The sequence below is a fragment of the Amblyomma mixtum genome, chromosome 9 (genome assembly GCF_055824585.1).
Source record: "Amblyomma mixtum isolate Tamu chromosome 9, ASM5582458v1, whole genome shotgun sequence".
Taxonomy (NCBI): domain Eukaryota; kingdom Metazoa; phylum Arthropoda; class Arachnida; order Ixodida; family Ixodidae; genus Amblyomma; species Amblyomma mixtum.
In genome coordinates, this window is record NC_143020.1 from 13,393,989 (window position 1) to 13,465,437 (window position 71,449).

At 50.4% G+C, this 71,449-nt stretch overlaps 2 protein-coding genes across 2 annotated transcripts; one reads left to right on the plus strand and one right to left on the minus strand.

The window, feature by feature from the left end:
* Positions 1-3,920: 3,920 nt before the first annotated feature.
* On the plus strand, positions 3,921-5,012 carry LOC149328357 (uncharacterized). Its single transcript, XM_089558967.1, has 2 exons — positions 3,921-4,429; positions 4,772-5,012. Exons 1-2 carry the CDS (start codon positions 4,215-4,217, stop codon positions 5,010-5,012), a joined length of 456 nt encoding a protein of 151 aa, XP_089415093.1. The 5' UTR covers positions 3,921-4,214.
* A 7,387-nt stretch (positions 5,013-12,399) lies between these two features.
* Positions 12,400-37,599, minus strand: LOC149328358 (uncharacterized). Its single transcript, XM_089558968.1, has 7 exons — positions 37,216-37,599; positions 33,801-33,974; positions 33,393-33,576; positions 13,348-13,563; positions 13,039-13,210; positions 12,766-12,914; positions 12,400-12,578 (listed from the first exon to the last, which is right to left on the minus strand). Exons 1-7 carry the CDS (start codon positions 37,597-37,599, stop codon positions 12,400-12,402), a joined length of 1,458 nt encoding a protein of 485 aa, XP_089415094.1.
* Between the last annotated feature and the right edge of the window lie 33,850 nt (positions 37,600-71,449).

Genomic DNA, 71,449 nt, shown 5'->3' on the forward strand with positions numbered 1-71,449 from the left:
ATATTGGTGGGGACAGGCCGCACGTAGAGGGTGCGTCTCCAGTGTACAGTGTACGGGAAGGCGGTATCTCTCCTCTGTGAATTGAGTGTGCTGGATGTGTAGTCGGGCTAAAAGGCGGCGACCCGACCCTGTCTTTGTGAGACGAGTGTATTGGTTGTTGAGGTGGACCTCCCGAAGCTCCCTAAAAGTGTTCACCATCCCCAGTGCCATAAGGCGGCTGGTAGAGGTAGAAACTGGGAGGTCCAGCGCTCGTTTCAGATTTTGCGGAGGATGACCTCGAGGGAATCCTCCTCCTGTTTCCGCAGGTGGAGGTAGGGAGTCGAATGCAAGATTCGACTGGTCACGAATGCGTTCGCCGGCCGCAAGGCGTCTTTGCATCGTAACCCACCGCGCTTGTTGGAAACCCGGCGGACCATGCGGCCCCCCTGGTCCCCCACCTGCCGGAGTTTGGCGAGTGTTGTGTCGCAGTGTCGCTGGTTGTGTATGAAGAGTCCAAGGACTCTGATTTCCTTGGATTCGCAAATGGGACCGCTTTGCAACGAGAGATTGATTTGGGTCGAGCATGTGCGCGAGGGACGTAAATGCACGAATTCCGATTTCTGCGGGGAGCATTGCAGACCACAGTCTCGAGCATAGCGGTCCACTATGCTGGCGGCCGTTTGCAGGCTGGTCTCCGTATCCCCCAGGCATCCTTGTGTAGCCCAGATGGTGATGTCGTCGGCGTACAGCGCGTGCTGGACCCCTTCGACCACACCAAGCAGGGCGGGTAGGCGCATCATGGCAATGTTGAATAGCGGAGGGGACAGCACCGCGCCTTGTGGAGTCCCCCTCGTGCCGAGCAGGAAAGGTCCGTGCTCTTCGTCCTGTATTCGGATGTAGGACAGTCTGTCCGTGAGAAATTGTTTAACGTAATTGAAGGTATTGGTGCCGCAGTGAGTTTGACTCAAATGTGTGAGTATGACCTCGTGAGTTACGTTATCGAATGCTCCTTTCAGGTCGAGCGCAAGGACAATTTTATCGTTTTGAGGGTGTGTAATGGGGTTCAAGATTTCGCGGTCGAGTTGAAGCAGAACATCCTGTGCGGATCAATGTGGGCGAAATCCGAACATGGTGTCCGCGAAGGTGTTGTTTGTTCGAGGTACTCGGACAGCCGATCCCCAACCATCGCCTCCATCAATTTTCCCACACACGAAGTGAGAGAGATGGGGCGGAGGTTGTCTGTGTCGATCGGTTTCCCGGCCTTCGGGATGAAGGTGACAAGAGCCGTCTTCCAGTCACTGGGAAGCGGGGTTTCCCCCGTCCAGATCGCATTGATGTATTCTAGAAGACACTGGTACGCTGAATCAGGAAGGTTCGCCAAAAGTTTGACGGTGACCTTGTCCCGGCCCGGCGTGGTGCCCCTCTTCACTTTGACCAGACCCGCCCGCAGATCGTGAAGCTGGAAAGGCTTGTCCAACTTCGAGTTTTCTCTGGCTGCGTAGGAGTAGGCCAATCTGCGGGCGTCCTGCATTGTGCACAGGTAGCGATCCCGGAGCGCCTGTGCCAACTGCGTTGTATTTCCTTGGAATGCGTGCATGGCTTTGTGTAGTTGCTTCTGCGTTTCTGTGCGGGTATGTATTGGGTTGATGAGGGCTCGGAAGAGCCGCCACGTGTTGCGGCTCGACATCTGCCTCGCCGCCGTGTTGCAGCGATCTACCCAGTTGGAGTCAGCGAGTTGGGCCGCGTACTCTGCTGCCTGCCGGGTGAGGTCCGCAATGCACGCTTTGAGCTTCTTGTTGTGTTTCTGGCGCTTCCGGCGGCGCGTGAGGCCGCGGCGCGCTTCCCAGAGGTGGAGGAGGTGGTTGTCCGCGTCCGTGACCACCTCTGTAAGCTGTATCTGCTTCTCGTGGGAGCGAAGGTGCGATATGACTGACCGGGACCAGTTTGCGTATCCTTGCTCTGTGATATTCGTGTTGGTGTCGATGGGAAATTTTTGCGAAAGGTGGTCTAATTGGGGATGCGTGCTAGTGTGGTAGGGCGCTTTAGGGGGCGTGTATAAACAGTAGTGTTGATGATGCAGTGGTCGCTGCCGAGGGTATCCTCGGTGTTGATCCAGTCTGCGTGTCTTATGTTACGAGTGAAGGTGAGGTCCGGGCATGTGTCTCGGGTCACCGAGTTGCCTACGCGGGTAGGAAATGCCTGGTCGGTGTGGAGGGTGAGGCCCAGTGTGGACGCCAGCTCCGCCAGCATGCGTCCGCGCACTTCCTCCTTACGATAGCCCCATAGCTGACTAGGGGCGTTGAAGTCGCCCACAATCAGTAGGGGGTTGCGACCAGCCTCTTTAAGTGCACGGCTAAAGAGGTCCGCGAAGGTCACTCGCTTCAGTTTCGGGGAGCAGTATACATTAAGCACGTGGAGGGGAGGATCCGATCGGCGAAGGGGAAGGATCCTTACCATAGCGTACGAGTACGGTATGTTGAGATCGAGGTCGATCTCGGTGGCTGTGTACGACTTGTGTACGAGGAGACACGACGAGGGGTCTCGCTGGAACGTCACGTAGTTAGTCAATTTTGCCGCCGCTCCTGGCTCCTGGAGGGCGACCACGGCGGGTAAAGCCTCGAAAGTTTCTAGGTAGAGGCGCAGGTTCGCGCGTTTCTGCCGAGCCTTGAAGCCTCTACAATTCCACTGCGTTACGGTTACCAATGTTTGTGTTTTCGGAGGAGGGGAACGCTTGTTAGGCCGTGCCGCCATCATTAGGATTAGAGGTGAGAGACAGGGGCTGATTGGACTCTGGCCTAAAGCTGACCATTAGCAGGAAAGAAGTTGCGGCGGACGTGACTGCCTTTTTGGTTGTGTTTTACTTTTTTGCGGCTCCAAGGTCACCGAATCGAGAGTCGAAGCCTAGGGTTTCTTTTTAGTTGTGCGTTAATTTTTTCCTCCTCCAAGATGGCGGCCATGCAGAGTCAAAGCGTAGGTGCCTACGTGCTCTCGTTGCGCTTTTTGGTGTTTTGTTTTTTCGACGCCGACGCTGTGGCGCCGCGAGCGCTCGCCCGCTAGCGCCCGAGGACTTTAAAAGGGGGCCGTATGGAAACGAACTTCAGTCCGCTCGTCGGTGGAAACGCTGCCGCCGCGAACTCCCGGGTCTCCGAGCCGCCGCACCGCATCCTCGAAACCGCAAGCTGCCCTCGACGGACGTCGCCTTCGGGGGCCGCACTGACTGCGTGTTTGTGGTTGGACTGCAGCCGCGCTTCCCGGTTGTCTGTATGTTTGTTCACCTTCTGACTTTTGATCGACTGTATCTAATTGGCCTCTCACTTGTATTCTGACCTGTGTAGAAATATTCAATGTATAACTTAATTCAGTGTGTTTACTGCTACATGCTTTCCGCAATTGTTTTGTAGAATGAAAATTACGTGTCTGTGAAAGCAGCCGCATTGTTCAATCGAAGCTATAGACGTTGTTTTGTTGTTGTTACCTCTTAACACGCCTCGGTCTCAGTCACTACGTTTGCTTACCGGCTACGCCGGGCATCAAACGGCCACCCCCTCATTGTACAGACTCGGTGATGATTTCGCCTAGTCACCGAACCCGTGACAGGGGCGTTCCATGGACTCCCTAGCAGCGCTACAACTCGCTGTCGCGTTCCACTCCTAAAAGCGAAGCTTAAGCGTAATTAATTAGCAGTTAATTAGTATTCAGGCATTAATCAATAATTAACCATTACTTAGTGATTTGTCATCACTTAGTAATTAGTACTCAATTATATGTGACGCCACCAGTGCCACAGAGGCAGTCAAAGTGGTGCGGAAAACGCTTTCCCCTATACGCACTTTAGAGAGTCAAAGTGCCCCTGAATGTTTATGGTCTTTTGTGAGCTTAAAGGGACACTGAGGAGAGCTCTATGAATATTTTTTTTATAGGAATATCCGATAGTACGGCATCTGGTGGCTTTGTTGCCGCTCGGCCGGCAGCGAAAGATGCATTTATTTGGAAGAGATTTGGATTCGAAGTTGAAAAAGTTTTTCCCGCTGCTCTGATTCAAACTCGGGATTCTGCTATGACGACAGAGTCTAAAGTGACGCGAACATGACGTAGCGCTGACTCCGTGATTGCTGGCGGCTTGCGGTGTGGTCTAGCAGCAGCCGAAATGAAAGCTACCGCCGGCCGCATTGAACGCATCTATCGGCCGTCGCTACCGTCGCTTTGTTTACATACGGCGTTTTACCAGTGTTGCGATGGACCCCGTTCCCGACGTTCCCGAACCCGACAACGAAGTTCTCGCTAAGAACTCCGGCCTGCACTTCAGCGACCTCAGCCCAACAGAGCGTGCTATGCTTTTGAGGGCTGAAGCGGCTGGTGTGGCCAGATATCAAGAATGTCCAAGCGCCGAGGTAGCCGAGGAGCCGGCATTGTCGACAGCAAGCGCGGGAGCAGTCATCGCCGAGCCATCGTCAGGACTGACGAGTCGAGACTGGTACGTGCTGACATATGGGAATTCTATAATAGTCCTCGTAGATCGTAGTGCTGCCCAGCGTCTTCGTACGTTCACTAAGCGAACACGCCGAGCGGTGCGTTTGCTAATATCGAGGCTCGTGCAACATTAGCTAGCCATAGGCGTTTTCCTCTTCCTTCACCAAAGCATGTAACTGCGATGTGCACGAAAGCGTTTAAAAGCCGGCAGCTGCTATACCGCCTACCGTCCCGAGAAATTGTGATAAATCCTCTTATTCATTTACTGGATGAACGCTATGTAAAATTTGCATTATTACTGCAGATAAGCGTACACAGTCAGATTTTTTTTTTGCGGTTGTTTCAGGTACAGCTGTGGACACTGCCAAGTTCTCTGTAACTTTGAGGAGCTGGAGTGTGTATGCTGCCGCGAAATGGACCGCGCCGTCGCTGCTCAGCCGGAGGGCTGCATCACGGAGCACCCAGAATTCAGCCTGCTGTGCCTGAACATCGCCGTGCTCCGCGTTGCTTACTTCGAGCTACGCGCACAGCGGGAAGCTATGAGCGACGATATACACAAGTGAGGTTCTGTTCCCGTTTGATGCTGCGTTAGGCTGCGCATACCGTACAACTTAGCATTCCAGGGCATTCATTCCTGAATGTTCATATTTTACACTAAATCATAGTGTAGTTATATTTTTACGTCTAAGCGTTTCATGCTACATGAACTGCAAAGAAGTTAATTTCCAGTGCACTCAATTGCATATGAATAAGTCTTGCAGCATATTGAGTTTTACAACTATGGGACTTTATTCATCCTTGGGTGTTATCTATCATGCATACATGTATGTATTTTCATCACAGTGTATGATTCACTCAGTGCTTTTGTTATGTATTCCCAGAAGGTACCGGTACACAGCGTACCGGCAGTTTGTTCGGTGGCTCTGGCATCGCCTGGGTAAAAAACATCGCCTCGTCTTGCCAGCCTGCATTGTGGCGAAGATAAGGGCATCATTCCCGACAGACACACGAACAGGGTTTCGATACCCTGAATATTAGGAGGCAAGTACAGACAATTTTTCAGGTTCTTGTTGTGTGGGCTATATTCTGTGCTCCTAAAGGTAAGAACAGAGAAACGTGGGTTTCCTTACATCTCAAGAGGGCTTCTTATTGGGTGGCTTGGTAGCTGTTCATTATTACAATTTAAAGGCACCAAAGCAACTACACATCCAACAATGGAAGACAACGGGACAGAGCACGACTCACAGCTACTTTATTTCACGGTAAACACATGCAGTTGTATCATCAGCCATCAATTGCTCAAAGAACATATTCATGCATCAATCATCATCAGCCGGCCAGGGCCATGTTACCACCGGCCGACCTCTCCACCTCTCCCTCATTAAAATTCCTTTCTCTCTCTCTGGACAAAGGCCTCAGCCATAATTCTTCCATTAACCCTGGCTTGTGCCAATTGTGGCCACCCTATCCCTGCAAGCCTCTTAAACTCATCCACCCACCTAACTCTGTGCCGCCCCCTGCTGCACTTGCCTTCTCTTGAAATCCAGTTCAGTACTCTTTGGGAACAGCGATTACCTTCTCTTCGCATTACGTGCCATGCTCTATCCTATTTCTTCTTGATTTTGACTAGAATGTCATTAACCCACGTTTCTTCTCTGACCTACTCTGCCCTCTTCCTGTCCCCTTACGTTACACTTGTCATTTTCCTTCCCGAAGCTTGCTGTGTTATCCTCATTTTAAGTTGAACCCTCTTCGTTAGCCTCCACATTTCTGCCCCATAGGTGAGTACCAGTAAGATACAGCTGTTGTATACTTTTCTCATGAGGGATATCGGTAAATTGCCATTCGTGATGCGAGACAGCCAAATGCGCTCCATTATTATATTATTATTATTATAATTTCTCTTATTATTATACTTATTTCAGTCTTGTGATGCGGATCAGTGGTCACTTGATGCCCTAAGCAGACGAATTCCCTTACCACTTCCAGCACCTCACTACCAATTGTAAACTGCTGCTCCCTTGCAAGACTGTTGAACATTACTTTGGTTTTGTGCATGTTAATTTTTAGGTCCACCATTCTTTTCTGCCTGTCTAGCTCGTCAACCATGCTTTGCAGTTCATCTGCTGAGTGACTTAGCAAGGCAATGACATCAGCGAATCGCAGATTACTAACATATAAATACTAGCGCAAACCAGCAGGGCACACGACGAAGAACAAGGACACACAAGTGCAGACTTCCAACTGACGTTTAATGGGTGAAAAATGGGCTTAAATACTGATTACAAACAACAAAAAGAAAGAGAATATCTTTGCTTGTCACTTCTTCAAGAAGCGCAACTATGCATCTGACAAGGCGACTGAAGGCGTGCTGACACAATTATCTTGCAGCCCGGCTATCTCAGCAGCCTATTTGATATTTGGGATCTGGGTACCCTCCGGGCATTGTGACTTCCGTGAGTCAACGCCTTCTGAAGGAAGTAAAACAAGAAGCACGAGCCAGCAAAGGGATCGAAGAACCGCCGTGGAAACGATGGTTGGTTTGGTTTATGGTGTTTAACGTCCCAAAGCGACTGAGGCTATGAGAGACGCCGTAGTGGAGGGCTCCGGAAATTTCGACCACCTGGGGTTCTTTAACGTGCACTGACATCGCACAGTACACGGGCCTCTAGAATTTCTCCTCCAAAGAAATTCCAGCCGCCGCGGCCGGGAGCCGTGGAAACGAAGAGTGGTCGTTGTGCCGTATATACACAATGTGTCACATCGCCTCACGCCTCAAGAAGATTGGTCAGCATAGTGAAGTTAACGTCGTCTTTTCGGCCCCTATGAAATTAGGCCCTCTATGCACACATGTCAACAAGGGAGATGGCGAGCGTCGGTGGTGTAACACGGCACATCAGAACCCCTTCGTCGAATGTGTGGAAGGTGTGATGTACTCCATTTCCCTTTCATGCGGCAAGGTTTACGTCGGCCAGACAGGTTGTTGCCTGAATGAGCGGCTGAAAGAACATCGGTACAGGACCTTCGAGACAGGTACAGGCAATCTGGCGCTGCACCGCCGGAAATGCATCATCAAAGACCGAACTACAGGGAAAGAAGAGCAGTGCACTCTGGACTTGACCAGCTGTTCGGTAATCAGTAGCCACTCGGACCAGATAGTGCGGGAGATCAAGGAGGCGGCTGAGATAGCCGGGCTGCAAGATAATTGTGTCAGTGCGCCTTCAATCGCCTTGTCAGATGCGGAGTTGCTCTTCTTGAAGAAGTGACAAGCAAAGATATTCTCTTTCTTTTTGTTGTTTGTAATCAGTATTTAAGCCCATTTTTCACCCATTAAACGTCAGTTGGAAGTCAGTGTTTGTGTGTCCTCGTTCTTCGTTGTGTGTCCTGCTGGTCTGCACTGGTATTTATATGTTATGCATCCCCAACTAGCCCGCACCCTTACCCTACTGAGATTACTAACGTATTCTTCAATAACTCTTATTGCCAACTGTTTCCAATCCAGGCCTCTGAATGGCTCCTGTAAAGAGGTGGTGAATAGCATTGGCGAGACCGTGTCTTCCTGCCTGACACTCTTCCTTAATGGAATTTTATTGCTGATTATATGTATGACTATGGTGCTATTGTATTCTTACATCTGGCAAGAAATCGCATGACAGCAAAGCATGGCTCAGAACAGCATGAAGGGAAAGGTCTGGTGTGCTTTGTTAAATTTCGGCCCTCTTTATTTTATTCATGCTCCCTGAGGTTTGCTCATTCACACAGTGCCCGGTTTATCCTATATAGCAAAAACCGTTCGTGCGGGCGATTTCATATGATACCGCTATGGTGCACCTTATAAAAGGTCACCCGCGCTTGGTTCCGCAGCCCCTTTTTCTTTTTTCCTTCTTTTTCAAACCAAGAGCAAAGGCCTTTGAGCTCCCTACAGGCTGAAAAGACAAGCGTACCCCATGCTTGCTAGCAAAGTTCTTCAAATTGTGGGCCAAATTGTGCACATACAGCGCCACTGCCGGTCTAACTCCTTCTTGGGGGACACCTGCCCCAACTCACTACTTTCATTTTCTGCATGAGGCTTTTGGTAACCTCTTTCACAAGTGAATGAGGGAACCCAGCTAAAGCGAGCCTGTCGAATCGGTTTTCAAAGGTCAACTGCATCTTGTGAATGCATGGCTTCGTAAGTGGAGATTCAAAACAGTGAAGGAATTCCTGTTTTTTGCTCATTTTTATTGTGAGGAGTCGAATGGCAGATGCCCTTTTCTTTGAACACGCAGGATAACACCTGTACACCCAGTTCGTACAGAATTCAGTGTTCAGGTCTAAAAACATAACTTTAAGAACAAAATTGCAAGACAAGCTTACAAGATGAAAATAAATATGAATTGCAAATAATACACATTACTTTACAATACTAACAAATATACTCAAAAGAAAACATTCGACAGAAGTCTGTCTGGTTGGGAAATTTAATGTTAGGAGAAGGTAAGTGACGCCAACCAAGTAAAATACAGGAAAAACACGACGTTTCGGGACCGGCTCGGCCCCTTCTTCACGGTGTGACTACGGGCGAGCGCAGCTTGGCTTTTTAAGCCCCTGTGTGGAGGACCTGCGGGTCAATGGCCGCAGCCCATGGACGTAGGATGAGGGGAGAGTCCCCAGGGAACGATTAACATTCTCTCGTGTTTGCTGTATGTGCCACGACTCGAGTAGAAGCCTCCTGCGTGGGTTAGCTTCCGTTTCCAATACAATGGTGCTGTCGAAGTCAATTGGGTGGTCACACCCTTCACAGTGTTCGGCCACGGCGCTGCGTTGACGATTCATGTGACGGACGTCCGCTTTGTGTTGGTTCATCCTTTCCGCGAAGTTCTTCGTTTCCCCTATGTACGACGCCGGGCAGACGGAACACGGAATTTTGTACACGACGCCCTGGGCCTTTTCTCTGGGCTGCCGGTTTTTTGGGCGGGGGAGAAGGCGACCGATAGTGCTGGTCGGTTTGTGCGTTGTCAGCACCCCTTCTTTTCCGAGAATGCGACCGAGCGTCTCGCTCACGCCTCTCACGTAGGGGATGCAAACACGTTTTCGCTTCTGGCATGCGTCTGAGGAAATAATAGACCGGATTTTGTTTTGCCTTTCTTGTTTCCTGATAATGCGCCGGATGAATGAGCTTGGGTAGCCGTTCTTTTGGAGGTCAGAAATGACTCGGTTCTTCTCCTTCCTTTTTTCTTCACTTGAGGAACATATGGAGTCGGCTCTCTTCAGTAATGACGTCACGACAGATGCTTTGTGCGGGATGGGATGGTTCGAATCGAAATGTAGGTACCGTCCTGTGTGGGTTGGCTTCCTGTGCACCGAGGACTGCAGGCCTTTGTCGTGCCTTGTAAGTAGGACATCCAGAAAAGGCAGGCTGCCCTGCTGTTCATGCTCAACAGTAAATTGTATGGCCGGTTCAACTGAATTTAGATGACTCTGGAGGTTTTCTATCTCTGAGGTTTTCACCACACAAAAGCAGTCGTCTACATAACGGAGGAATAACTTTGGCTTGGGATTAAAGGAGGAGAGGGCCCGGCTTTCGACGTCTTCCATGGTTAGGTTAGCCACTGTGACTGAAATTGATGCCCCCATAGCAGTTCCGGTTGTTTGCTTGAAAAATTCTCCGTTGTAGGTGAAAAAGGTACTGCGCAGACAGAGGTCGAGAAGGCGACATACCTCATCGACGTTGAGTGGAGTTCTCTCGTGCAGCGTTTGGTCGTTTTCGAGTGCGCGGCGAGCAACGGACACAGCAAGGGGAACCGGTACGCAGGTAAATAGCGACACCACGTCAAACGAGACTAGGCTTTCGTCTTCCTCCACGGTAAGGTTCGAGACAAGTTGGACGAAATGCCGCGAATTCTGTACATGCGTGGGTGTTCTGCCGGCGAGCGGCGCCAGTACCTTGTGCAGGTAGTCAGAGAGACGTCGCAGAGGAGACAGGGTGAAGTCTACAATTGGCCGAAGGGGGACGCCAGGTTTGTGAGTTGGGGACGCCAAACACTCAGGCAACACTCAACAAAACCCTGGCAGAGATGTTCAAGCGGCATCCTGATTTCAAATGGCTTTACCTCCGCCTCATCTCCAGAAACGGCTCAGCTCCAGGTTTTTACGGGCTACCTAAAACTCACAAACCTGGCGTCCCCCTTCGGCCAATTGTAGACTTCACCCTGTCTCCTCTGCGACGTCTCTCTGACTACCTGCACAAGGTACTGGCGCCGCTCGCCGGCAGAACACCCACGCATGTACAGAATTCGCGGCATTTCGTCCAACTTGTCTCGAACCTTACCGTGGAGGAAGACGAAAGCCTAGTCTCGTTTGACGTGGTGTCGCTATTTACCTGCGTACCGGTTCCCCTTGCTGTGTCCGTTGCTCGCCGCGCACTCGAAAACGACCAAACGCTGCACGAGAGAACTCCACTCAACGTCGATGAGGTATGTCGCCTTCTCGACCTCTGTCTGCGCAGTACCTTTTTCACCTACAACGGAGAATTTTTCAAGCAAACAACCGGAACTGCTATGGGGGCATCAATTTCAGTCACAGTGGCTAACCTAACCATGGAAGACGTCGAAAGCCGGGCCCTCTCCTCCTTTAATCCCAAGCCAAAGTTATTCCTCCGTTATGTAGACGACTGCTTTTGTGTGGTGAAAACCTCAGAGATAGAAAACCTCCAGAGTCATCTAAATTCAGTTGAACCGGCCATACAATTTACTGTTGAGCATGAACAGCAGGGCAGCCTGCCTTTTCTGGATGTCCTACTTACAAGGCACGACAAAGGCCTGCAGTCCTCGGTGCACAGGAAGCCAACCCACACAGGACGGTACCTGCATTTCGATTCGAACCATCCCATCCCGCACAAAGCATCTGTCGTGACGTCATTACTGAAGAGAGCCGACTCCATATGTTCCTCAAGTGAAGAAAAAAGGAAGGAGAAGAACCGAGTCATTTCTGACCTCCAAAAGAACGGCTACCCAAGCTCATTCATCCGGCGCATTATCAGGAAACAAGAAAGGCAAAACAAAATCCGGTCTATTATTTCCTCAGACGCATGCCAGAAGCGAAAACGTGTTTGCATCCCCTACGTGAGAGGCGTGAGCGAGACGCTCGGTCGCATTCTCGGAAAAGAAGGGGTGCTGACAACGCACAAACCGACCAGCACTATCGGTCGCCTTCTCCCCCGCCCAAAAAACCGGCAGCCCAGAGAAAAGGCCCAGGGCGTCGTGTACAAAATTCCGTGTTCCGTCTGCCCGGCGTCGTACATAGGGGAAACGAAGAACTTCGCGGAAAGGATGAACCAACACAAAGCGGACGTCCGTCACATGAATCGTCAACGCAGCGCCGTGGCCGAACACTGTGAAGGGTGTGACCACCCAATTGACTTCGACAGCACCATTGTATTGGAAACGGAAGCTAACCCACGCAGGAGGCTTCTACTCGAGTCGTGGCACATACAGCAAACACGAGAGAATGTTAATCGTTCCCTGGGGACTCTCCCCTCATCCTACGTCCATGGGCTGCGGCCATTGACCCGCAGGTCCTCCACACAGGGGCTTAAAAAGCCAAGCTGCGCTCGCCCGTAGTCACACCGTGAAGAAGGGGCCGAGCCGGTCCCGAAACGTCGTGTTTTTCCTGTATTTTACTTGGTTGGCGTCACTTACCTTCTCCTAACACTAACAAATATAGGTTGCCACAGAACGTCAGACAAAAAGCCAAAAAAGATGAAGGAGAAAACAAAAATTACGGCCAATGTACAAGGTAAAATAGTGGTATTTAAAATTCTTCATTTATCATTGAATGATTTATGGTAGTGAAATACGCAAATTATTTGAATAGGTATATCCTTGCACTGTTTCATGGCACGAGATGCTGGAGATGAGTTGAAGGCTTTCCGATCCTTTTTCCCACAGCTACTTCAGGGCAGCAGCCACTTCACGGCTTTGCAAAGCGTGCTTTGTGGGCTTCCACCAGGTCTGCCTTGGATGGCCTGGACGGCACATTTCTTGCATAAGCTGGGCCAACACTTGGTTCAGTATGTTCCATGGCCTCTCTAAAGCTCGGGTACAAAAGACAGAGCTCGATGACCTTCGTGTGTAGGTCCCCTGCGTACCCTGCAATAAACAAAGGCATTGGTCTGATTGACTTTACGTGCTTTTTTTTTCGCACAGTGTGCGGAAACTAGAGACTGAGTAGTTCTGCCATGTAAAGGCTTTGAACAAGCAGCGGTTGCATCCTATGCACTTTTACACACAACCACAAACTACACAAGAATGTAATATGAAAATCACAGTGACTTGCCAAATGTTGGTGCTGTCTTCTGTGGCGTGACGAATGTGGCACCGTGCCTGGCTTTTGCGGTTTTTATGTGCCACATGAGCGTGCCATCGCTTCTCACTGCCTGGTCCCTGTCACCATTTTCATTAAAATGAAGAGCCGCAAGGAGTGTGCTAGGAAGGTAAAGAAATAAGACCCGACTTTTAGACACGTTGAAAAACATTTTCCTTTTGCTTTATGTGCTGCACTGCTATGACAAGATGGATATATTCTGCATGTATCCTTATGCACACTCACCGAGCCCTCATGCCTTCATATGTGAATGCGGTTGACTTGGGGGCGAACCCATTCAAAACACTGTGGAACGCCTCCAGGCCATAAGTTTGTACTTGTGGTGACAGCCGCTTAATGTCTTTCAGAAGCAGTGCAGCTTTCACAATGGCTTCCACTTCCTTGTGTGGAAGGGAACCTGGAAAAAAAGCACACACAACATTTTGTGCTCTTATGCAACGGCACAAAAACATTCTGCATGTTGTAGTGCAATTTCTGTTGGAATGGCAAGGGGTAACAGTGGTATTATTTTCTGACTACTTTCGGTAGGCGCACAAGATCTCTGCTGATGGACTAGTGTTGTTGGGTTGTGCCCTTCGTGGATGTTGCTCACATGATTCACAAGACTCTGCCATGCTGCCGCAAGCAGCTCGCCATCCCTACCACAAGCACTAGCACACCAGTGTAAGTGATTTACAATCGCTTGCTTCCAGTTTCCTATAGCACTGCAGCCAGATTTTTTTGAAGCGGCGACCAGTTTTTTCGTGATCCCTGAAAAATCATCAAAAATTTCTCTTTACTAGGAGTTTCAGATGTATTTTAAGCAGCACGATTCATTCAGTAGGAAGAGCACAATGCTGAAAACTTGCCAAAAAAAAAGATGCTAGAATGAAAAGGAGCTCGTGCTGAATTTGAGTGAGTCATGTATACGAGACAGTAAATGTACAGAGCACGTACAGCTTGTCAGTATTCTTCCCATAGCCAGTCACACATTGCTGCCACTGCTGTACGTTTCAGAGCTGTCCAGCCGAAAGAAATGCTCCTCTTTGTCACGAAATGATAGTGAGTAGGTGGGCTTTATGCGCATGGTGCGTGGCGTGTTTGCTTAGGGCTGCTGTAGAATAGTAGTTCATAGATATTTTGGTGAGGGCAAGAAAAGGAAGTTTGCTGTTGGAAATGCATTGTTAGGCAAATGTTACCCTTCCTCTAACAGCGAAAAAAAGGTGATATTTCCCTATGCCTTCCTTGGTTTCAGAGACTGATGGCTTTTTATCATAAGTCCTAAGGAGCCCCTGATCTTCTCTTTTCTTGTCTCCACTCTGCATCTGTCACTGATGGATATAGCTGTGCATACGACAGTCAGTGTCAATATTGTTACGGGGTAGTTTCGCTTGGGATTGCAGAGAGCGGACACGGAAAACAGGGCTTTAAAACCACAGGCGTTTACTGCAGGCACCAGCCGACACTGCTCGACCGTCGTCTTCTTCACAAAAACTCAACAGCTTCTTCTTCTTCCTTCCTTATGCATGCACCGCCTAATGTAACACTACCCCGCCGGCTAAAAAGCACCGTCCCGGTGCGTACTAGCGTCCAAACCAGGGTCCGTGTAGTACGGCTTGAGGCGTGCAACATGGACCGTCGCAGTGCGAGGTGTGGAGGTATGGCGTGCGGGATGCAAGGGCACAATTTCGTATGTCACTGGAGTCACTTGTCGTAAAATACGGTAGGGGCCTGTATATCGTGGCAAAAGTTTTTCCTAGAGGCCAACGCGGCGAGCTGGGGTCCAAAGCAGCACGAGAGAGCCGCAAGAATACTCGGTGTTGAGATGACAGGAATCATAGCGACGTTTCTGGGAGTGCTGGGAGGCTGTGAGTCGGTTGCGAGCAACAACGCGGGCAACGTCAGCTCGGGCTATGGCGTCACGGGCATATGAGCTGGCAGTGGCGACTGGAGGGAGCAGGCTGTCGAATGGAAGCAGAGGGTCACGGCCGTATAGAAGATAGAAGGGGGAGTAGCCGGAAGTGTTGTGACGCGACGAATTGTATGCAAATGTCACAAATGGCAGCGTGATGTCCCAGTCGCAGTGGTCATCAGACACGTACATAGACAGCATATCAGTCAATGTCCGCGTCCCCAGGATTCCGGCCCATGCGCCTCGGAAAACCGGTCGCGCCATCTCGCGACAGCCGGCGGCGCGGCGGCGCGTAACTGAATGGGGATGAAAAATAAAAAATCAATATCTCGTCACGCATAACAGTTACAAGCGAGCTCTGACCCTGAGGGGTTAAATACCTCATAAAGTTTCTTTTAATAAAGTTTCATCACTGTGGCTTAAATATTGCGTTTACCCTGCGCGATGAGATATGGTCGCATGATGCCTATGACGAGGTCGCGAAAAAAACCCCACTTGTCCTCACTTGATCACTCACCGCTGCCATGATTTACAATATATCGGACTGCTCTAGGAGCTTTAGGTAGCGAAATGTCCCATCTTTTAATAGATGTAAAGTATTTTACATTTGAAAGAGGCAGAATTTTTCCCTGGCTATTTTTCTATTCATCATGCATCCTCAGCATCGGCAAGAAACGTGTGGCGCCCTCTCTTGGTGCGTTTGGCTAGGCGCACGTCTACGCTTTTTTTGCTTGCTTTAAGGAGATAAAGTCACGCCTTGTGAATGCGCGCTTTTATTAAAAGTGTCCCCATCGGATGTAGGCACACAAACATGGGCCGCTACAAGAAAGTGCTCGCCATGTATGGGTATTATAGAGGATTATAAGCAAACTCCGGAGCTTTACAGACACATTTACTGTTGCAAACGCATACAGTGGCAACTTGAGGATGAGTGATAGTGGAAATGCGTGCGCATTAACTATACAAAGCCACGAAACTTAGGTATTAGCGCATTAATCGCTACATCTTAAAGCTCAATAGCGTTCAGCTCTTCGAAAGTTTAGGCGATGCGGTCAAAATGCAGCAGGGATGCGTTGAAATCAGTGTACCTCTGTAGTCTCTTTATTGAATATAAAACTATTTCTGTAAGGGTACAAGCCCAATCAAGCCGAATTCGTTTGGCTTCTTGCTGTACTCCTGTCATCTGTACATATATAGATGCCCATAAGCTTGTACGTTGCAAGTACTGCAGGATTCTATGCAAGAAACCTGGTGCTCCGTTTCATGCCTGTTTCACTAACTGATCGTGCGTATTAGGCAATTTGTCCAGTGTAACAATTCGTAGTGTGGTAATTCACAGCATTTCTTCTAGGTTGTTAAAGTGCCTCCAGTTATTAGATCATCCGCCGTCGCTAAGGGCTTTGCCATTGCCGTAATCGCTGCTAATTTCCGCGTTCATGTCAAAAGTGTGTGCAAGTTGTGAAGCGATAACGAAGAGTTCATAGAACGGCATGTTGTGAGCTATTCTGACAAATCTGCCATTTGCTGTGCAGGAAGCTACGCCTTTTCCCAAAGCTGCAACCCAGAGGCAAATCCAATTAAGATTTTATGACTATAATTTGAATTTATTTGAGAAGTAAACGCCAGCCAAATAAGTTCTTGTAGGATAACACGACGTTTCAAAGCCGGCTCTGTTTCTGCTTTAAGGCGGCAGCTGGGCGCTCCATCCGGGCCACTTGCGCAATGCGCCGCTCGCGCTGTCCATTAGCGACAGGACGCTACTTGCACGCGGCCTAGAATATGCAGTTAATTTACACGCGTTGTAAATGTGTACAACAATGCTTAGGCACTAGCTTGCGAGCGGCGCGAACTTGATACTTTTTTGTATTTTGTGAATTGTGTACAAAGCTTCCCCGTCTTTTCTGCCGGTCGCTTTCCTCCGTACTTTTCCTCGCTATCCTCTCCCTGTGACTTCCGCCGGCTCTGAATTCCGTGAATTCCACCGGCTGCAGCTCTCGTGCTTCCTTTTTTTATTTTTTTGTCAGTGAACGATTACTACTACTTCTTGAAGGTGCGACTGTGGGCGCGTTGCGGAGCCTTTTTTAAGCCCACATAAGGTCGACCGCAGGGTCACGGAGCTTAAACCGTGGATGTAGGAAAAGGGAGTGGTTCCCAGAAAACATTCAACATTCTCCTCCGTCATGACTCAAGTAGAAGGCTTCTGCGCAGTTTGGTTCGGTTTCCACCACAATAGTGCCGTCAAAGTCACCCCTGTGGTGGTATGGCTGGGAAGTACGGCCACTGCGCTTCTGTTCATTTGCTTGACATAAGCTTTGTGCTGCTTCACTCTTTCCGTCATATTGTTGGTGTCCCCAGCCTAAGCCTCGTTTACATGAACCGGACTGCGGTAGATCGAATCGGGGGGTCAAGTTGTGTAAGGTCAGCCCGACTCGACGATTGCGTGTTTACATGAACTAGATTTTAGCTAGTCGAGACCGGTTCAACTGCAGCTACACCAAGCGTCGAGCAGTGCAGCGGGTGAGGGCAGTGGCAGCCTCCAAGATTGCGGCACGACACCGCTGTCTCGCAGGCGCGATGGCGCAAGCGTAAAAACAGGATCGTAATTTATGCTTTCCACTCCCGCTAACCCAACTCTTCGTCTCTATCCGGTTTACGTGCTATCTTCCGTTGGGATTGAGCGAGTCAACCCCCCCCCCCCCCCCCCTGCAGCGGAGTTGACTGGACTGACTTCCTCGACTCCCGGAACCGACTGTGCGGTGTTTACATGAAACCAGTAACCGGTTTTCAACTAAATTCCTCAACTAAACCCCTTCAAGTAAACGCCGCTCTAGACACCATGCACTCGAGCAGGGTTTTTGCGTACCACGCCTTGCATCTTTTCTGTAGGACGACGGGTCTTCGGGACAGGGGAGGAGGCGCCTGATAATGATGACCGGCTGGTACCCAGTTTCCACCGCTTCCTTTCCGCGAATGCTGGCCAAGGTTTTGCTGACGCCTTTTACGTGCAGATTGCATACGCGTTTTTGCTCCTGGCGTGTACTTAGCCTACGCGTAGAATTGTTTTCGTTGCGTTTTTTTCCCATAAGGATGTTTTCTTTTGTTGACAAGTTTTAATGGTGCAAGGGCCGCCTTGCACCAAAGAGCGCCATGGAACAGTGTTTTCTTCTACATAAGGTTAGGTGAAAGACATTTTTCGAGTCAATTCACCTCAGAGAAACCACGAAAAAATTTGTATGCATTGGAAAGCGATAGGTACCCGGGGGGCACTGGGAATCGAACAACCGAACCGCCCGCGAACCGCATGCTTAAAGCATTGCTGTCGCTGATTTTAAAATAAATAAGGAAGAATTGGGCATCGCTTTCAACCTAAACTTGCTTGAATTTCACGCTACCCTTCCGACACAACTCTGACAATATGTTCCTCTCAGAAAGGCTATGAGAACGCGACACAAGATTCGCAGAATTAAATGGATGACGAACACAGGGAGGGAGAAATGGGCGTTATTTTCAAGAGGTACGTGGGTGACCGGTTGCGGGGTTAAGGGGGGGGAGAGAGCAAAGGGCAGTAGGGAGAGGGTGCTGTCTCCTGCTGTACCTTTGCTTGCGCCTTTCTCTTTTTCCCCTTTTACTTTTCCTGGAGCCGTGGACCGCAGGCCGAGCGTTCTTCTAAAGTGCGCTGTTTTTTTTACTTCCGACGCTGAAGAACGACAAAGCTGGCGCGTCTGCCAAACCGGTCCTGAAAGGTCTCATGCATGAACGCATCCTTGCCGGCTCACGTAAAAAAAAAAAAAACAACCTTACAGCTGCTAATGTGCCACTCCTGACTGAAGCGGTCAAACATTTCCCAAAAATCCCATCAGAGTTTTTGGAGAGAATCAGTTGCATTCTCTGGCGTCCTGGTTACCCAGGACTGCCACCAGCTTTGTGAAGAGAGCAGTGCAAGGCACAAAGAGTGGCACAAAAACAAATTTTGGTCCATTTTTCGTGGCTACGGCAAATGCGAATTAGGTGTGTTAGCACTGCGGTTTCGATATTCGAATCCACTGATCACGGCTGCAAGTTGATGCAGAAGACACCCAAAGCACAGCGCGAGAGACGGGTAGTTTAGGATACGGGATGTTCGGCTGCGGTGATGTAAGAGCGAGTGTTGTGCTGCTGAGGTGTGTCATGTCGATCTGCTACTGTTTTCCATATGGTTTGAACATGTTTCATGTACATAGAACAAAAGGCAGTGATGTAGTGGTCTGATGCAGTGGCCAGCAAAACTAATCTAATCGCGCCGTCCGGATTCGCAACCCACTCGGTCCGTAAGGTATTTCCGTTTAGTTAATTTTATTTAAGGTCAAGAAAACTCCAGACATACAGACGGACCTAGGCGAACACTAAGAAGCCTCACCACCGGTTAAAAAAAAAAAAAAACTTTGATCGCATCAGGTCGCTGTTCCACTGCCATGTTGAGCAAGACCTTTCTGCGGCCACGTAATTGGTGGAAGCTTCGGAAACCACGTCGGGGGGCTAACCAAAGTGCAGGCGGGGCTAACCAAAGTGCCAGCGCAGAATAGAAGGCTTGATGATGGATACAACTCATGAACGGTACGACGAATACACCCTATGGCTTCACCGATTGGCATGACGCCGTGACATCTTGCACCTGTTAGCCTGTCATCACGAGTTTTTGCACGTTAAATGGGATTACTGAGGATTAGGCAGATTAAACACGACGATAGCGAAACCCGGTAGACGGCATTTGACGGAAGGCCTCCTTTCAGCGGAATTTGCCGATTACGGTTCTTGAGTTCTATTCGACAATTTTGACTTTCTCAGCTACTCAGATTATCGGCTCTTGAAAAAAACTATAGTATGTGATTAACGCAAATTAAACCGAGGATAAAAAAATGGAGTTCCAGAGCTACGTGAAACCACCCACAGAGTGTTTCCCGTCGTATGGTCCTCCTCAGAGTATTTTATAAATTCCGATCAATTAGTTAATTAGGTAAGATTAATTATGCTAAATTTTAAACATTCACTTTAGGTTAACGCGCTTTTTGTTAACTTGTAGAGGAGCGTTACGAAAGAACCGATCAAGTTTTTTTGTAGGAGCGTGTCTTCTACGTGGTTCTTTCTTCAAGTTTTTTTTAAAAAAGCCCGCGAAATATGAAAACACCACGTGTTTTCTCTCTTGCGCTACCGTACTGTCGCGTTGCAAGTCAGCTCTGAATGAACGAAGCGTGTGCGCTCACCGTGTCTAAGTAAGCGGCCGGGCCGTAGTTCGACGGGCTGCAAAATTATGAACAAAAAAAAAAAAACGAAGACTACCCCGGAATACACGACTTCACTACTTTCACTTCATTTTTTGGTTTGCCTGCGCGATGTCTCATAAAAGCCCTATCGAAATTGGCAGATCACGCCGTGCGCTTTCCATGCTGGAAGAATGTGCTGATCGCACTTTCAAGATTATGCTAAGAGCGGCGTCGACTGCTCACTTTCAGAAGGTGAGCGCGCACGCTTCATTCAGAACGCGCTTGGCAGCGCTACAATGCAGTAGCGCAAGAGCGCAATGAAGTGTTTTTTCTTTTTCATGTTTAGCGAGCATTCCATGAAAACTCGAAAAAAGGGCCACGTACGTTGCTACAAAAAACTGTATCGGTTCTTTCGTAACGCCCCTGTACAACTTAACAAAATGCACGTTCCCTTACAGTAAACGTTAAAATTATGTATAATTGATCTTAAATAAGTAACTAATTAAGCGAAAATAAGAAATACTCTGAGGAGCGCCACACAGTGAGCAACAACATGTCGTTGGTTTCACCTAGCCACGCAGCAACTTTTTTTTTTTTTTAATCTTTGGTTCAAGTTCCGTGAAACACCCTGAATAGATTTGGCCTGCAATTGCGTCTATCTGGAATGAGGCAGGGGCCCTTGTGCTTGCCTCGTCCTCTGGAATAATGACACACGCACCATATGGCGCCTCTTGGAAAGCGCTTGGGTGCTTTATTTCGTTGCTAAGGCGTTTCACAAAAAACCTAGGGTTCCGTGTTTTCAGTATTTCTTTTTTTTTCATTTGGGGGTTATATGGTGTTTATATTTTCTCTTTGGTTCGATGATTTTCGCTTTCTACTTTCAATGCCGGAGAGAAACCGGCGTTTATCGGGATAGGTGTTGTAAAGCGGCTGTATAGTTACTGGAGAAAATATAACGCACCTGAATTTTTTTATTAAACACATACCAAACACCCTACCCAATGAATTAATGCCCAAACGAGTAAAAATAAAAGAGAAATGCTATGACAGCAACGGAACGCTGTACGACGTAAGGTTATTCAAAATTTTGGCGCGAATGTAGTTGGGAATACTGCCACCGCATTGAGCCTCTGCCAGTGATGGCATCGCTTGGATTGTCTGTAGTGTATGTAGTACATACACACGCAAATACTTGGAACGACGAACGCACGGCGTCGGATTTTCTCGTAATGGAACTATAAGGCTTTAAAGAGTATAAAATGTTATACTTACACGTAGTGAAAAAAAAATGGACAAGTACATTGAGAGATTTGTCAGCCATCGGAGGAATGCGGTCAGAAAGCACACGTTTTACATTTGCGCTTGATGGGGGGATGGCAAGAAAATCAAGAGATGGTTTTAACAAGACCGGCCATTCTTTACAGCGCGCTCTCCATAAGCTGTGAAAGCAAACGTCAGCAGATGTAATTTTGAACAGCGATTATTCTGAGATCCTTCTTTCAAAAACGGGTGGTCTGCAGAGCTCACAACAGGCGAAAATAATCCATTAAAGACTTCTTTGTCATCAATTCTTGCTCTATAGACGGGTCCACAACTTGCAATGCCAGAAGTCATCGCTATCAAGTGAGTTTTCGCGGAAGCTGCGCATATATTTCTCGCGGACTTCATAGCTTGTCGAGTAGCGAATATATCGGTCTTCGCACCAAACGCTGACCATTCAGGAAGGTATTGACCAGTGAAGGTGCAGGCTAGATGAACCAGGATTGAGTACACGCGGCAGACAAGTGCCTCCTCTGATTCCAATGATTTTATTGCGGTGTTTATTGCTTCGATATTCTATACCACGTGATTACACTTCACAAAAACTATATATACAGTCATGTCTTGGGGGTAGCGAGTACTGCTAGCAGGCTCTCGAGCTTTTCACCTTTTGTTTGATTGCTCTCCAGAAACCAAGAACATGAATGAACGCTAAAAAAAAAGTACCAGCTCTCAGGGGAACCGCAGTGGCAAGTTGCCAAACTGGCAATGATAGAGACGTGCAGGCAATGTGAAAATCCCGCCGTATTCCCCTGGAGCCTGTAAGCACTGCTGAGCGGAAAGAGCAGAAGATTTTGTCGGGTGGGGAGCTTGTCCTGGGTACTCTCATGTCCTGTTGCGTTCCTCGTTACAGGAAACTTATGCCTGACCTACACACTTGAAAACCGTCACGCTGGTAAAGAGAAGACAAAGGAACGCGACAACAGAATTTGGTTTCGATTGAAAGGAATGGTACCAAGGACAGTTCAGTGTGGCTGTGTTCCGGGTGAACTAGAGAAAAAAAAAAGTAGAGTACATTTCTTCACTTGAAACTGGCATTCTTTTCTTCAAGGACGGCTGAAAATCAGTGTTTATTGGTTTTCCAGCATTCATATCAAAATGCCGCGGGGGTCAGTTTTCGGAGTTCAACGGAGTTTAACGGATACCGAAAACACGGCATCTCTACTTGTAACAGGGTTAGTTGGTGCGATTGCAATGTTAGAACTACGCTCACTTCAATAAACCGGCCTACACGGATTCGTGTACTACCAGTACGTGTGGGTCTTTGTTCTGTACAGTCCAGCCAGCGCAGCTCTAACGCAATATGTTTTCCTCTTTCCGACTTTCTCACGGGAGCCAGATCGTTTTCAGCTTAACTTCCACACTTTCACGCAGCTGCTGCGCGGCTTCTAAAACGGATATGATAAAACGTTCCGCTGACAAACCACTTGCCCGAGTGCCTGGCATACCGAAGTTTACCAAACATGAACCGATGCTGCAAGCAGTACAGCGACGGCGTACGCCGAACGGGCGCCGAAAAAGGGCATGCACCTGTATGTTCTTGGTGCTGGCTGGCTCCCCCTCTTAAGCCGACGGAAGTAATTTCGAGCCGTGAAGAAAAGAGGTTGGGTGCTCTGAAAGGCAACTCGAACCGCGAAAAGTTCTGGGAACCTGATAGAGCTTCAAGCCATAAAGAAAAGAGTCGCCGAGAGCCCCGCTGTCCTCCGAATGTCGTAAACCGGACCCCGCTTCCTACGCGTGCGCGAGCGCCCGTGCGTTCCGGTGGTGGTCCGATGATGTCTCCTATAGTGCGCATGCTTATACCGGTTCTGTGGTATTCCAAGAGCGCCCACCTTGAGTGCGTACGCCAAAGAAGGGCCCTTGGAGCACACTTTCAGCATATCGAGTGCTCTCAACAATTTTTCAACCGAACATTCTCGTTCGAAAAATGAGGGGGGAGATGTCCCTTTGTCAAAATAAGACAGAAGTTGTGGAAAGGATGTGAGGAGTGGGTCGGGACAGGTACTTGTCAAGAGAACGCATCATGGTAACCTTTTGGCAACTTCTTTTTACAATATATCGATGGCTGGAGGCGTGCGTCGAAGCTTCAGGTTCCGGCATATTAGTAAGAAGCCCCCCTCACCTTCTTCCAAGAACGATACAATGGAGGGCTACTGACTCATCCCCCTTTGCGCTAACCCCTTGAGCCAGCCGAGCAGGAAGTGGAAACGCGGTCTGTGAACGAGGGTTCTTGGTTTGAAGAGACCTTCAAGTAAATAAGCTTTCCTGCAATTCTGCAAGTTGTCCATTCACTTCAGACACAATGAATGCAGGCACGTCGAGAGTATGCTAGGGTGCGTCAGCGGACATCAAGGCCGCCAAGCGACCCACATCGAAAGCGGGTATCTTCCACGGAGCTGCCTTCGTTGTCTGCATTCTCAGTGCACGCTCTGCGACGTATGAACATCGACAGCTGTTGAGGGCATGTTTCTTGGTTGTACATCGTCAGTGTTGGCGTTGACGTCTGAGAGGTACGAGCACAGTTACATCACGAGTGAAAGAATAGTGAGGCCATGCGTATTGAAAGCAATATGAAAATAAATGGCAATAAGAAATACGAATTTCATCACCTGAAATCTCGCGTTCTACAGTGGTAATCACGTCCTGTGATTTTTGTGTTCTACTCTGAGCGTTTTCTTTTTGTTTTTGATATAGTGACATTGGAGCCTCGACGCTTTGTCGTCGCCAGATGATCTCTGGAGAAACGGAAAGTTTGCTACATTCGACTGGTTTCTAGCCACACAAGGCGAGAACACGCGGTTTTTGAAGCTTTCACCAATTACGTGGCCGCTGAAAGGTCTCGTCCGTTCACAATGGTTTGTTTTATTTGATACTGCACACAAGCCATAATAACACAGCGCACGCACGTTCAATGAGAAGGAACGAAGTAAAGGCTCTAGGAAAAGCCTTTCAGCGGGCCGTATTTTTCAGTGAGTGAGCAGACGAGAACCACGGCCACTCGGTGATGCGGTTCCATCGAGCGGCCGTTTTTTTATCAACCGCCACCTCCACAAACTGGGAAAACAACAGCCAGCTGACGGGGTCGCATTTTTTGGTGCGGCACTAAGGCTTGAATTCTCGATTTCGACGTGGTCTGTCTGTATGTCTGAAGCCTTCTTCACCTGAAATAAAATAATCGAAAATGTTTTACGGCCGCGAGTGGGTTTCGAACCCGGGCCAGAGCGAACAGATCAATTTTAGACAACTACATCGCCGCAACCGAGCATCCCGCATCCTAAACTACCAGTCTCTTGCGCTGTGTTTTGGATATCATTTCTTCAACAGCATCCGTGCGCAATGGATCCGAACACCGCAACCGCAGTGAAAACCGGAGTGCGGGTGCACCTGCGCATGTGGAGTAACCGCGCTAAATCGTCCGAAATTTGTTTTTGTGCAACTCTTCGTACCACGCCATGACCACGCGCTCTGCTTTTAACAAAGCTGGTGGAAGGCATTAAAGAATGTAACTGATCCTCTGCAAAAGCTCTGATGTCATTTTTGGGAGATTTCTTTCGCGCATGGAGTGACCCTTCGCCAGGACTGACACATTACGGGTTGTAAGTTTTTTTTTTTTATGACAGCCTAGAGACAAGAGTGCGTTCATGTATGAGACCTTTCCGGGCCGTTTTCGCAGAGGCGCTGACTCCGTCCTGTTTCACTGTAGGGAGCAGAAAAACAGCGCACTCCAGAAGCAACCACGGGAAAAGGAGGAAAAAAGAAAGGCAGGCAAAGGCACAACAGGAGACCCCCCTACTGTCATTTTCTCTCCCGCCCCCTTACCACCCACGACCGATCCCCCGTTGCAAAGTAACCGCTCTTAAAAAATAACACCAATTTCTCCCTACCTATGCAACAGCTCACATGAGTCACATCATCCTTCGCCCTTCATGATACTACACCTCCCCCTTCTTCATCAGTTCCCTGCTGGGGAAAGTTGTATGATGCAATAAACTCATACAGTTTGTCATACAAATATCATATACTTATCATACAAATCATAGAAAATTATCATAGAAATGTCATACATTTCTGTAAAATCACAGTCATCATAGAGATGTCACAGAATATCATACAAATTGTATGATATATCATAAAAATTGCACGATATTCTATGATGAAGCCTCTATGAGGTTATTGCATCATAGACCTTTTTTTCAGTAGGGTTTGATGTTGCGAACAGTGCGTCTTGTTCTTGTAGCCTTTGTGGGAAGAACACTGCCAAAAAGTCATGTCCGAAGGGTACAGTGAAATGCAAGCAAGTTTTGATTAAGACGAAGTCAGCGAAACCTTGGCCAGTATTCTCAAAAAGGAAGGGATGTAAACTACACACAAGCCGGCAACCATTATCGGACGCCTCCTCCACCGTCCCAAAGACAGTCATCCTAAAGAAAAGGCCTAAGGCGTGGTATATAATACCTTGCTTCAAGTGCTTGGTGTCGTAGGCTGTGAAATATGGGGGTAAGGTGAAGCAGCACAATGCTTACGTCAAACAAATGAACGTAGAGCGAAGCGCGGTGGCCTAGCCCTTCGAGGCGTCTGTCAACAGGACTGACTTCAACATAACCATTGTGCTCGAGTCCGAGCCAGACTTGCGCAGAACGAATTATAGTCGGCCTAGTCGGTGACGCCGCAGTGCGATTTTCGCACAGTGCTTTCACATGCAACGCGTACCCAGCGAATTCGGTCGGAGGGACACGCAATGTTGGTCGATGTTTGCATAGGCAACCCACGATTAAACGCGACAGAAAGGCTGCACGGAATGTGTTGACGATGTTATGGCCAGCGTGTTTTTAGATGCAAGGCAATATTTCGTATGTAGTGATTAGAATAAACAGTTTTGATTACGCCGCGGGAACAGCTCCCACGTGACCCCATGCCGAGACGGCGCGTGACGTGATGTCACGTGGGAGCTGTTGCCGCGGCGGTCTCGACACGCGCGCCTCGAGACCGGCCGTGGCCGCGGCAACAGTCACAGCGTCGCAGGCGAGAATCGCATGCATGTGAAACGGCCCTAAGTCATGGCACAGTTAATTTTTTTTGTGTGTGTGATGGAACAGAGTAAAACACCGGGACACCGGTTTTTGCGCTGTTCCATCACAAATGCAAATGAGTAACCAACATACCCAAACTGCTGCCCTTGCTGATTTAAAAGTCGCGGGGGAATGTTAATCGTTCCCTGGAAATGGCTCCCTCTTCTTAACCCGCGTTTGTGGGCTTAAAAAGAACCTGCATGCAACTCGCCTGCAGTCCCTCCTTGAAGAAGTAGTTTATGGTTTATGGTTTATGGGGTTTAACGTCCCAAAGCGACTGAGGCTATGAGAGACACCGTAGTGGAGGGCTCCGGAAATTTCGACCACCTGGGGTTCTTTAACGTGCACTGACATCGCACAGTACACAGGCCTCGAATTTCTCCTCCAAAGAAATTCAACCGCCGCGGCCGGGATCGAACCCGCGTCTTTCGGGCCAGCAGCCGAGCACCATAGCCACTGAGCCAGCGCGGCGGCTCTTGAAGAAGTAGTAGTAGTAGCAGTGGTTTGCCAGAGGCAACAACAGCTGACAAAAATACAATAACGAAATTAAAAATGTTGCCGGCCGCGGTGATTGCTATCTAATACCTTTGCCCTGCAGTGGGTGTAGTCAGGCTGATGGTGATGATGATGACCTCAAACATTGGAGCTGCGCCGGTGTAATTAAAGGCAAAGGGAGAGGATAGCGAGAAGTACGTAGCGGAGCGACAGAGAAAAAAGGCAGGGGTAGCTTTGCACAACATATGCAAAATGAAAAAAAAAAATTATATGTTCGCGCCACTCGCGTGCGAGCGCCTAGGTATTGTTGCACGTATTCGCATCCGTGACGGGTAAATTCACTGCATATTCAGGGCCGCGCGCACGTAGCGTCCTCTCGCTAATGGATCGCGCGAGCGGCCCACTGCACAAGCGGGCGGGGTGGAGCGCCAAGCCGCCGCGCTTGAGAAACCCAGTCAGCTTTTAAACGTCGTGTTATCTAAAAATAACTTCTCTTCATTTCTCAAGAAATTTAAATCGTAATCAACAACATTTAACTAAGGTTTGACTCTTGAGTGCTGCTCTGGGTAAAGGCGTAGTTTCTTGCCGAACAGACGGGAAACGCTTCGGAATAGTTCCCAGCATGCCGTTCTATGAAGTCTTCTTTAGCTCTTCGTAGTTTGCGTACACCACTGGAATATTTTCCAAAACTACCATCGCTTGCAGCAGTGGTAAAGCCCTTATCGACGGTGAACGAATAATCATCGGAGGCACTTTACCAACCTAGAAAAAATGTGAACTACCACACTACTAATTGTTACATTGGATAAATCACGTACCGCGCACAATGAGTCAGTGAAACAAGCATGAAGCGCAGCATCAGGTGTTGCCGCTTATTATACTGAAGCACTTGCTCACTCAAAGCATTCGTACTGCATTTTCACCACATCGACAGAAGTTTCGAAGAGCTGACTGCTATCGAGGTCAATAACATGAGTGTTGAAATGCAGTGATTAATACACGATTTTAATATGTTTAATGCACAGAGTAAGAGCCACATACAAGTATTCGTGAGTGAGCTCTAAGTATGAGCGTCGGGAATTACGCATTTCACTGCTTGAACGAGTGTCCCTGGAAGTTTCATTGCTTTTGTATTGTTAATGCGTACGCAATATCAGTGTCACTTATGCATATGTGGTCACTGTACGCGCTTAATAAAAAATGTACCTATCACGCAAAAGAGTCCTTGTAATCTCCTCTATCCACCCCGGGCGCGCTTTCTTGTCGCACTTTATGCAGCATCCCATGGTATAGCCTCATTCCGATGGGAGCACTTTTGATTAAAGTACGCATTCGTGTGGCACGACTCAACCTCTCAAAGCAAACAACCAAAGCATAGCACGGCCGGTCTCGACGCGCTCGCTCACGAGCGAGCGCGTCGGGACCACATGAAAAACTTGCGTTCGAAAAATATTTCGTAGTTAGCAGGGCTAAACCACCCCCAAATTTTTTGACGAAGTTGGCATGCGTACACCGCACTAGCCACGGTCCGGCTTCTTTTCTTTCACCCCAGCAAAGAAGGGAGCGAGTAGGGGAGCGACACAATCAGCGCGCCTTGAGTACGCTGGGTGACAAAAGAATAAAGAGAAACTCTGCCGGGGCCCCGAAAAGCTGGGTTCACGTGAGGGGAGCGCACACAAAGTGGAGAATGCGGGAAGGTGAAGGCATCTCTCCCCCAATCCAGGAAGGAGGAATGTAAGAGGAGAAGGAGGAGCTCAACTTCATGCGGCGCGTGGTGGCAGATTTGTGAACTAGGGGCGCATGAACCAGAATCCTGGCCATGGTTAAGGCGTTCGGTAAGCCCGTTCGTCTGTGGATGGTAGGCAGTCGTGAAAGAATGACGAACGTTGCACAACCGTAGGATCTCGTCGACTATACGCGCAAGAAAGCAACGGCCACGGTCGGTGAGCAGTTGGCGGGGCGCTCCATGGAAAGCAGCGACATCGGTTGCACAACTGGTTGGTATTGCTCGTGTGACCGCGTAGCGTGTGGTGTAATCAGTGGCCACCGCAATCCATTTGTTCCCCGATGCGGATAGCGGAAAAGGCCCTAGAAGGTCCAGACCCACGCGAGAAAATGGGTCTATGGGGATGTCGATCGGCTGCAGAAGTCCAGCTGGTAAAACTAATGGCTTTTTCCGGCGTTGACAGCGGTCACAAGCAGCCACGTATCGGCGGACTGTGCGGTAGAGGCCTGGCCAAAAAAACCGACGGCGCACACTGTCATATGTGCGAGAGATGCCTAGATGACCCGCTGTCGGAACGTCGTGAAGCTGTTCAAGGACGGCTTTGCGTAGGTGCTGAGGGACGACTAGTAGAAGGTCAGGGCCATCAGGTCGCATATTGTGCCGGTATAAGGTGCCGTCGGGAGCACAAACAAACGAAGGGCAGGGTCATGGCGATCGGCGCAGAGGCGACTGATAATTTCGCGAAGCTGAGGGTCCTGGCGTTGCTCACGGTAAATGTTGGAAAAGTCAGAAATAGAGAGCACGAAATCGTCATTGTCACATTCAGGTTGGCTTGGCGGGTCGACTGGATGACGGGACAGGCAATCGGCGTCTCGATGCAACTGGCCAGACTTATAAACTACTGAAAAATTGTACTCCTGAAGGCGCAAGGCCCAACGTCCAAGGCGGCCAGTAGGGTCTTTGAGTGTAGAAAGCCAACACAAGGCGTGGTGGTCACTGACTACTGTGAATGGCCGCCCATACAAGTAAGGGCGGAACTTCGTAATGGCCCAGACTAGGGCTAAGCACTCACGTTCAGTGATGGAATAATTCTGTTCGGCCTTAGAGAGGAGTCGGCTGGCATAGGCGATGACGCGAGGGGAGCCGAGCTGACGTTGTGCGAGAACGGCACCAATGCCATGACCACTTGCGTCGGTGAGTACTTCTGTGGGTGCTGATGGATTGAAGTGAGCCAACACAGGCGGACGGGTGAGGTGGGCAATAAGAGCGGCGAAGGCGGCCGAGTGTTCGTGGCCCCAGGAAAAGGAGACCTCTTTTTTCAGAAGCTGCGTGAGTGGACGGGCGATTTCCGCGAAGTTTGGTACAAATCGCCGGAAGTATGAGCAAAGTCCGAGGAAGCTACGCACGTCGCTGCTAGATTTCGGTATAGGAAAACCACTTACACCGCGAATTTTGTCGGGGTCCGGCTGTATGCCATGGGTGTTGACCAAATGTCCGAGGATCTTGAGTTCCCGGCGACCAAAGCTACACTTCTTGGAGTTCAACTGAAGGCCAGCTCGTCGGAAGACGCCAAGAATAGCCGAAAGACGATGGAGGTGGCCCTCAAAGGTTGATGAAAATACGATGACGTCATCGAGGTAGCACAGACATGTGGTCCATTTGAACCCGCATAGTAAGGAGTCCATCATGCGCTCGAAGGTCGCAGGGGCATTACATAAGCCGAAAGGCATCACCTTGAATTGGTAGAGTCCATCCGGGGTGACAAAAGCCGTCTTCTCACGATCTCGTTCGTCAACAGAGATCTGCCAATATCCAGAACGGAGATCGATGGAGGAGAAGTAGTTGGCACCATGCAGGCAGTCGAGGGCGTCATCGATCCTAGGAAGAGGTTACACGTCTTTCTTTGTTATCTTGTTGAGGTGTCGATAATCTACGCAAAACCTCCAGCTGTTGTCTTTCTTTTTGACAAGTACTGCCGGAGACGCCCAGGGGCTGCTCGACGGCTCAATAATGTTGCTGGCCAACATTTTGTCCACTTCTTCCTGAATGATATGGCGTTCTGAAAGAGCAACTCTGTAAGGCCGTCGGTGAACAGGGCGGGCATCTCCAGTATCTATGCGATGTGTGACGACGGACGTTTGGCCCAGGGATCCATGACCGAAATCAAAAATGTCGCTGTACGACCGCAAAAGGCTGGCAAGGGCACTGGCATATTCGGGACGCAGGTCAGAGGCAACCATGGCTGAGATGCGGTCCTCCGGACTATGTGACGAGGCAGGCTGTGCAGGTACCTCGGCGCGACGGTCGGACAGCACTGCAGAAATAGTAAATGTGGACAAAGGTGACAGCTCGGCAAGGCAAATGCCCTCCGGGAGAACTTGCGAGGACATGCTGAAGTTGAGTACGGGAATGTAGGTGAGGTTGTTCTCGACGTGTACAATGTTATGAGGTAGGGCGATGTTGTGTATTAGAATGACGTCGGTGATGGGGTTGACAACGTAGTCGCCGTCAGGAAGGGAGGGAAAAGGTGACATGGGCACGTATACTGCCGCCTCGGGAGGTAGGCGAGTAAATGTACTGGAGCGGAGGCGAGGCTGGGAATGGTCAGCACTAGGGTCGTGAACACAATGGGGCAGGGCTAGGCGCAGAAGTCCGGAGGAACAGTCGATGAGAGCGGATTGGGCTGTTAAAAAGTCTAGGCCTAAAATGACGTCTTGAGGACAAGTAGTAAGGACGGCGAATAGCACAGGGACGTGGTGGCCGGCGATGCTAACGCGCGCAGTGCACATTCCGATGATGGCAGCAGTGTTTCCGTCAGCAACACGAACTGTAGAGGTGTTAGCGGGCGTAAGAACTTTTTTGAGGCGCTGGCTGAACGACGAACTAAGGACTGAAATATGGGCTCCAGTGTCAATGAGAGCGGGCACAGGGACTCTATCTACGAGGACATTGATCAGGTTGCGGCGTGGTGCGATGGTCGAGACACAGTTGGCTGTCCGGGTCGGTAACGCAGCGTCACGTCCGGGCGCTGCGTCGCCTAGTTTCCCGAGTAGGGGTCTTGGTACGTTGGGGACAAGCTGCGGCGAGGAGTAGGTGATCGGGAACGGTGGGCCTGTGGCGATGGCGAACGGCTAGGACGACGGACTTGCTCAATGTTTTCGGCACGATGCTGTGCTGAGGTGACAGAAACGCGCCGCGGTGCATAATAGTCATGGCGGACAGGGCTGTAGTAGGGGTGAGAGGGGGGAGCCGGGCGGCTGCGACAATAGCGGGACGTATGGCCAGCCCGACAACAGACGAAGCAAATAGGCCTGTTGTCAGACGTGCGCCACTCCGCAGGATTGCGGGTGGTGTAGCGCGGTGTGTAGGGCGGTGTGTATGACGGGGTTGTCGTAGCAGCAGCAACCACTGGTATTGGCTGTAGTGCAGGGGGTGGCGTGGTAGGATTGCAAACGAGGTCCACATTCGCGAATTCTTGGCGGACAACAGCCTGTATCATAGCTATTGTTGCCTCTGCAGGAGGTGTTGTAAGTGGAACAGGAGTCAAGGCCTCGATTTCCCTGCGGACGATGGTAGTGAGGTTATTCTGACTTGAAGGCTGCTGCAAAGTGGGCAGATCGTCGCATGAGGATGTAGTCGCCGTGTTGGGAAGGCGCGCAAACCGATGGATGATGCGGCGCTGCTTCGCCTGTTCGAAACGGCGACACACTTGCAGGACTGAGTCCACCGTAGAGCAGTCTTTGCAGATAAGTATATTGAATGCGTCATCGGCGAAACCCTTAAGTATATGGCCCACTTTGTCAGCTTCGGTCATGGAGGTATTTACCTTTCGACAGAGGGCGAGGATGTCCTGTATGTAGGCAAGGTAAGATTCGGTTGACGATTGAGCGCGAGTAGCCAGGTCGTTTTTGGCTGCGAGAGCTCGCCCAATTGGCTTGCCGAAGAAGTCCTTAAGTTTTTGCTTGCAGATGTCCCAAGTAGGCATCTCCTGTTCGTGGTTGGTAAACCAGGTCTTCGCAGTTCCCGCGAGATAAAAGATGATGTTTGCGAGCATTATGCTAGCATCCCAACGGTTATTGTTGCCGCATCTTTCGTATTCGTCGAGCCAATCTTCAACATCCGTCTTGTCTTCGCCGTTAAAAATAGGCGGATGGCTGATTTTGGTTAAGACCATGTGGGCAGCTGGAGTGTCCGGAGCGGGAGATGCGTCCTGGGAAGCCATGCTTACTGTGGCAGTCGGTGGTGTGAGTTCGGGGAGATGGCGTCCACTGCGCAAATCCAGGTTTCTGGCGCAGAAATACGAGGAGCTGTGGCCAGGGGGATCGAAAGCACCTCCACCAAGAAGGTAACTATCACTGCAGCTGTACAAAACATTTTTTTTCTAGCATAATGACTAATTTTCTTTTAAAAAAGTGGCAGTGAAATATGTGGGGACAAAGGAGCCAGCTATTATCATCTATTTTGTTTGCTTTTCTCCTAAATATGAGCTGTGGTAGAGCACTTTGTCCCAGTGGGTTCGTCTGGGAGTAATCACTTTCGTATTGATTCCAGCTGTAAATGAACGTTAGTGCTTGGAAACTACGTATTCAGTTTCGTTCACATTATAGATTCACTTAATTCATGCCTAAAAGGCAATAGGAATGCTGAAGTAAATCTAGTATCCAGTAAGGCTTCTGTTGGGATAATTTGTGTGCTGTTGCTCCTAAAAATTTCAAGGCACAAATGAGCAGTTTCAGTATCACAAGAAAAGTATGAGCAATTACAGTAGGTTATTAGTAAATTTCACGTTACATGGCTCTACATCACATATTAACTTGAAGGTGAAAATCTCTCCATACCTTTTGCTACATGCCAAACGTCAAAGTAGTGCACTATTGACTGGCACTGCTGCATATGTTTCTTTATGCCTGTGTGCCTGTCCGTTGTCAACGACTTGATGTGGATTCCTACTTGTGAAAAGAAGGCAAGGCCTCGTATAAGGCCTGCCTTCTCCATGTGGCCACTTGCCTTCACTGCATCTCTCTGAAAAGCATAGGAGTTGATGTGACTGTAAACAGCTGCCATCACTGGGCTAAAGCCGCGAAAAAAAAGGGGGGGAATAATAGAGTTAATGTAATGTTCGTACACTGAATTTGCATGCACTCTGAAAATATTTTATTTAGAATTCAATTCAGCTTTAATGCTGAGCTCCATAGCACCATCATAAATTCTACTTACTCTTCATAGCAATGCATTTTGGCACTTACCTCTCCCACTTGCACTTGTTCAGTGTGCACTATTTTTCCCAAGCTGGGGCTCAGAAATGAATAGGTCAAGAATTTTGCACTGTAGCCAGGTGAGTCGCAGCGTCCATCACCACACAGTTCCACCTCACTATCAGCTAGGGATGCCAGCAGTTTCTCTTGGTGCTCTTGCCAGACCTGTGGGAAATGCAATGTTCAGCTTCATTTTAAACTTTGTCCTATTGTTCTCCATGTGATAGCAGTAGTAGTAAGACACTTTATTTGAGAGCACAGATCAAGCGCTCAGAATGTGCTATGCCTGCCGCACCAGGCTGAGCTTATTCTCTTCATGAGAAGCCAGCCAGAGGTGACAGGAGAGAACTGGGCGTGAGAGGAGGGCACAGAAAGGGGACTAAAGAGTGACAGGACAGTAAAGAGACAGTGTGCAAGATCAGCATGGAGTTTAGGGTAGTTAGGTCAGGAGGCGCCAGAGCGGAAGAGGAACAATTAAGCATTGCTGATGTAATGAGTGTGATTTTTATGAAAGGCATGGGCCTAGGAACTAGAGAGACAGGAGTGTGGAGTGGGAAGAGCAGTGAGAATTGGATGTAGGACTGGGAGATGGCATTCTTGGGCAGGAGGCCTTCGCCACGGAACAGTGGGCTGGCCTAATGGATTGCTAAAGCTCGGTTGAAAGTCTCTCACGGCTAGACTATGTCAGTTCATTCTCTTCCACATTTTTCAAGTTTTGCCTACCCTGACTTGTGCAGTTTGCTGTGAGGTGATGAACTGTTGCACTCATTGATATTCTACCCAACATCAACTGCAGCATAACCCAACTACCTTTCTGTTTTGTAAAAATTAGTTTGCCACTGCTGGGCACAGGGACTGTTATCAGCAGGGTTGCCGTTGGGAATTTTTCAAAAAGAGCCAGAACTGAAGCTAAAAGTAGCCAAAAGTAGCCGCGCCACCTGATCTTGGCGCCAAATTTGTAGCCAAGTAGAAAAGCACCATTATTATAAGCCACTTTTATTAATGAACAATAAATAATATCATTTTGAATCAACGCAAAAACACAGAGTAAATAAAGAACACGGAATTTTGGGCCTCTTGCTCGGCCTTTTTCCATTCTTCTCGAAACGTGCGCTTTGCTCTTGCGTCTTATCCCATGGTAGACGCCGGTGTCTGCAAGCCGAAGGCACAAAAACAGGAGCTTTGTCGCCTTGCGGTACACAAGCGTTATTTCACCGGTACCGTGCTGCTCGTTCCTCTCCTGGTGGCATGCCGTTCACACGGCTGCACCTAAACGCATGGTTTCGGATGCATGATCCTAACGGAGAAAGTACTCTAGATGAGCGTTATTTTCTCCAGATGGAGCGCAGCGTCCACGCGGCCTTTTGCTTCGCCGTGCACTTGAATTAGCGTTATTTTCTCCAGATGCCGCGCAACGTCCTTGGAAATAACTGTTCTTTGTTCTTGCTTACTATTGTCTATGCAATTGCAAAAAAAAAAAATGGCTAGTAAATGCGCCAAAATAAAAGTTCAAAGTAGCCAGAAAGTAGCCAAGGAGCCAACGTGAAATTTTCACCGCCAGACGGGGTCGAAAAGTAGCCAATTTGGAGCAAAGTAGCCACCAACGGCAACCCTGGTTATCAGCAATCTTAAAGAATGTCCCATCTTTGCCAAAAGTAGCAACGCTACGTGTACTGCTCTTTATGATATCAGGAGTCTTACCATCTAGAGGAGTATTGTGGTGTCGTAGCTGCACGCCACACAGGTTATCCTCACAGCCAGTGAGAGCTGGTAACAGCAGCTTCAGTGCTTTGACACTAGGTTACTTTTTGGTCAAATGTTTTAGGGGAATCCCCCAAGGTGGGGTAGATTTGTAAGAAGGGAGTAATTACTCATTCGTATCCACCCAAGCACAGCCATACGGCTTTTCTTTGCAGCCGCATGGCTGCCCTTGGGTGGATATCGATGAGTAATTCACGGCACCCTTTGTCACAAAATTGGGCGCATTTTTGAAGCAAAGAAAGAAAGACAGCGCCGCGCGGACGCGTCTCGCTGGCGCGAGACGAACGGGGGAGGAGGAAACCCTCGCGGAGCGCCTAGCCTGTGTGCGTGTGCTCTCTCTCTCTTCCACCACCACTCACCGCCAAGGCGTGCGCCGAGGGAATGAGTCATGCACGAAGATTCCTCTAGAACATCCGAGTCGCTTCTACAGCTGACGGGGGGAAGAGGGGGAGGCCTTGCGTGCGCTAAGACATGTCCCCCTCCTCTGCACTCGGACGTCGGCTACGCCGCCACGACGGCGCCACGCTAGAACACGCTGGAACCTTCGCGAAACGACTCCTGACTTTAACCAATGAGGACGCGCGGCCGGCGAGAGAAAGGAAGGGAAACTATACGGGAGATACTGCTTGTATGTGCGCGCCTACTTTGGCGCGTACAACAAACAGACATGAGAGCGAGCCTATAAAAGAAGGACGTTGACCGCTGTCAAGTCAGTCCGGACCGCCGTTTAAGCTTCATCGGAGCGCGCCCGTTCGACTCCGGGGAAAACACCATTCGGCCAGCATCGGACCAACGAGGCAACGGTCGCCAGTCTGCGGGACGGCATCGTCGTGGAACTCTGGTCGTCGGACTGCCGCAGTGCCCGGTGAACAAATTGTGTTTTGTTTGTTTACCTCTCTCTCTTGTGCTAGTGCACTTTAGGTGCAATATTGCCTCTGTATTGTATTCTCTCTCGAGTTTAACATTGCACGAGTTGCATTGTTTCGTTAATCACTTTGTATGTGTCTGTACTAGTGACTGTGAAATCCTCTGTATCGTCTCTTTGCTGTATAAAGTTTGTTTTGTTTTGTAAACCTCTGGCTCCGACCCATTCTCTGGCTTGCGACCAGCGAAAGCTGGGCACCGAACGCCCAAAAACCTCTTGTCACTTGGTGGCTGGTCTCCGCTGAGCTTGCCACGCTGAGTCGAGGGCAGCTCCTTCGAGTCCGAGACCGCTACACCCACACGCTCTAAGGGTGTCTGGGAGCTTCCCACGTAAAAGTGCGCGAAGTGTGGGTGACAGCCTTATTTCTTTTGATAAAGATGTCACACCACAGGGCTGGGAGTGCAGGAGCTTTTGTTCATGTAGACATTTTCTGATGGGTTAACCCAGAGCAGTGCACCTTATCCTTTGCTGAACATGCAATGGATTGAAACAGTATTTGTACCGCCAGTGAATGCGATGAAATTAAGTAGTAGACAGTATACAACTTTGACATCACTTGGAACAACACTAATATCCGAAAGCAGTCATGCATTGTACTGCCATCTGTAAATTCCTGAAGGAAGGTTGGCTGTGGGATTTATGATTTTTTAACCTTTCTTTCTGTTGCATATTTTAAATTAGGGGTTGTCTGCAGTGAAAGATGGTAGCTTGCACACTCACCATGTTCACCGCAGGGAAGAGGTATGCCTTCTGGTAATCAAAGAACGTGTGTTCGCTGAGTGCCTTGATTTTCATTATCTGCATCAGTCTTAGAGTCTTTGCAGGGCTTGAACCAGAAAAAAGCAAGGCAGTGGCGAGATCAATGTTCCCCTTTGGCTTTCTTCCAACCAGTGGCTGGCTCGACCATGTGTGTATATGCCCATTGGGGCATTTTGTTTGTGCACTGATGCACGTCCCAATGTAGCGCAGCCTCACTTTGCAGGCTCGGTAAAGGCAGGTCAGGCATATTTTCAGTAGTACCATGAGGCAGGTATGGGCAACAATGTAGTAGCTGCTCTTCTCTGTGTCTCCGTTATCATCGCTGTCCCGGTAAAACGAGGTCATTTTGTCAAGTCTCAAGTTACGCAATGATGCGCCTTGTTCAACTATTTCTTTAGGCAAGATAGCATAGAATGATTAGTACTTTCAACATTGACAACTTGCCCGCAGAGCTCAGTTACAGCGCTGTATGTAACGTTATTTGGTTGTAAGGTTATTGAGAGCATTTTTTTCTTCTAATGCGACTACTTGGTCGTGACACATATCAATTTATCAGATGTGGTTCGAAAGTCAGGCAGCAGATTGTCTTTTCATTCATAATTTTCCAAGGGCACTTCGAAACCTAGATGAAGAATGAGAGGGAACACACACGGCAGTGTGTGTGTGTTCCTTCTCGCTCCCTGCCCTGGTTCTGAAGCACTGTTGGAAAATTATGAAGGAACGCCAACTTGCCCATTCTGCCATTTTTCTTGTCTTCTCAGTCAATTTACTGCAGAACACAGAGAGGATTCTAAATGGTATATTCCTTTTCAGGCAGTCTACTGTATTACTCATCTTCCATTGTCTCGTCTAATGTCCATGTTCAGTCATTTGGCTCATACATGTCATCGTCATCACCTCTGACATGTACTGGTGACACTTCAGGTGACACCAAAGGGCTGGACTCCTGTTGAACATCCAGACGGAAACGTTTCACAGGTGTTGATGTGAACTTTTGATAAGTGGCCTGATCTGTTTGAACGGCCTGTTCTCTTGTCTCCTTGACCACAGTGTTCACCTGAACCGCTGAAACACAAAAAAAAAATAATTCAGAACTATACTGCTGCAGGTAAACACTGCCTAATATCTCTATAGCAGATAGCTCATAAATTGGTGTGGCACTTCACACTGCTGCAAGATATTGGACTAGCGGTACATATTAACATAACCATTTAATTTTATTACTTCAAAATTATTTTTCTGCCTAAGCACCTGCAATAACAGAAGGCCAACTCCCACTCACAGATATGCCAGTAATTAAATTAGTCCAGGACAATAAATTACAGTATTTTACACGCCTTTTATTTCACTTTCTAATTCAGTAATTTAATGTGATGCATTGCCTGGAGGCAGTAATTTCACACCAAAATAATTAAGTAATTTTGAATTTACTTCTTTTAAAGCGCTGCTCCTGTTTGTGCCGACAAAGGAGGGCAAAGTTTTCTATGCTCACTTTGAAACTGGTCAGATGTTTTAGGGGAATCTCCCAAGTTGGGGTAGATTTGTAATGAGGGAGCAATTACTCAACTGCATCCACCCAAGTACAGCCATATGGCTACAAAGCTGTAATTGCTCCCTTAATTGCAAATTTTAATTGCAGTTGTAATTGCAAATTTTAATTGCTCCCTTACCACTTTGAAACTCCGTTGCACCCTGCGGTATTACGATTTCAGAAACTGAAATCTTTATGGGAGCTTTCACAGCACAGTGCACTGTCGGGGTTAAAAGTAACAGACCCCCGTCCTCTGCACCGGTTTTGGCACCAGGAATGCATCATCAGGTGGAGGCGGCACGGAATGCGGGGCGATTCGGAACTTGGAGGTGGGGTCAGTTACTTTTGCCCCCGATTTTACTCCTGTGTGTGAAAAAAGTTCTTAAATTTAAGTAACTGCATTACTTTTGTGTGAAGTAATTGCAGTTTCATTACTCTTTGTGAACAGTAACTGGTAATAAACTCATATTTGCGTGATCTCGGGGGAGTAGTTATTAATATATTTAATTACCTTAACGAGAACAGAAAACTGGCCAAGTTGGAACGGATTCATCTTAAAGCAGCGCAATACACAGGACGAGTGAAAGAAACAAGAGACGACACGAATTACCTTCCAGCTTTGCCATCTATGCCTACACATGTCCATGTACACATCCAGTTACCCTGCTTTACCTCTACCACCCAGCCACTTCGTTCCTTCTTTCCTCAACTTTTGATCAGGCCTGTTGTTGAAATACAGAAACAGATCGGCTAGGTGCATAGGTGGTGTAGTATAGGTATGAATGCAACACAAGAGGCACACAACTGTATATTCTATACTTGTAATAATAAAAACAAAGTTCTAAACATTTTAGTTTTCACAGTAAAAGCCAGCATACATCCAGTGACATGCTTCAGCTCACCTGCATTTCGGCCAGGCAAACGAACCTGCACACCTATGTCGTGCATGATGCCACGACTAGACGCTTGTACAGGTGTTCCCTGTGGAGCTTCTGTCTCCATTCCTGTTTTTCTGGCAGCAATTGGGGAGGCCTGAGATAGTTAAATAATAGTCTGTGATTTGGTTCTTCAGCTGCATTTCTGGCATATGCAATTTTCAGATGCAGAATATACGACTTGCAAAATGCAAGTGGATGCTTACCTCGGCAGGTTCTTTGGAAAGTATACTGACATCGTCATCACTTTTGTCAATGTAAGCCTGGAAACCACAGGAGGCTTGATGTAAAAATGCAGTATACTGTGCATTATGATAAGCTGACACACTGTTTAACAAGCACACATAGATAGTGATGCGTGGTACAGCTTACCTCTTCATGTCCCCCAGAAGACTTGCCAGCTCCATCATCTATTGTCACCTTAACGTTGGCCTGGAAGCCAGAGTAGCCCAGATGTAAAAACACAGTAAAGTGTGCATTGTACCAGGTTAGCACACAGCTTCACAAGAACACATGGATGTCACTGTCTGGTACAGCTTACCTCCTGTCCTTCGAAAGATGTTCCAGCTCTTTCATCTGCTGTTGTGTCAACGTTGGCCTGAAAGCGAAATGAGCTCAGTTTTAAAAACACATTAAACTGTGTGTGTAATTACAGATTTTATAAATGACAGGAACACTTCTACAGACAAAATTGTTCTCTAGGTCAATCAACATAGATAAAAGGCAAGGAGCGTGAGGCTTGTTCAAGGTGCAGACAAATTTTATAAGAGGCGAACTAAGCTTACAAGCCTGCTGACACCATCTGATTTCGCTGATAATGCAGTTGGCTCGGCAATCATGGCCAGAAATTTTAATTAAACTTGCCACCTCCACTCCTTACTGTGGGCCTTCGGGAGCACAGAGAGGAGTCTTAATTCAGGCATAATTTTATCAAAGTGCGCATCGTTAAAAATGCTATATGAATGAAACAAATACAGTAGAGCCCACTTACAACGTCCTCGGTTATAACGAACGCCCGTTTATTACTTACTAGATTGGGGATAGCCATCATTCAAAATGTGTATTCGAGCAATGCCACTGCGTCTTAGATCAATGAACGATCGTGACAGTACGACTTGGTTAGAGCGAACGAGAAGCCGCATATTTGGCTTCGCAGTCGAAAAACGCGCGCTTCCCGCCAGCGTATGTAAACGCCGAAAAGCGTTTTCTAGCTTCCGTGACACGCCCGCCCTCTTCTAAAACCACGTGTCGACCACAAAAAAATAAATAAAAAGTGATTTGAAATCGCCTTCCAAGCGCGCATCGACGGGCTGCAGTGTCACTTGATACTTATGCACCTGTGCCGGTTGCTCTAAGTGGAAACAGAAGTTGATATTTTCGGAAAATAAACGTCACCTTTGCATGACTTTGCATTTTTTCGCTGTGAAAGGGAAATGCCACTTACTATGAACTTCGGATACAATGAACGCGAGCCCCGTGATCGTCAGTTATAAGTGGGCTCGACTGTACATAGAGCAGCTATAGGAAAGCCAGCCGATTATCAAGTCATCGGAGTGCTGGTGTTTTGACGCTCGTTATTTTGCTTTCGGACATAGAAGTGAGATATATACTCACAGAACTGCTGTCGTCGGGCTGCTGTGAGGGCTGTTGTTCACTCGTTGCCGGAAATATTGATGGAACCGCGCCTTGAGAGAGTCTGCGGCGCTGCCATGGGATCCCGAAAGACGCACTCAAGGATTGATCGATCATGTAGTCTTCGGGACAAAAATGCAGCGAAGGCACGTGCGCATACAGCGATACTCTGCCTTTCACCTTTCGTAGTGGCATAGCACGTAACCAAGTGGTCCGCCGTGGCTCATCTCTCGGCACTCTATGGTACACCACCCCACCGGCACTGCCCTGCTGTGATTCGGCACGGCTGTTGGGGCAACCTACGACATCGCATTGCCCGATCTTTTGCGGGGCAGCAGCCTCCATCTGCGTTGCCAGTACAGCGCTGAACTGCTGATCAAGAAGAGACCGACGGTGCAGTACGTCCGCGTACTCTGGCTGTGAGCGCGGGGAACACGGAGGCACGAAGTAGCGCGCACTGCTCCAGCGTCGAGTAAACTGCGGCACAGGCCAACAAATTGTTGCCGAGGAGCACGGTTAGGTTAGGCGCCGGCGGATCATTTCCCCCTTCCGCCGTGGCCAGCTGTTGCAAATTAAATATTGTAACCCCAGTGCGGGGAGTCGCGAGGGGCAAGGACAAGGTCGGCGCGTCGCGGGCATCGGAAGCTGTCCGAGGCTTTCGGGCCACTGGGAACAGTTGCGTCGAGGAGGTTTCCCACGGTTGCAAGGAGCCAGACGTTTTTGACACACACAACACACACACAAAAAACAAAAAAAAGGGACGTGTGCTCAAAGGCGCTCGCAATTAAAGTTTGCGGCTTGAAAGTAAAGCCGACGCAGGACGCTTCAACGGGTTACATGAAAGCGCCCTGCGTGTTTTTTGAGGTACGGGGTCCACTGGATCTGCCTCTGGCACCCACTTGCATGTACCTACCCTCATATATGTGTACTGTGAATGAATTAAACTCGCCGAGAGCATGAATAGAACAGCTCCGCCCAACCGCCGAAGCTATTGAATAGAGCCGCAAACAAACGAGTTGGAGGAGCGCGCCGAGTCACGGTTTCGGCAGTTTCCAAATCTTTTTTTTTCTTAACTGCCTTGTAATAAACAATTTCCGTTAAGTAGTGCAAAGTTTACCGGCACAACCGGTAACGTTTCGCCGGGCTGGCGTACGGAGATGCAAGGTGTTTTCTATACTGCTAATTGCCTTGTACGATCACCGTCCATCGTGTGCCATCGTAGTTTTTCATCGACCAGCCTTGATAGGCTCCTTCAAAAGTTAAGTATCACTTGGAGCGTCACTTGGAGTTTCTCTGCTGTTTCACGCTTGCAAATCGAGGCGCGTCAAAAACGAAACCGCGCGGGCACGCAAAGCGCGTTGACGCGAAGCGCAAAATACCGAAACTCACCTGGCCGCCTGTGGCGCCGCCAAGTACCGGTTTTCTTTGCTTCCAACATTCAGGTTGTCGTCTGTCTGTCCTCCTTGTGTGATAAAAGTGTACTATCAATTTCAAAACAGAACTTTCTTCAATAATCAACCGCTCAATCTTACTTTGTTAGCCTCAGTGATCCGTGGCCCTCTTGTCTTAGCGTTGCTAGAACCATTGCTCCTAGCAGCACTGCTTTGGCCTATGACGCCATTACGCTTGTACTTGCGAGTTTGGCCTGTGGCGACGATACCTGTATTTCGGTTCTTGCTGTTTTCTACCTTACAAAAGCTTTGTCGCCAGTAAGAGTACTGTTTTTGTGATCAGGAGCTGGTATTCTCTCGATACAAGCCAACTTCAATTTCTCCTCAGTGTCCCTTTAACATCTCAAAGCGATGTAGCCTAAGAGGGGTTAAGGGCTGCGGAAATTCTGACTACCTGGGGTTTTTTGCCTCCATCCAAATTCGGCCGCCTCGAGAGAGGAACCTGCTAAAAAATTGGCAGTGGCTAATACACGCGAAAAGGTTCAGTTATACTTTGTTTGACGTCATGGCTGTCGCAGTTCGCTCACAATGAACTGGGAGCACCACGATAAAGGTGGAGGCGTTCCGCCGTCCATACACTGCCTCTACGGAGGCGGAGAAGAAGATGCGCGTGTAGTGAATACGGTGCTGTTTTAGAAGGGGTCTTTGGAGACGTGTACTGTGGTGTCCATTCCTTTCGGGTGTACACCAAGATATGAAAGACAGGCATTTCCTTCAGTTAAAACGAATTTTCATATCATTTCGTTTTCCTTAAGGCCCTTACAGAGCGGTTCGGGTGTCCACTGAGATATGAGTGTTTCCTGGCGCACTGTGTCTTATTTATTTTTGTTTTTTTCCTGATATTTTATTTCTTTCATTTCTGTTTTTATTCTCATTTCTGGGCTTATTTTTATTCTTTTTTTTATTCCGGCGTCGGCGGCCACCTGCGCTGCGCGTGACGTCGGTCGGTTTCGCGCATGCGCAGAAGTGGCAAATCTGGCACCCCGCTCACGCGAAACGCGGTGTAGGCGAGTCTAGTGAAGCTTTTCGCTTCAAAAATTGCCGACGGTTACGTTCTTTTTAATGCGAAATTTGAGCGCAACTCACCAGCTGTTTCAGCTTTTCGATAGATTGAGGCAAAGAATTCGAGCACGACATGTATGTACAACTGCAGACAACTTGTTATTTTTCGCACATATTCCATCTTCAAGGAACACTCCGCTAACAGTTCTTGATTGCCATGAAGGAAGATTTGTGGTCAGAGAAATAGATGGATACATGCTCGACTTGCTTCACCAATGCGACGTTCTGAAAGACGAGGTCGGTGCAAGTATTTCGCGAGGTTACAGCCGTGGAAGGCGTTACGAGCGAAAGGAACGGGATGTTCTCCCGCATAAGTGGTAAGAAATTCCTTTATGTGTTTATATATTAAGGCGAAAGCCTTTAATGCCTTATACTGTCGTTAGCAGACGCTGTCGACAGTCGTGGCGACAGACGCGTCGGCAGCGGTGTCGACAGACGTGTCGGCAGCCGTGTCGACAGACGCTGTCGGCAGCCGTGTCGACAGACGCGTCGGCAGCGGTGTCGACAGACGCGTCGGCAGATTTGCCCGCCTTTCGGCGTCACTGCTCAACAACAAACTGCGCCGAGGGTGGGAATGGAACCAGAGCCTTTGGCATTTGAAGCGGAGGGTACCACTCCGCCACGAAGCCTCAAGGTTCGAGCATGAATAAAGGCGCATCTAGTGAATGCATGGGTTTCGTAAATCAAATAAAAGGAATAAAGTGAAGAAAGGAAAAATAAAAATAAGAAAATAAAAATAAAAACAAAACAAGAACGATATGAAATAAAATTAAAAACAATAAAAGTAAGAAAAAGCAAAAAATTCAAAGAAAAAAACAAAATATGAAAAATAAAATATAAATAAAAACAAACAGTGCGCCAGGAAACGTTTTCGCCTTGCAGCCCTTTAGAGAGCTAAAGTGCCCCCTGGATTTTTATGAAAGTCGCACCCAACCCGTCGCGGTGCCTCAGTGGTACGGCGCTCGTCTACCGAGCCGGAGTTCCCGGGTTCGAACCCGACCGCGGCGGCCGCGTTTCGATGAAGGCGAAACGCAAGAGTCGCTCGTGTGCTGTGCGATGTCAGTGCCCGTTTAAGATCCCCAGGTGGTTGAAATTATTCCGGAGACCTCCACTACGGCACCTGTTTCCCTCTCTCTCTCTTCTTTTACTCACACCTTCCTCCCTTCCCTTGCTGCGCGGTTCAGGTGTCCGCCGAGATATGCGAGGCAGATACTGCGCCATTTCCTTTCCTCAAAAACCAATTTTTTCCCCGCCCACCCTGCCACCCTAGCATGTGGTAGTCAATGCTTGATCGCGAGAGTTCGCTCCCGGGAGGTGGTGACGAATCTCGGCTACGTCATTTTCATACCCAAACCTGGCAAACCTCTGCTTACTTCTAACCTCAGACCCATCTCCCTCACATCTTCTGTTGGCAAACTCATGGAGCATGTACTCCAGCGCAGGCTTTGCCAATACCTAGAAAGCAACAATCTCATGCCCACTAGCATGTTTGGATTTCGACCAGGGCTTTCCACACAGGACGTCTTCTTGCAGCTAAAACATCACATTCTCGACTCACAGACCTCCGACACTAAAGCTATCCTGGGGGTGGATCTCACTAAGGCATTTGATAACGTTACACACTCAGCTATCCTAGAAAACCTTACGACCCTGGGAGTCGGCGCCAGGATGTACAACTACATCCGAGACTTCCTCAGCCACCCCACAGCCACGTTTACCTTCGGCGACCACAGCCTACCAGGGATCACGCTGGGAGCACGAGGTACGCCCCAGGGAGCCGTCCTCTCCCCTATTTTATTCAACATAGCACTTCTTCACTTACCACAACAGCTAGCTCAAATTCCCGACATCCATTTCAGGCTCTACGCCGACGACATCACTGTCTGGGCAAACCATGGCAGCGATGCCGAAATAGAAGAACACCTACAATTGGCACTAACCACCATCGACGCATATGTACGGGAGCGTGGCCTGACCTGCTCCCCTTCAAAATCGGAGCTTTTCCTCTACCGGCCCAAGCAACACGATTCAGCCAATGCACCCATCTCCCTCGCCCTAGGTACCCATCCCATCCCACTAGTACACAAAATCCGCGTGCTAGGACTGGTTCTCCACTCACACGGTTCGCACGGACAAGTCATAAAGACACTTCAAACACACGCTCAACACACCACTCGACTGATTCGCCGCATAGCGAACCGCAGGGCTGGCCTACGCGAGCGAAACACGACTCGCCTCACCCAGGCTTACATCATAAGCCGCACAACATATGCCCTTCCATACTTACCCCTCAAACAGAAGGAGAGAGACCGGGTTAATGCGCTCCTACGTAGTTGCACGAGAACGGCTCTACGTCTTCCCCCCAGCACATCCAACGACCGACTTCTCAGACTAGGTGTACACAACACCTTTGAGGAGCTAAAAGAAGCTACCTTTATGGCACAACTATCCCGTCTATCCAGCTCAGAGGCTGGTCGTACTTTATTGTCCCAGTTGAGCCTCACCCCAATTACAGAGCCTACCGAGGGGGTCCCCCTTTCTGCTACCCTCCGCTCTAACCTCAACGTAACCCCCATCCCCAAGAACATGCACCCTGAGCGAGACAGGGAACGCAGAGTAGCAAGGGCTCGGGCCCTTCACAAACAGTATAGCGAGGACCATGAGGTGGTCTACGTGGACGCAGCGGAATATACGACAGGCTCCCGTATGGCCCTGGCGGTAGCCGACAATAATGCAAAGCTTCTAACCTCCAGCTCAATCATTACCAATTCGACCACAGAGGCAGAAGAGGCCGCCATCGCGCTTGCTCTCATTTCTACATCTGCCACAAAAATTATCTCCGATTCCAAATCTGCAATTTTAAACTATGCGAAGGGCTACATATCCAGCACCGCTGCTCGTTTACTACGTTTCTGGCAGCCCCGGCGCCTCATCACCCTTATCTGGACGCCAGCACATGCTGGCCTCCCTGGCAACGAGGAGGCTCATTCCCTAGCCCGAGGTCTCTCATTGCGGGCAGGATTCGAGCCCCCTCTACGAGCCTCGGAGCGCCTGCTCTCCTTCCGTGATATTCTCTCGTACTACCGAGACAAACGAAGGGAATACGAACCCCCAGCTCCATCCCTCACCATACCGCAGGCTGCACATTGGCGACAACTACAAACCCGAACTGCTCCATACCCAATACTGCTCCATGCCCGATACCCAGACCAATTCCCGTCATCATGCAAACTTTGCGCCAAACCAGGAGACTTCTTACACACCCTCCTCACATGCCCCACCTTCCCTCATCCCCCATCACCAACCGCGGCGGAGTCTTACTGGGAGTCTCTTCTGACCAGCTCGTCCGCTCAAGACCTGCGCCGGATCATCTCCAGCGCTCACAGCAGGATTGCGCTCCAGGGGCTATCCTTCGCGTTTTAAGGGTGCCTCCTCCTCACATTGAGGAGGCATCCAAGTGCCATGTAGGGGGCTTCGCCCCCACGATTTACATCATTGGCAATAAAAGTTTCCACCACCACCACCACGGCCGCTTATCTGTTTTTATGCGAAGCATATTACTAGAGCTACACTACAGCCCGTTGAGCGGGGCGGTGGAGCTACCATTGACCTTTAGCGTGACCACGTGACACCACGTGACAACATGACGTCACAGCAGAGGAGAGATGGGCTGCCGGCTCGCGCGGTCGGCCGCGGCGGTGGAGGCTCCACATCAGAGGCGCGGCGGCTGACCACGTGACAACATGACGTCAAAGCAGAGGAGAGATGGGCTGCCGGCTCGCGCGGTCGGCCGCGGCGGTGGAGGCTCCACATCAGAGGCGCTGCAGCTGACCACGTAACGCTTCAGCAGCGGTAAAAGCTGAGTAGCAGGCCCGTGTAATTTCCTTTTCATCCTTCTCTCAGTCACAACAACAACAACACTCTCCGGGCACTTACGAGGCGGCCAGGTGTTGGGATGCCGCCTAGAAGCAGGGCTGATTTGAACGAGAAGCGAAAGCTTCAGCGTGCCACAGAGACCGATGAAGAGCGGGATGAACGTCAACCAAGGAAAGCCATGTATTACCAAGCCTAGCCATCAATATGCTTCGCATCTTACTAGGCTTAACCTTAGCTAAGCCTCAGCCATTTTTTTTTCAGCCAGTGTCCGCTTCGGCGGACGCGGTTGTTGCTGCGACGCGCGTCTTTTCTTTCCTTTTTCTCTTTCCTCTGATCTTTCAACTCTCCTCTATCTGCACGTGGCAGCGGTGGTGGCTCGGCTGAAGCCTGTAGGCAGGCCCGTGCACTTTCCTTTTCATCCTTCTCTGAGTCGCAACACAACAACAGTTCGCTCACCATTGTCAGCGCTAACGCATGCACCCCGGTTCTCTCTCTCATCACCCCACGTACATATAAGCGCGATTCAGGTGTAAACTGACCCAGGGAGCCAGTAAGAATTTCTTTCCTTAAAATGATCGTAGTGTAAAGTGTTCTCACTGCCAACGCCAATGAACACCACGAACGCCGGCGGCCTATGGCTTCAGCGTCGCGTTTCTGCACAACGTTGTCAATGCTAACAGATACAGCGCACATCTCTCACTACCGCCACGTAGCTTAAAGCACGATTGAGGTGTCCACTGTTCCAATGGGGCAGTTATGCGCCTGAAAACGTTGTCAACACCAACGCCAATGAACACATTGAACGCCGACGGCCTATGGCTTCAGCGCCGGGGTTCTGGCCCCGCGTTATCAATGCCAACCCATGCAGCGCACACCTGTCACTACCGCCACATATCTTAAAGCACGGTTTAGGTGTCACTGTCCATGAGGGCCGTTATGCGCTTCCCTTCTGGTTCATGTTTGTGCCGAGAGGTGTGGGACAGATACTGAGATTTCCTTTCCTCAAAAACCAATTTAGCAGTTCTATCCCCTGTTTACCAAGCTCCCGATCCATTCCATTGGTTTAGCAGCTTAAAGTGCGACTAAGGCGCCTACTGCTGGTGACAACGGACAACGGCAACGGCGACGTGGCGAAACGCAGAAACGGGCGCCAAAGAGGAACGCTGCAAAACAGGCAGCGGATCAACGGTGCCGAACCTAGTTTCACATAGCGAAAGCTGCATGAGCATGATGAAACGCGGTTTAAGTTTGGTGCGTCTTTTTATGCGAAGCATACTACTTTAGCTACCACTTCAGCCCTTCACCGTGGTTATGCGCCTCTAAATCACGTGATACATGACGTCACACCACGTGACACGATGACGTCATGGCAGTGGAGAAACGGGGGCCCACCTCGCGCCGTCGCTGTGGTTGTGCGCCTCCAAATAACGTGATACATGACGTCACACCACGTGACACGATGACGTCACGACAGTGGAGAAACGGGGGCCCACCTCGCGCCGTCGCTGTGGTTGTGCGCCTCCAAATTACGCGACACGATGATGCTTCGCATTCTCCACGCTTAACGAAGTTAAGCCTCCTCCATTTTTTAACGCGATAGCGGTAAAGGCCCCGTGTCGCAGAAAGCTGGTGACGTCGTCGGCAGCGTTGGCTGTGAGCGAAAATGCCGAAAAGGATGAACAAATAAAACCGAGTACGAAATTGGTCAAGTTGAGGAATCAAACCAGGGTCTCCGGAGTGACCGACGAGCACGCTAACCACTCCGCTACGCCAGCTTTTCTTAATTTATTACCTGGCTTTGGGGATTTGTTACCAAGCGCAATAGATAAAGAGCTGCCACTTGGATGGGGTATAATTTTATCGTATAATGCTCTTGGGCCTCCACTTTACAATATTGTGCGTTTTTATCGTGAATATTCTAAAACCTTTTTCCCGCCCTAACCGCTAGCTCGTTTGTGGTTAAACTGCACACAGAGCTTGCGTATTATGGTAACTTTTGTATCCTATCAAGTTTTACAACGGTACCTAATTCGTTGAGCCGTGCATGATGCGAAAACGCAATCGTCTGCGTAGAGATCGGTGAACCAAACAAAACCCACAAACGCAGTTTTTTCGCAGAGGGGCGATAGTTGCGTCATCTATTTCCTGCAGTGGAAAGCGTCACGAGAAGGCGCCGAGGCGAGTGTTGCAAGATGCGCGGACCCTTTAATATACCCTTCGGCATTTGCGTCCGTTTCAACTGTAGCGGTCCCAACATTTTCGGCTAACTGTGCAGAAAAAAAATATCATAACTGATTTTACGAGTCTTTACCATTCAAAGGATATTGTTTGCAACGCTCACCTCGGCGCCTTGTCGTGATGCTTTCCACTACAAAAACAGATGTCGCCACTGTCGTCGTTCAGCGAAAAAAAAACTGCGTTTGCGGGACTTCGTTCACCGATCTCTACGCAGACGATTACGTTTTCGCATCATGCATGGATCGTCTAAGTAAGTACTGTTGTAAAACTTGCTAGGATACAAAAGTTACCATAATACTCAAGCTCTGTGTGCAGTTTTACCGCAAATGAGCCAGCGGTTGAGGCGGGAAAATCTGAAAATATTCGCGATCGAAACGCACAATACTGTATATGGCGTAAAGGAGTAGTAGTAGTAATTGGTTTTATTACATGATAAACGGAAGGAATGAGATAGTTGCTAGCCACGGCCTCTGCCATCGCTGCTGGAAGCACCTGAGCTGGGGCAGCGGAAACAAATGATAGCAGGCAGTGTGTAGAAGTGAAATGAAGTAGGTTAGGGCACAGTATAAAGGAGAGCGGGAGAGGTACACTGGCAATAAATCTATTTACATATTGACATAATAACATATTGTGACGCCCATGACGAGGCGATGCCTGTTCTATTTGGTCGGCACCGCTGACTACGCAGAAGATGAGGAGGACGAGGTGTATGTGTGTCTCGTGCTCGGAAAGTGGACCCAGCTGGTTCTTGGTCGCCCGTCGTGGTCTTAATACACCGCCTGGTCGTAACAACTTGGTGGAAGGTGCCCGGGTGGAAGGTGCCCGGTATACAGGTCCCTCCGAAGACGGATTCCCAGCTTTACATTCGCCGCAGTCGTCGCATTGTTGGTCTGCCACCTTCTGTGCCCATGATGTCCCTGGACGGCGACGCTCCGAGGTCTGTGCCCAGCAGTTCGTGGCAGCTTTACCGGGAGCCGCGGTCGTTCGCGGGCTCATTGGAACTCCTCCGCGCGGCTTGCCAACACCTGGTACGGCAACCACGAGGATACTTTGACGACATGGGACCGCTTTGTAGAGTAGCTTAAGAAGTGCTTCGGTGACTCAGTCGCGAAGAAGCGTGCGGAACATGTGCTTGCACAGAGGGCTCAGCTTCCCGGAGAGACCTGTACCAAGTACATTGAGGAAATCGTGAAGCTGTGTAAGGTCGTCTCTCCTGTCATGACAGAGGAAGATCAAGTTGGCCATTTACTTGAAGGATTTGCCGAAGACGTGTACAATTTTCTTATCGAAAGAGGAAGTCTCGAGGCCGTGTCTGACGTCATCCAGCACTGCCGCCCTTTTGAGACATTGGAAATTCGTTGTATAACACCTAAATTCGGACGTTTGGCTGGGGTGACGATGGTGGCAGCTGTAGACACAACACCGTCATGTGGTCTTGCTTCCACAAGCCGCCAGATCGTTCGCGAAGAGTTTGCAAGGTCGCTGGAATTCACTCGGAATTCCTCAGCGCTCCCTCCTGTGTATCTCGCGCCCCTACTCTGCCAGCCGCCGTTAACTCAGCGGACTTTGAGGAGGACCCGGTACCCCGAAAGCCACGGCCGAGCAACATATCTCGATCGCCCTCGGAGCACAGGTCCCGCTTTTACCAGCCTACACGGGCCACATGCGACGAGAACTTTCGGCCCAGTCCTTCGTATGATTACTTGCCGGCGCAGCCTGCTCCTGGTCCCTCTCTTGTGTGCTACCGCTGTGGTCAACCCGGACACATCTCCCGATTTTGTCCCCGCCGACAACCATCCCTTTACGGCTCCTCTACCTGTCCTCCGCAGCCGGAATACCAACGCGTTCCTTCTCGGTACCCATCCTACCCGCTTGATTCCGGCAACCCATGGTCTGCACAAGTGCGGAATCGTTCGCCGGCATCTGATAGAAGTGTGACACCGCCTCCAGCTTTCCGCACTCGCCGATCTCCATCGCACCGACGCCGTTCCTCCTCGCCTCCGCCGGAAAACTAGTCGGCGCGACCGATAGGGGTGAGGTCGCTGGAAGTTGGCCGCCGGAAGTGTTACCGCTGCCTGTAGTTGTGTTACGGAGCAAAGTGCATGTGCTAGTGGATGGCGTACCTGTGATGGCTTTAGTGGATACCGGTGCTACTGTTTCAGTTATGAGTGCAGCGTTTAAGTGTCTCCTTGGAGGTAACGTTTTGTCTCGATGGGACAAAAATGTCAATTTTGGGGTGTTAGTGGCGAACCGTTGCCAGCAGTTGGAGTGTGTAGTGTTAAGGTTACCTTGAGTGGTGAAGTGTTCAGCACGGAAATGGCGGTGCTCGTCCGGTCGACGCACGACGTTGTTCTTGGCCTCGACTTTTTGCAGATGTATGGCGCTAACGTCGACTGTCACACCGGTGAAATCAGCGTTGGCAGATGTTCCACCACTGGCCTTGTGGAAGGCTCGTGTAGGGAAGAGAGTGTGTTCTGTGTTACACTAGGTACTGTTGTGCCCCCTTCTTCGGCTGTATGCGTACCGGTTTCCTGCACCGATACCCCTCTCGTCGTGTTTGATGCGACTGTGGAGCCGAACCACTTGAACTGCATGAAGAAGAACATCTTGGTTCCTCATACCATGGTTTCCGTCACGAACGGAAGCACTGAACTGTCGACAATGAATTGTTCGGCAGAATCTGTCGTTCTGCCTGAAGGCGTGAAGCTTGCATCATGTAGCCGCGACCCGCCGGTATCTGTTGCCCTGGTTACCGACGCCTTGGGGGCAGCAGCACCAGAGCTTTACGACGACTCGCACTTACTTCGCATGATCGACAACTCGCTTTCCACGCATGAGAGCCGTGCACTGTTGGCCATCCTCCTGCGACACTGCACTGTGTGTGACTTTTCACAGCCCGGCGGCCCATTTCCCATCCCATGACACCGCTGACTACGAAAAGATGAGGAGGACGAGGTGTATGTGTGTCTCGTGCTCGGAAAGTGGACCCAGCTGGTTCTCGGTCGCCCGTAGTGGTCTTAATACATACCCTGGTCGCAGCAATATATACAGGTCGCATGCGCGTGAAGATCTTGAGAGCACAGTACAAACACGCGCGCGTGACACAGAGCACAAAACAGCTGGAATGGTGACGTCCAGCTGTTCGCTCAAGAATGGCAGGCTATCGTTGTGATAAAGATCCACTACCTTTCCGAATTTACTTTCGGGAAAGAATGGACTGGTTTCGAGCCATCCGGAAAGCTGCTGCGGAGCCTCTCGAGGGGATCTGTAGGCTCCGTCACGCTAGCTCGATGGTTTGGAATGAACAAAGGCGCGTATGGAGAACACGGTGTGTTCTTAGAAGGCTGATTTAAAGACATGTATTGCGATGCATATTGGTAATTTTGACCGTAAAAATTACAGGTCGACGTTAAGCAAAATACAAAGTACTTTTCCGCAACTTTTCCTCTTTTCTTGGCGCGCACGTAGCGTCATCAGGTGGCGCGCAATAAAACTCCTCCCTCCTTCTTCTCCTCGCAATGTACGCCACTGCCCCACAGATAGCGCATGACGGCAGCGTCTCCCGCTCGTCTTTCTGGCGGAGTGGGGTCGTACGGGGGTGCAGGAATCACGCGGTGAGCGGAAAACAACGCCGCTCACTTCCAAGGCGCTTTCACCACGAAGCTTGCGGCTTGCTGCCCGTTCGTTCTGCGCGGAATCTATGCTGGCGTTTGTGGCATCGGGTTTGTCGAGAACGGCGTGACGACGAATGCTATCACGCCATAACCTCAAGGCGCAGCTTGAGTGCCCCTTGCAATTTTCTTAAAGAAGGAATTTGTGTGAAAAATAACAAGTTGTCTGTAATTTTACATATTTGTCTTGCTCGAATTCTTTGCACCAGTCTATCGAAAAGCTGAAGCAGCTGATGAGCTCCACTCAATTTTTTTTCTTAATTTCCCCACCATTTCACAGGTACTTGTTGGTCTTCATTGATTGGCTTGATGGAGACGGACTTCGATCTTGGACATGCAGTAATTAGACGTGCGAGTTTCTCGTTGGTAGACCAAGACAGTTGCCCCGCAATGTGTAGTCTGCATGTTAGGATCCGGGGCTAGATCAAAACGAAATTTTGGTTCGAAGTTCAAGGTCAAAGGTTGTCCACCAGGTGGACAACATATGGTTAGCTGTATGCGTGTAGCATCACTAGTCATGACTTTTCTCAAGGTCATTTCGAGGTCATTCAGAGGATGACGGTGAAATGCGTCCCAGCTATAGTATTTTAGCTTTCGTTACAAAGCTTACAGGTGTTTCATGGACTCCCTGGAAGCACTGCAAGACGCTGTCACTTTTCACTCCAAAAATTGGCAGTGGCTCAGCTCGCCTATGACAGTATATAAGCAGGCATGCGACAGAGATGGCGAAGCTGGTTTGACGTCACACCAAACGGCGGCGGTGGCCGCCCGGCGAGGCGCGCCATGTGACCTCATGCCAGATGGCGCAGCGTGCGCCAGCTGCGGCGGTTGCTAGGCAACGGCTGAAGGCCGGTCTCTGCGCCTCCTCGGAGAACCGCCACAGTTCTCCCGGGTCGGCAGCTCACCATTTTCGGACATGTCATGTCCAAGGATGGTGTTCTCCCGGGTCCGGGAATCCTTGGACACGACATGTCCGAGAATGGTGAGCAGCCGAGCTCCAAAGCGGCACTTTTTTAAATTGAGTTAGAGGCCAGCGTCGGTCAGGCAGCGAAGAACAGTCTCAAGACGCTTGAGGTGAGACGAAAAATCCGGCGCTTCGACTCCTCTATGCCTTCGTCACTACCCGGATCCTCTACGCCGTGCTGTACATTCGCACTACTAAGCAAGAGGACGCACGCCATTGCCCTTTTTTGAGGCATTGTCAAATTTTTATAGTTTTCCGTACTCCGTATTCGCGCGCCGCCGCGGAGATCTCCGGAAGATGTGCACTCCGTCGTCGCCACATAGTTGCGGAGAGGATCAAAGGAGGCACTCAGGTGTGCAGCGTACTGCCTTCGTGGCGTTCATGTAGGGTTTCACCCTCCACACGGGTCCCGTCCACCCAACTCGGGTAGGGAACTCCGTGACATGAGATACGTGTCCGGACTTCACTCGCTGCTTACGACACGCAGACTGACTCAACAGCGACGAGACCCTCTGTAGCGACCACTGCGTCTTTTACATTATAATGCGCACACGCCCCCTCAAGGGTTCCAGAACACAAGCCCTTATCCCAGATTAGACGAAATTCAGGCAAAATTATGACTCACTTGATAATACACCCATTTCCATAGAAGGCTACTCTGCATGGTCCCAACAACTGCTGAAACACCTTTGCTCGCATGAATCTCATCCGGCTCTCAGATGTGGTCACAGACGTGGATAACCACCTTCTACACCTCTGGGAAGCCCGTCGCAGCCTCGTCCGCCGTTGGCGACGCCAGAAACACAGTATAAATCTTAAAGCTGGAATTGCCGAGCTTTCCTGGAAAGCGGCAGAGTACGCGGCCCAACTCGCCGCCTCCAGCTGGGTTGATAGATGCAACACGGTCGCGCGACAAATGTGCAGCCGCAACAAGTTGGCGTCTCTTTCGAGCCCTAATCGATCCAACCCAAACACGAACCGAAACACAAAAATAGTTGCAGCGAGCCATGCACGCTTTTCCTGGCAACACGACTCAACTGGCATAGACCCTTCGGAACCAGTATTTGCGCACAGCCCGACCCCCGTGGAACTTTCAGTGAAATCTTCCTTCGCGCGATCAAAATGGCAGTCAGAGAGCCTCTACTGACCGCTGGAGACTTCAATGCTCCCAGCTTTCATTGGGGCTATCATATCGAAAAGGCAAAAGGACATAAGCTGGCGGAGCTCATCTCCACCCTCAGCCTCACGTTGCTCACGGACCCGGTGTGTCCCACCCGAGTGGGGAACTCGGTAACCCGCGACACGTGTCCAGACCTTTATCTCGTTAAAAATGGCAGAGAGGCCGCCTGGAAGAACTTGGGAGATACTCTAGGCAGTGATCACTGCCTCCTCCGGATTACACTCTTGGAAAAGGCAGCGCGCATAAAATGACGTTAGGCCAAGCTAACCGATTGGCCCGAATTCCGCAATTACACTATTCCTCCTGTACTCTTTTCCGGTGGCTCGCGGCGTGGGCTAACCACATCACAACTTTGAGAAACAACACGTCACAACACTATGACCACCAAAGATATCCCCGCTTTGGACACTCGCCTCCTGCAATTGTGGGAGGCACGCCGGAGCTTAACCGAACGATGGAAAAAGCAGAAAACTGATCGCAAACTGCGCGCCAACATAGCCAAACTCACACAGCAGGCTGCAGCGTATGCTTCCGAACTCTCAGATTCAAACTGGACAGCACGCTGCGACGCAGCAGCTCATCAGATGAGCTCGAAGGGGACATGGCGTCTCTTTCGCGGTCTACTGGACCCTAAACGGGAGGGGAGACGCAAAAGCAGCTCCGACGGGCGCTTCATGGGTTTCAACTTACGAAGCGCAACTTGTGGACATTCTGTGCGACAAATATATTTGTCGTACGGAGGACTCGACTGGGCCCGAGTACATGTACTCTGGCACGCCTAATCAAACACTCGATGCCCTTTTTGAGTTCCACGACCTTAAAGGAGCCTTAGCAAAAATGCGCCGGGGTACGGCTCCGGGACGGGGTCGCATAACAGTGAACCTGTTGGCGAACCTACCGGACTCAGCCTACCTCCATTCATTAGAATGCATGAAACAGATCTGTGGCGGGCGTCCACTGCCTCCCGAATGAAAAACGTCACTTTTTACGTTTATCTCTAAAACAGGTAAGGCCGTGAATAGGAGAACCTGCGGCCCATATCACTGACCTCGTGTGCGGGCAAGCTTATGGAGACGACGGTACGGGATTACCTCTCTCCATACCTGGAGAGCAAGAGCTTTTTAGCAGACACTATTCTAGGGTTTCGCCCCCACATCTCTGCACAGGACCTCCGCCTGCAGCTGCACCGAAATATAATACGACCCACAACTATGCAACACAATGACAAAGCCATCCTCGCCCCTGATCTGAAATGCGCTTTCGAGAATGTTAAACATTGTAGAATCCTGGCCAACTTGAGTTCTACCGATTGGGGCGCTAGGGTCTAGGCGTGTGTAAGAAATTTACTGACTAATCGCCGGGCCTTAATTCGAATTGAGGTCGAGGATTATGGCTCTTACTTGATAGGAACACGGGGTATCGAGGGAACGGTGTTCCACATATCTGTGGTGCGCCTCCCAAGCCAACTGGCCTGGGTGGAAGGCATTCAACAGGCATAATATGCAGATGACATTACAATCTGAATCACCGAGGGGAGCCTTAGGGACATAGAGGACCGCCTTCAGCAGGTCGCTTTCGTAGTCGATGCGTATGCTATTGACTGTGGGCTCCAATGTGCTCCATCAAAATCAGAGCTTCTGCATGTCACAGCGAACCCAAAGGATAGGACAGCAATCAGCAATATACATCTCTCTGTCAGGAGGTGCTGTTAGAGAGGTGGATGAGCTCCGGATTCTGGGCCTGTTGATACATCACAATCTAAGACCGGACTCCACTACTGCGGAAATGGAGAGAGTAGGCGAACAGGTAGGCGCATGATTCGCCGCGTTTCCAACAAGGCCGATTCACACGATGGTCCGTTCGACCGCGGCCCCACATCACGTGTTAATACGTCACCACATTGAGAGGCGCGCTCCAGGCCGCCAGCGACAGCGCGCCTCTCAATGTAGTGACGTATTAACACGTGATGTGCGGGCCGCGGGTGAACGGACCGTCGTGTGAATCGGCCCCAAGCGGGGCGGTCCGCGGGACAGGGACGCGCTTCGGCTCGTCTATGCCTTCGTGACTACCCGGATCCTCTACGCCATGCCGTACATTCGCACTACTAAGCAAGACGACGCGCGAATGGACGCCATCATCTGTAAGTCAACAAAGCGAGCTCTGGATCTTCCTGTGGGGCTCGGGCTCTTGAGAGACAACCCGGCTCCCGACCCGGTGTATATATGTAGACGTAGCAGGGCCATCGCCCACGGGATTTTACGCGGCCGTTGTCATTCACCAGGAAATGCTCGTTGATGGACTCTCCTTTCGAGCCCCGAATTCAATGCCAGGTGAGGAATTAGCAATAGCGCTTGCTGTCGCTCACGCCAATTCAATAATGATCACGTACTCCCGAAAAGCATGTAATCATTATTTGGCAGGGGAGATGTCCCCCTTAGCCGCTTGTACTCTAAGTCGGACTGCCACTGATCCAACACCGAACAGAATCATTTGGCCTCCTGGCCACCAGGGCTTGGAGCCGCTGACGCGCCTGCACGAGCGTTTACTCCCCGGGCTGCTCATCCCAGCTCTTTTGGCTCGGAGACTAAGCAGCTGCTGCTGCGGTTGAGGGAAATAATAACGCATTTCAGCGACAACCACCACCTTTTCCATGCCGCTGCAAAGGGCTGGGTAAGATGGAGGAGCGAACTTTAAGGCGCCGGCAGACAGGTACTCTACTCTGTCCTGCAATCATAAAACATTGCGATCCTAACACGGATGGGCGATGCCCGCACTGTGGGGAGACCTGTGATATCATCGACGTGGTGTGGGCATATACTCAAAATCCTCACCTCCCCCCTCGCTACCCCTTCCCGAGAGGCATGGGAGACTGCCCTCCTCAAATGCTCCTCGCTTGAGTCCCAAAAGGCTCTTGCGAAACGGGCGCGAGAGGGGGCCTCGTCATGCGGTGTCCTGGACTAGGGACGCGACCATGTAGCGGGTCTATTCTTCCAAATAAAAGTTTATCACCATCACCACCGTATGTCTGCTTACTCTTACTCAGGCAGAGACAACACTTAGCTAGATCAACCTTTGCAGCTACATGATCTGCGGGCGGCTCTCGCCAAGATGAAACGGGGCACTGCGCCAGGAAATTATAAGGTTACCGTCACGCTTTTGACGAACCTGCCCGACTTGGCATGGCATATCAGTACTTCTTAGACTACATCAATGCGATTTGGAGCGGGGAAACACCACTGGCAATCGAGTGAAAAACAGCTCTGGTCACTTTTATTCCTAAAGGAGGCAAACCAACTGACGAAGATAACCTCCACCCCATCCTCTCCCTCCTGTGTGGGCAAACTAATGACTACGATGGTGCGGGATCGGTTATCTGCATATATTGTCCAAAACATATCTTTCCGAGCACCATGTTCGGATTCCGCCCACACAGATCCGCACAGGATTCCCTCCTGTAACTCAATCGGGAAGTCCTTGACCCTTCCAATGTCCCCATAATGACCGGCTATTACTCACCTTGGATATTAAAGGAGCATTTGACAACGTAACACACGAGATCATACTCACTAACTTAAGGCCGACCGACTGTGGACATATTCCGATGCATACGCCAATTTCTAATGGATCGTCAATCCTACATCTGCATTCAAGATGGAGAGCATTGTCCTTACCTACTGGGCACGCGGGGAAACCCCAATGGCGCGGTACTTTCCCCGCTGCTCTTAAATCTGGCTATGATGCATCTCCCGGCCCAGGTGAGTGGTGTCGCCGGCGTGCAGCATGCCCTGTACGCCGACGACATCATTCTGTGGGCCACGCAGAGCAGCACAGGGGACATTGAAACCAGCCGGCAAACAGCGGCAACGATAGTAGACAGCTATTCCCGCCGCTGCGGTCTTCATTGTTGCCCTCAAAAATCGGAACTTGTGCATCTCCGCTCCTCACAAACGTGCATAACTAAAATGTGTCTTTCTCTTGAGAGTAGTCCCATATGCGAAACTGATGAGATACGGGTACTCGTACTCTACATTCACAAACACAGACGGCCAGACACTGCATTGGCCGAAGTCCACAAAGTGAGGGACCAGGTGGGCCGCATGGTCCGTCGGGTTTCAAACAAACTTGGGGGGTTACAAAGTAACGATGCCTTGCGGCTGGCAAACGTCTTCGAAACTAGTCAAATTTTCTATTCGACTCCTTATCTCCACTTAAGTTAACAAGAGGAGTATGCCCCTGAGATCATCCTTCGCAAGATTATTAAGCGTGCCCTTGACCTCCCCATCACTGATTTAAACAGCCGGCTTAAGGCCCTTGGGTTGGTGAATACTTTCAGGAAGCTCGGGGAGGCGCACCTGAAAACTTCGACGGGCGCGCCCGGGCGGCGGCCACCGCCACTGGGGTCCCGTACTAGGAATCTCCACCTAGTACATGTAAGGGTCGGTCCCTTACTTGCTGATCCAAATGTAGCGTGCCATCGTGGTCCGGCAGCCGAAGACGACGACTGTCTCAGTACGCCTGCCAAGCACGCGCAGACTGGATTTTCATGGCTGCTTAACTGGAAGGCCGGCGCAGCGCTGTTCCATCCCAGCCTGGCTGAGCGCGTCCAGCCGAATATATTTGTGGAGACCTGACGATGACTGGTGCCCACGATTCGTCTCCACAAATTTGGTGACCCGGACGTGATGCGGTGCCGGCGGAACAAGGCCTCGATTGTGAGGAACCAAAGTTCCGAGTCCGATGACCAGAAGTCGGAAAGCTTGAGGGCGGAGACCGCGGACTCATGAAGTGGCAGCGTGCGAGGCGACGCAGACGGCACAGGAGTGGAGGGATCCATGGCCAGGGCTTACACGATGGAAGGTAGGCGGGGTCTCGAGCTCCGGGCAGCGGTAGGCCTAGCGAAGCGGCTGATGCAAAGCGCAGGGCAGGAGCAGAGAACGAAGACGCGAAGTCCGGAGTCACCAAATTTGTGGAGACGAATCGTGGGCACCAGTCATCGTCAGGTCTCCACAAATATATTCTGCTGGACGCGCTCAGCCAGGCTGGGATGGCAGGATGGGATGGCGTGCCATCGTGGTCCGGCAGCCGAAGACGACGACTGTCCCAGTACGCCTGCCAAGCACGCGCAGACTTGATTTTAATGGCTGCTTAACTGGAAGGCCGGCGCAGCGCTGTTCCATCCCAGCCTGGCTGAGCGCGTCCAGCCGAATATATTTGTGGAGACCTGACGATGACTGGTGCCCACGATTCGTCTCCACGCAAACATAACATCCTGTCCCTTCTAAATAAAAGTTTTCACCACAACCACCACCCCCGTTTCTCCCGAGGGCACGCTCTGCGGAGAATCGCTCGTTACCCTAGACCACATCCTCATCGGCTGCCCTGCTGATCCTCCCCCTGCAGGGACTGCCCGCCATCGGAGCATGGGGGAATAGCAGGCCCTCCTTGCGTCGCTGGCCCCGTACATGCAGCTTCGCTGTGTGAACCGAGGTGCCAGTGCCATGGCCCTACGCGGCCTGGAATGTGAGGGCTGTACAGAGACCCGGAGACATTGAATGGTCCAAATTTGGTTGTGTAATAAAGTTTTCCATCCATCTCACCCAATAAACGCTGCGGCCTATATCAGCAGTGCCGTGTGTCTGGCACAACGTTGTCAGCGCTAACGTCTGTCGGCGACATCTCTTTCACCCCACATACCTATTAGCGCGATTCAGGCGTCCACTGGCGCAGGGAGCCAGTTATGCGCTCTGCCTTTCCTTAAAAAAACATCACAGTGTACAACGTTCTCCACGCCAATGGCAATGAATACAATGTATGAACTCTGACGCCCTATGGCTTCAATGCTGCGTTTCTGCCACAATGCGAGCGCATGACGCGCACACCTTTCACTACCGCCACGTCTCTTAAAGCATGACTGAGGTGTCCGCTGCTTTTGGACAGCAGTTAAGGCCTGGATGCATGCGACGCTTTTTTCGACGACATTTGCGCGGCAGAAAACGTCACGGCGGCGCGACGCCCGGCTGGATATACGTGGAGCGTTGAAGCGGCGGCGCACCGCCGCGTATCCCTCGACGCGAAAGCAAATGTGATCAACAAGTGGCAAACACCACTGTGTAAGGAGGTCTGTGAGAACAGCGACGCTGACTATTCTGTTAAAATCAGGTAAGTTTCACTTCGACACCACTGTACAAATTTTAGCACGCGCGCTTAAGTATATATAAAAATTTTCGTGCTCGAATGCATGCCGTCGCGTACCTTTGCACGCCCACTCAGCCGCGGACACCAGCGACTGCGGTTTTCTTCGACACATTCGCTTCAGGGAGGGAGCGCTGGCATTCCGATCCAAGATTCGACCGTGTTATCCAAAAAAAAAAGCGACATTTCAAGTCTGTTGAAGCGTTTATTTTCACGAAAAAAAAAAACATTTCCGTGCCAAAAAAAAATGGCTGAGGCTTAGCTAAGGTTAAGCCTAGTCAGATGCGAAGCATATTGATGGCTAGGCTTGGTCGTCGCTCAAATCAGCCCTGCTTCTAGGCGGCATCTCAACACCAGGCCGCCTCGTAAGGGCTGTTGGGACTGGGGCATCCGAGCCAGGAAACGGTCGAGGCGACGGTGAGTAAAATGACTTTTATGTACAGTATGTACAAGGGCTTTTACATGATACAAGGGTCAAGAGCACCACGGGCTAGCACAAAGAAGAAGGGCGGCCCCGGCGGCGAGCGTAGCTCCGGCGTGATGGCTCTTCTGCTGCCCGTCTGCTGCTCGGGTTCAGCGCGGCTCCGTTTTTATAGCCGCTGGTAACGGTTACGGCAGCCAGCCGTTCAAATCCTCCAATCACTGGCCACCGTTCAAATTAGACCAATGGTCGAGAGCCGGCGAGCGGCGGAGGAGTTCGCACCGACGGAGAGGAGGAGAGGAGGAAGGGTCTGTGTCGGCGCCGCGGCGTCGGGGTGAGTCACGCTGCATGTCGCGACTTGTCCGAGAAAGTCTGGGCCTGCTTTGAGCGTCGGCGAGCGCGCAGCGCTTGTTTCCAGGGGGGCCAGCCAGCGAAATGGGAGCTCCGGCACTACAGCACCACCGCCGCCAGACAATGCGCCACGAAGACGAGCTACTTCCGCGTGGCTCGGATGCGGGGCGCGCTCGTACGCCAGGCTCCTCCAAGTTCTCGTCCGGTGTTCAGCCGCAGGTAGCTCCAGGCTCCTTCCCGAGAACGGGTCCCGCTCGTCAGGACAGGATCACTGTTCCGCATCTTTGTCGCCGAGGTGACTGGATCAGCTTCGCTCGGTCCTTCGGAAGAGCTTGCTTCTCAGCATCGGTCGTTGATCGTTCTGCAGGTTGCCAAGAACCGACCGACAACAGGCAACACCCAACACGAGCAAGTGCCCTCCGTCACCCGTGAAAACACCAGACTTCAATGTCACAAAAAACTCTGCTGGCTATATTTCTGTCCCCTTTTTGTTCCCTCTTCTACAAGAGACACATGTGGGATACAAGACCTCTAAAGTAATAAACTCAAACAAAGTGTCAAACACGTAACACGGAATAAAATGAATGCAAAATAAATTTGCTCTCGTGAGATCAGTCGGCCAGGAAAACACTCAGTTGAGGCCACAAATGAGGATATCAATTTTTTCCCCGATCTACGAGCGCACTTAACAGCTGTTCGCGAAGAGACAAAATGTAGGTCACGAGGAGGCGAAGGCAGTCTTGCTTAGAACACACGGCTTAGTGCGTCTACGTTCGCGTTTTCCTCGCTTCTAACGGACGGTAAACGACACCCGCTACAGCGGAAACTAGTGACTCTGCCTCTTTCGCTGTGCTGCGCTTTTCTCTCTCTCTCTCTACTACCGTGGCAGCTAACGTCTCTGCCTCTTTCGCGGTATACGCGCTTTTCTTTCTCTCTGTACTTGTCTTTCCAGTTTCTACGGGAGCTACAGTACGAGAGCGATTCGCCTTCATAGACTGGCAACTTGTCCCTTTCTTTGCGCTTCGCGCGCCAGTCGCGACGTCCCATAGCGAGTGCGCAACGCTTCCGGTGGGACCGTCCTTTTATTTTCTTTGTCTCAGGCGGTAAGTGAGACCCACGAGGCTTTAATTCTCGCGCACCCTTTTGCATTTTCGCTCGATGCGAAGTGCGCATCTACCCGGCCTTTTGATTTTGCGCCTACTAAATGGTGTTATTTCCACTCGCGGCTTTCCATCGCGATACCTAAGCTTGGTCGAGCGCTTAGGCAGTTCCTTCTTGCCTTTGTCACTACGGCTACGTACAATCTTTCGCTTTTTGAGCCGACCTCGCGTTTTCCCTGTGCGCGCGTGCCGCTTTCTGTGGGAGCGCGGTTTCTCCCGTGAATGCAGCGGAAAGCGAGAGCCCGCATGAGAGCACGTGCCTTTGCGCGTCTCGCTCTCTCTGTGCTGGCGGCAAGATTCACACTTGTCCCGCTCCTTAATTTTTCGCCTCCCGGGCAGCGCTCTCTTGAATCTCGGTTTGGTGCCTTCGTGCACTTTTCCGCGAGAATGTTTGCACGATTTCTTTTTGCAGTTTATTCTACTGCCCAGACCTATGTGCCCCGTCACACTTATGCGCTTCGCTTTGCGCGATAGTAATGCCTCGCACATTTCTTTAGCTCTGGTTATGACGCTAGTTTCAGGGCTGACAACGTGACTGACTTTACTGAAGTCATTTTGCCGGCGACGCTGGCGCTTCCGATGGTGGAAACCCGTTTTCGCGCGCTTGCCCTTTCTCTCTTTTCGGCGGCGCCCGTCTTTCTTCTGCCTGCCTTTCATCTTTCGGCGGCAGCAGTCTTTCTTTTCCCTGCCTTTCACCGTCTTTCGGTGACAGCTCTCTCTCTTGAGCTTGCCTTTACTGTCCTTTCGGCGGCAGCACTGCTTGTCTATCACCTTGTGGTGATAGCTCTCTTTTCGGAACTGGCTGTTACTTTCCTTCCGGTTGCAGCTTTCTATCGTGAGCTTTCCTTTCATTTTCGCCTGTGGAAGCACATTCTGCTTCCGTCGCCTAGGTTTCTGCTCCCTAACAATATCACTGTCATTGTCAGCCAATTCGCGTGCGCTACCTGGCTCACGTCTATCTATGGCGCCTCTACTAGCCTCCTCCAAACTGCGTTCTTCCTTGTCAGCCTTTACGAGTGCACATTTGTCCTCACCTTTCTCGGAAGGAATGACGTCTACAGCCCCCATGTCGTCTGGGAGGTTCTGTTCTCCACTGTCGTCCAGCACCTTAGCTTCTACAGGCGCGGACGAACCAGTGTTTTCTACTGACCTTACTGCTGACACGCAGCTCTCGTCATGCTCCTGACGCGTTTCAGCCAATTTCGGATGAGGGTCGGCTCTGCACTCAGTCGCGGTGTTTCCGCTACTGCAGCTACTTTCTGGAAAGTCGCAAAGCTCAGGGCAGTGCGAAAGCACGGGACTCGTTTCGCCTCGCTCGCTAGAGACACCGACGCACAACTCAACGTCCGCAAACTCTACATGCGCCCGCTTCCGTTGATCGTAAGTGTCGGGTTTCTGCATTTCTGCCGAACGCGCTGCACAACACGGTGTGCCGTCCTCGTTTACTTCGCTTGCGTCGGCGCAGGCGTTTTCATTAATGTCCAGACGGACGTCCTCTCTGCCCTGTTCGGAAATTTCTCCTGCTTTCGACAAGCTAGGAGATCCGCCTTCCGGTAACTCCGCCACAATTTCAATGGGCGAGACCTCTGTAAGTGCATCGTCCGATGCTGTGACTACGTTATCCGATGGTATAGAGGTTTTCTCGGTTGGCGAATGCGGGGCAATTCCCACTCTTACCGCAGCAGTTTCATCTGCCAAGTACGGGCTACGTTCCTCTGTGCCGCATTGGCAGTTCTGCTCTACAGCGACGCATTCTACCTCTGTGTCACGATCTTCCGACCCTTCAGCATTTTCGAGCCACTCTAAAATGTCGGCTTTAAACTGGTAGGGAAAATCGTTAAACGATGGGGTGCTATTCTCTCGCAGGTACCTTTGGCGAAGGTCCAGCGGTGACACGTTATATCTCGCCAGTAAGAAGCTTTGCAGCTCATCGTAGTCCGCCAAGCCGTCGTCCAACAGGCGCTTGACAACGTCATACGCTTCGCTGGAAAGCAGGGCTACCAACTTCTGTGCCCAACCATTCCGCTTAACGCGCTTTCTCTCGCAGACGCGCTCGAACTCCGCCAAATATTTCGCCATATCTTCGGCTATCACGAAGGGCTGCGGCCTGTCTCTCAGCTGCTGACCGTTGGATCGAGCTCATGCGCTTCAAGCTCCAGGTCCATCAGTTTCTTAGCGCGAGCATGCCGTTTTATCTCAAGCTGCCTCCGTTTTTCTGCCTCTTCGCGCTCAAGCTGTTTCTGTTTTTCTGCCTGTTCGCGCTCAAGCTGCTTCTGTTTTTCAGCCTCTTCGTGCTCACGGCGTTCTGTGATCTCTTCCCAGGCCTCATTGGCTTCCTCCTCCTTCCGCATGATCTAAAGAATCGCATGCTTTCGTTTTGCGGGGCCCAAATCAATGCCCAACTCTTCACAAATTTCGATGAGTTCCTTCACTTTGAAGTTCTCCATCGCTCACAATAGCCTCTTGTAGTTTGCCCTTTTCTTAGAATTCCCTTGCCGTTCACTACTATAGCGCTACTAGCATGACACGCGCAAGTAATTCTTTCCAAAACGCCTCGTTTACTCCCTCTGCACCAGCTTTCGTTTCAAAGCGCTCCGACTTGGCTCGAAACAGCAAAGCTTTCTACAGTGCTGCACACAGCCCTACTCTAAACTACAATCATGTGTGCTAGAGCAGTCTGGCGAATTGAGGGGAAAACATCAGGCACTCACCGCGCCGAGGTAGCTGACGCCGGTCGATCCCGCAGCTGCCACCACTGTTGGGACTGGGGCATCCGAGCCAGGAAACGGTCGAGGCGACGGTGAGTAAAATGACTTTTATGTACAGTATGTACAAGGGCTTTTACATGATACAAGGGTCAAGAGCACCACGGGCTAGCACAAAGAAGAAGGGCGGCCCCGGCGGCGAGCGTAGCTCCGGCGTGATGGCTCTTCTGCTGCCCATCTGCTGCTCGGGTTCAGCGCGGCTCCGTTTTTATAGCCGCTGGTAACGGTTACGGCAGCCAGCCGTTCAAATCCTCCGATCACTGGCCACCGTTCAAATTAGACCAATGGTCGAGCGCCGGCGAGCGGCGGAGGAGTTCGCACCGACGGAGAGGAGGAGAGGAGGAAGGGTCCGTGTCGGCGCCGCGGCGTCGGGGTGAGTCACGCTGCATGTCGCGACTTGTCCGAGAAAGTCTGGGCCTGCTTTGAGCGTCGGCGAGCGCGCAGCGCTTGTTTCCAGGGGGGCCAGCCAGCGAAATGGGAGCTCCGGCACTACAGGGCCCGGAGAGCGAGGCAAGCTCAGCTTTATACCGCTGCTGTAGCGTCACGTGGTCAGCTGCAGCGCCTCTGATGTTGAGCCTCCACCGCCGCGGCCGACCGCGCGAGCCGGCAGCCCATCTCTCCTCTGCTGTGGCGTCATGTTGTCACGTGGTGTCACGTGGTCATGGTAGCTCCGCCGCCGCGCACGACGGGCAGTAGTGTAGCTCTAGTAATATACTTTGCATAAAAAACTGCGTAACCCGACGGCCATGGCGGCCATGTTGGCGGCGGCAGGCAGAGGACCGGAAGAGCGGTCTTTCTGCGCTTCTATTGGATCGCTTCAGTCGCCGCTGCCGGGCTCACCGGACGCCGCGCGTCAAAATCTAGCCGGTCCTGATCGGCGGCGGCGGGCGTTTTTCTCGACGCTGGGCGTCAAATCTGCGCCGTCGGGCGAAAGTCGACGACTCGCCGCGGTAAAAACGCTCCATGTATTCCGGCCTTTATGCGCCTTTCCTTGCTTTAGAAGCTCCGACTCCATTGGTTTCGTTGCTTAAAGCGCAACGAGGTGTCCACAGTCCCAGGGGCGAGTTATCCCTTCCTCAGTTTTCGAAGCTCAAGATCATTTTAAGGTCAAATTTGCATGGTCTGCGATTGCAGCCCGAGGTCCTGTAGTGAAGCTTTCCCTTAAAATAATGTGGCGATTACGCTACTACCTGATGCGAAATTTGAGCGCAGCTCATCAACTGTTTCAGCTTTTCCACACATTGAGGCAGAGGATTCAAGCAAAAAATGTATGTACAGACAGACAGCTTTCTATTTTTCAAACATTTTCCTTCTTCAAGAAACGCTCCACTAACAGTCCTTGATTGTCATTAAGGAAGCTCTGTAGTCGCAGGTATAGATGGATATACGTATGCTCGACTTGCTGCAGCAAAGCCTGGTTCGCAATGACTAGGTCTGTGGAAGTATTTGGCGAGGTTGTCACGGCCGTGGGAGGCGTTACGAGCGAGAGGAACGGGTTGTTATCCCGCATCAGCGGTAAGAAATTCCTGTTTGTTTGTCTTTATATCTAAATTAAAGCCCCTACCCACACTGCCACCCTGGCAGGCGGCAGTTAATGGTTGATGCAAGAGTTCGCTCGCCATTTTCAGCGCGCATGCAGACGACATCCATCTCTCATAAACGTACGCAACTATGAGCACAATTCAGGCGTCCGCTGACCCAGGGAGCCTAGTTATGGGCAGTTATGCGCTGACCCAGTTATGCGCACTTTCTTTCTTTAAAATGAAAGGAGTGTAGAACATTGTCAACGGCAATGAACACAATAAACGCCCTATGGTGGTGGTGAAAATATTTTAATGAAATAGTTTAGGAGGTTGTAGCGGCGGTTGGAGCTCTCAGTCCGGAACCCCATTCGCGCAGGCTGCTGTCCGGGCTCTTTCGATGAGTTACCTCAGTACCGCGTCTAAGGCATAACGTTGTCAATGCCTACAACCGACATCTCTCTCATCACGCCACGTAACTATAAGCGCGATTCAGTCGTCCACTGACCCTGGGAGCCAAGTATGCGCACTTCTTTTCCTTAAAATGGCACAACGTTGTCAATCCCAACGCATGCAGCGCTGTCACTGCCACCACGTAGCTTAAAGCTCGATTGAGGTGTCCACTCTACTACGAGGTCAGTTAGGCGCCTTCCATTTCCAAGCTTTCCTTTCCAAGAGCAGTCGCGGATGGGGGCTCTAGTTGATGAAGCAGATGAAGAAGTGGTGGTAGTACATCTGGAGAAGCAGCGACACAGGCAACGCGAATATCTCAAGCGGGAAAGGGCAGCGAATGCTGCCAACGTCTCCACGTCGACATCAGCCACTGGTCCGCTTGCTTTTCGCTCCCTGGATGGATGGATGGAAAGAACTTTATTACAAACACAAAAAAAAAATCTTCCAGGGTGGTCCCCTACTGGTCCAGGAATCCACAGGCTTGTGCTTCACGTGAAGCCCGATCCACCAGCCATTTCTGGCCGGCGGGCCGAGCGGTCCGTAAAGCAGCCTCCCAGGAAGAATGAGTGGGATTGGGGATGGGGGGTACTGCCTTTGGGGAAGCACATTGCCAAAGGTAGTGCAAAGTGTAGATCTGGGCACGCCACAGCTGGTACAATCAGGAGGAAAGGTGGGGTGAAAGTATGAGAGACGGCGGGGGAAATAAAACAGCCTGTTATAATTGTCGCCATGTGGCGCTTGATGAGGGCGACAAGGTACTGTGTAACCTGGCTCAGCCAAGTTGAACCACACCATTTTGCGTTTCGCCTCCATCGAAATGCGGCCGCATCGGCGCATGAAAATGAACCTTGTTTTGAGGAAAGAAAATGGTGTAACTGCCTTGCATCTCGGTGCATACTTGAAACACGGCGTAAGGGAAGGAAGAAAGGAGGGAGTGAAAGAAATATGACGTGTTAGCCTAACGGCTTATTTCCCATATACGCAGATCATTCTCTACATTCATAGATCTCCGGAAGACCTCACCACGGGCCTTGGATGTGCGCTGCATTGTTCGGCGCTCACCGTCGTGATCCCAGCGTCTCCGAACGGCCCCACGGTGCCCGAACGAGACGAGGAGAGGACGCTGACGTCGCGCGCTATCTGTTGAGGCAGTGGCGTACATCGCGAGGAAGAGAAGGAGGAGGGAGCTGTTTCAGTGAGCGCCGCCTGATGGCACTGCGTGCGCGCCAAGCAAAGAGAAAAAGTAGCGGAAAATTACGTTGCTACTCGTTTAACTGCGAAATATGTAATTTCTATGCTTATAATTAGTGCTACAGACACCACAGTACATGTCTGCGTGATCACTGAACTTATACATCACACACATCAACTTCGTTCTATATTTATAGCAAACATATACCGCCCCCACTCCCAACCGATGGCCTCGCTAGAATCACTTCTGCGAGACCTACATAATCTAGCAGGGAAACATCCCCTGCTCATCAGTGGGGACTTCAACAGTCAGCATACTGACTGGGGATACACAACCACGACCATCGAGGTCGCAGGCTGTGGCTGCTCTTGCAGAACGTCCAACTCACTGTGCACAACACGTTTCAGACGCCTACGCGGATCGGCAACAGTGTCAGCATGGACACCTGTCCGGACCTGACGCTGAGCCGCTACATCCGCGGTGTTACCTGGAACAGAACATAACATACACTGGGCAGTGATCATTACATTATACAAATCACTGTCCCATACAAACCACCCGGTCACGCAAATACAACACAAACTCATTAACTGGGATGCCTTTCGTGCTGTGCTTTCGTGATGCCTTTCGTGCTCCCAGACACTCCCATCGCGGACATCGACGCATGGCTGCAATCACTCACGCATGACGTTCACCACAACACGCGATTCATTGAAACTACAACCGAAACCTCTACACTCGACACACGCCTAGCACACCTCTGGGAGGCTTATCACAGCCTCCTGGAACGCTGGAAAGGCAACGAACTTAACAGGGCACTTAAAAAGCGGCTGGCAGGTGGTGGTGGTGAAAACTTTTAATTACTGAAATAGAGTTTGGGAGCCACAGAGTGGGCCCGCTACATGGTCGGCGTCCCTAGTCCGGGACACCGCATGACAATGCCCCGTCTCTAGCCCGTTTCACCAGAGCCCTTTGGGACTCAAGCGAGGAGCAGTTGAGAAGGGCAGTCTCCCATGCCTTTCTGGAAGGGGTAGGGGAAGGGGGGAGGTGGGGATTTTGAGTACATGACCGCACCATGTGGAAGATATCACAGGTCTCCCCACAGTGTGGGCATCGCCCATCAGTATTAGGATCGTAATGCGTTAAGATTGCAGGACAGAGTAGAGTACCTGTCTGCAGGCGCCTTAAAGTTCGCTCCTCCGTCTTACTCAGCCCCTTTGCAGGGGCCGGGAAAAGGCGGTGGATGTCGCTATAATGCGTTATAATTTCCTTGAATCGCAGCAGCGGCTGGTTAGTCTCCGAGCCAGAAGAGCTGGGATGAGGAGCCCGGTGAGTAAGCGCTCGGGCAGCCGCGTCAGCGGCCTCATTACCTCGTAAGCCCTGGTGGCCAGGAGCCCAAATGATTCTTTTGGGTGTTGGATCAGTGGCAGTCCGTCTTAGAATGCAAGCAGCTAAGGGGGAGATCTCCCCTGCCAAGTAATGATCACATGCTTTTCGGGAGTCCGTAATGATGATTCTCGAATTGGCGTGGGCGGCAGCAAGCGCTATCGCTACTTCCTCGGCTCGCATTGAATTCGGGGCACGAAAAGAGAGTCCATCAA

Bases quoted from the DNA above. Each gene is read 5' to 3' on its own strand.
- LOC149328357 (XM_089558967.1), top strand. From the start codon at position 4,215: ATGGACCCCGTTCCCGACGTTCCCGAACCCGACAACGAAGTTCTCGCT. The intron at 4,430-4,771 runs GTCAGGACTGAC...GTACACAGTCAG, and splicing joins GCAGTCATCGCCGAGCCATC to ATTTTTTTTTTGCGGTTGTT.
- LOC149328358 (XM_089558968.1), bottom strand. From the start codon at position 37,599: ATGACCTCGTTTTACCGGGACAGCGATGATAACGGAGACACAGAGAAG. The intron at 13,211-13,347 runs GTGCGCCTACCG...CTTTTTTTCCAG, and splicing joins AGTCCATCAGCAGAGATCTT to GTTCCCTTCCACACAAGGAA. The intron at 12,915-13,038 runs GTGAGTGTGCAT...TTACCTTCCTAG, and splicing joins TATGAAGGCATGAGGGCTCG to CACACTCCTTGCGGCTCTTC.